The 72,089-nt window shown below is 38.7% G+C and overlaps 1 protein-coding gene across 4 annotated transcripts; it reads left to right on the forward strand.

Annotated features, from left to right (window-relative positions):
- Positions 1–8,367: 8,367 nt before the first annotated feature.
- HACD1 (3-hydroxyacyl-CoA dehydratase 1) lies at positions 8,368–32,961 on the forward strand. 4 transcript variants are annotated; one of them, XM_027559840.1, is made up of 7 exons: positions 8,368–8,449; positions 20,286–20,403; positions 20,504–20,603; positions 20,684–20,772; positions 22,285–22,406; positions 27,258–27,436; positions 31,181–32,961. In XM_027559840.1, the coding sequence occupies exons 2-7, from the start codon at positions 20,308–20,310 to the stop codon at positions 31,261–31,263; spliced, it is 669 nt and encodes a 222-aa protein (XP_027415641.1). In that variant the 5' UTR covers positions 8,368–8,449; positions 20,286–20,307; the 3' UTR covers positions 31,264–32,961. The 4 variants fall into 4 exon arrangements, with proteins under 4 accessions (XP_027415641.1, XP_027415640.1, XP_027415639.1 ...); XM_027559839.1 differs by lacking the exon at positions 8,368–8,449 and adding an exon at positions 9,342–9,641 and having other exon boundaries at positions 20,585–20,603; XM_027559838.1 differs by lacking the exon at positions 8,368–8,449 and adding an exon at positions 9,343–9,641.
- The last annotated feature ends 39,128 nt before the right edge of the window (positions 32,962–72,089 follow it).

The raw sequence follows: 72,089 nt of genomic DNA on the forward strand, positions 1-72,089 counted from the left end.
GAGGAGGGATTTAAAAGGAGCACAAAGAAGTTCTTTGGAATGATGTACGTATTTACTATCTTGATTCTGGTGAAGGTTTCACAGATGATACAGTTGTGAGCTGTGCCATCCAGCCCAGGCACTGACCTCTGGAGAGTTTTTCACACTGAAGAGCCTATTTTAACATCAGACAAAAACAGTGTTTTAGAAAAGTTCTAAAGAGTTTTAAAGTTCTAAAAGTATTTTCTTTGCTAAAAAAAAGTTCTCAGAGCATCTTATTTTGTTCTAAATCCAACAAATCACTTTCTGTGGGGGGAAAAATTGCAGAACATTACTTGGCCTTTGAAAAGGGTTTTTAAAAAATACAGTTCATAATCTCTATGCAATTCTTCACCACAGCCAAAACACACACAGTTCAGTTCAATTCAGTTGCTCAGTCGTGTCCAACTCTTTGTGACCCTGTGAACTGCAGCACGCCAGGCCTCCCTGTCCATCACCGACTCCCTGAGTTTACCCAAACTCATGTCCATCGAGTTGGGGATGCCATCCAACCATTTCATCTTCTGTCATCCCCTTCTCCTCCTGCCCTCAATCTTTCCCAGCATCAAGGTCTTTTCAAATGAGTCAGCTCTTTGCATCAGGTAGCCAAAGTATTGGAGTTTCAGCTTCAACATCAGTCCTTCCAATGAACACCCAGGACTGATCTCCTTTAGGATGGACTGGTTGGATCTCCTTGTAGTCCAAGGGACTCTCAAGAGTCTTTTCCAACACCACAGTTCAAAGCATAAATTCTTCAGCACTCAGCTTTCTTCACAGTCCAACTCTCACATCAATACTTGACCACTGGAAAAACCATAGCCTTGACTAGATGGACCTTTGTTGACAAAGTAATGTCTCTGCTTTTTAATATGCTGTCTAGGTTGGTCATAACTTTCCATCCAAGGAGTAAGCGTCTTTTAATTTCGTGGCTGCAATCACCATCTGCAGTGATTTTGGAGCCGAGAAAAATAAAGTCAGCCACTGTTTCCACTGTTTCCCCATCTATTTGCCATGAAGTGACGGGATCGGATGCCATGATCTTAGTTTTCTGAATGTTGAGCTTTAAGCCAACTTTTTGACTCTCCTCTTTTCACTTTCATCAAGAGGCTCTTTAGTTCTTCTTCAATTTCTGCCATAAGGGTGATGTCATCTGCATATCTGAGGTTATTATATTTCTCCTGCCAATCTTGATTCCAGCTTGTGCTTCATCCAGCCCAGCGTTTCTCATGATGTACTCTGCATATAAGTTAAATAAGCAGGGTGACGATATACAGCCTTGACGTACTCCTTTTCCTATTTGGAACCAGTCTGTTGTTCCATGTCCAGTTCTAATTGTTGCTTCCTGACCTGCATGTAGGTTTCTCAAGAGGCAGGTCAGGTGGTCTGGTTTTCCTATCTCTTTCAGAGTTTTCTGCAGTTTATTGTGATCCACACAGTCAAAGGCTTTGGCATAGTCAATAAAGCAGAAATAGATGTTTTTCTGGAACTAAAACACACACAAGTATGAGTTCAGTAAAAGCAGAAGATGATATGTAATTAACTGCTAAAATTAATGACACATTACCAGTAGAGTTTTATTTGCAGAATTATAAAGATCCAGCAGGATTTGAAGCCATCAGGGAAAGCCAATCGAAAAGCCTGCTATTGAATATAGCCTTGAAGAGTGAATGAGACTTACACAAACATGAAAGAAGGGAAAATAGCAGTTTGGGTAGGGAGAAAAGAATGGAGGTTTGGATTAAAAGTTATCCAGATCAGTTTACAGACAATGAACAGACCTGCTTGGTTGGGTCAGTGTATTTTGGTGACAGGCACTTAATAAGAGATAACATTTGATTGGCTCCTCGGGGTTAGGATATTGTAGAGCTTTGAAGGCAAGCTGAGTAATCCATTTTTATCTGAAAGACAAGGGCAAATGTGTAGAGTGATAAAATAAAAAATGTTGTGAGAAGTGAAAGAAGGTTATATGTAAAATGCTATTTCAAATCTTTGCTTTGGGGACCCCTTTATTTCTTTTATTCTTTTTAAACTTTATTTTATATTGGAGTATAACAGATTAACAATGTTGTGAGTTTCAGGTGAACAACAAAGGGACTCAGTATATATAAACATACAAGTATAAACATATACTTGTATCCATTCTCCCCCAAACTTTCCTCCGATCCAGGCTGCCACATAACACTGAACAGAGTTCCCTGTGCTATACAGTAGGACCTGTTGGTTTTTTCATTTTAAATATAGCAGCGTGAACATGTCCATCCCCAATTCCCCAACTATCCCTTCCCTGCATCCTTCCCCACGGGCAACCATAAGTTTCTTCTTTAAGTCTGTGAGTCCGTGTTTTATTTGTATCAAGTTCATTTGTATCATCTCTTACTAGATTTCACGTATAAGAGATGATGTCATGTGATATTTCTCTTCTTTCTGGCTTAGTTCACTCAGCGTGACAACCTCTAGGTCCATCCATGTTGCTGCAAATGGCATTAAATTAGGCTACCACCTCAACTTTCTTTTTCCTTGCCTCAAAATATCTCCACCTCCATTTCCTTTATTCTTGTCAGAGAAAGAAGCGTCCTTTCTCTTTTTGAAAACAAATTCCTCCATCTATCTTCTTAATTGCTTATCCTCTCACATCTTGCTTCATGAAGTAACCTATTTCACATAGACAGTCTCTTCATATCTTAATGGCAACTTTCCTTCAACAAATAAGCAAATAAAAGTTTTTGTTTGGACTCTGCTGTGTCTTCAAGAAAATTAGAGATTCCAAGGGAACACTTCGTGCAAAGATGGGCTCAATAAAGGACAGAAATGGTAGGGACCTAACAGAAGCAGAAGATATTAAGAAGAGGTGGCAAGATACACAGAAGAACTGTACAAAAAAGATCTTCATGACCCAGATAATCACGATGGTGTGATCACTCACCTAGAGCCAGACATCCTGGAATGTGAAGTCAAGTGGGCCTTAGGAAGTATCACTATGAACAAAGCTAGTGGAGGTGATGGAATTCCAGTTGAGCTATTTCAAATCCTGAAAGATGATGCTGTGAAAGTGCTGCACTCAATATGCCAGCAAATTTGGAAAACTCAGCAGTGGCCAGAGGACTGGAAGAGGTCAGTTTTCATCCCAATCCCAAAGAAAGGCAATGCCAAAGAATGCTCAAACTATTGCACAATTGTACTCATTTCACATGCTAGTAAAGTAATGCTTAAAATTCTCCAAGTCAGGCTTCAGCAATACATGAACCGTGAACTTCCAGATGTTCAAGCTGGTTTTATTTTATTTATTTATTTTTTCAAGCTGGTTTTAAAAAAGGCAGAGGAACCAGAGATCAAATTGCCAACATCCACTGGATCATGGAAAAAGCAAGAGAGTTCCAGAAAAACATCTATTTCTGCTTTATTGACTATGCCAAAGCTTTTGACTGTGTGGATCACAATAAACTGTGGAAAATTCTGAAAGAGATGGGCATACCAGACCACCTGACCCACCTCTTGAGAAACCGATATGCAGGTCAGGAAGCAACAGTTAGAACTGGACATGGAACAACAGACTGGTTCCAAATAGGAAAAAAGGGGTACATCAAGGCTGTATATTATCACCCTGCTTATTTAACTTATATTTAACTTATCATGAGAAATGCTGGGCTGGATGAAGCACAAGCTGGAATCAAGATTGGCGGGAGAAATATCAATAACCTCAGATATGCAGATGACACCACCTTTATGGCAGAAATTGAAGAAGAACCAAAGAGCCTCTTGATGAAAGCGAAAGAGGAGAGTCAAAAAGTTGGCTTAAAGCTCAACATTCAGAAAACTAAGATCATGGCATCCGATCCCGTCACTTCATGGCAGATAGATGGGGAAACAGTGTCAGACTTTATTTTTTGGGCTCCAAAATCACTGCAGATGGTGATTGCAGCCATGAAATTAAAAGATGCTTACTCCTTGGAAGGAAAGTTATGACCAACCTAGACAGCATATTACAAAGCAGAGACATTACTTTGTCAACAAAGTCCATCTAGTCAAGGCTATGGTTTTTCCAGTGGTCATGTATGGATGTGAGAGTTGGACTATAAAGAAAGCTGAGCGCAGAAGAATTGATGCTTCTGAACTATGGTGTTGGAGAACACTCTTGAGAGTCCCTTGGACTGCAAGGAGATCCAACTAGTCCATCCTAAAGGAGATCAGTCCTGGGTGTTCATTGGAAGGACTGATGTTGAAGCTGAAACTCCAATACTTTGGGCACCTGATGCGAAGAGCTGACTCATTTGAAAAGACCCTGATGCTGAGAAAGATTGAGGGCAGGAGGATAAGGGGACGACAGAGGATGAGATGGTTGGATGGCATCATCAACTCGATGGACATGGGTTTGGTTGGACTCCGGGAGTTGGTGATGGACAGGGAGGCCTGATGTGCTGCAGTTCATGGGGTCGCAAAGAGTTGGACACGACTGAGCAACTGAACTGAATTGAGCTGAACTGCTGTGTCTCAGAGTATTTCCTCATTCATTCCCCGCTTTATGCTGTAGTTGACCACCGGCCTAGTTCTGGGGCTTTATTACTTCTTAGACTGAAGTATCTCCTTTCCTGCATGCCTTCAGCATTCACTATACTGCTGCCAAATTAACCTTGGGAAAGAGGCTTCTTTAATATGATTTTTCTTCTCTTAAGTCTTCAGAAATTCACTACTGCCTTTTAAAATAGACTGGTTTTCAATGGATTTCTATACTACTTTTCTCTTGGTGCTTTTAAGACTTAGTCAAACAGCACAAATCAGTTTTCCTCAAGTTTCTTTATCCTGCCGGTTCCTAGAGAGACCCCAGCTTGCAAGATCCTCTTGCAGCTGTCTGTTGGAATCAGATTCATTCTTCAAGTATTCAAATGTAATTTATTGCATGAAGCCTTTTCTGAGTCCCCCAAACAAGTTACTCCTATAGCTATAGCTCTGTGCCATTCACTTTTCAAGTTTCTTTTACTCTGCATTTGATGATAGGATACAGACTTTGGGGTCAGGCCGAACATCAAATGCTCTACTTGTTAGCTTGTGATCTTGGGCAAGTTTCTTAATCTCTCCAGACTTCAATTGCCTTATTTGAAAATGCAGATAATAATACCTATCTGTAAAGATTGTTGTATGGATTAAATCAATAGAAGTGCCTGACGCATGAGAGGTGGTATGTTTCTAACATTATCTTGGCATACATTTGTTTGTATAATTTTCTTAGTGACTAAAAAGTACTTTTTTGATATCTATTTGTGCATAGTATAATTTATCTACCTTTTAAAGGGACAGTTTTATTTATTTTTTAAGTTAACTTTTATTGAAGTATAGTTGTTTTACAATGTTGTGTTAGTTTCTACTGTACAGCAAAGTGAATTAGCTATATGTACATATTTATCCATACTGTTTTGGATTTCCTTCCCGTTTAGGTCACCATAGAGCCCTGAGTAGAATTATTACTTAAGCTATACCATAGGTTCCCATTCGTTATCGATCTTGTGTTGTTGCTGTTCTTTAGTGGCTAAGTTGTATCTGACTCTTTGTGACCCCATAGACTAGCCTGCCAGGCTCCCACTGTCCATGGGAGTTCCCAGGCAAGAATACTGGAGTGGTTGCCATTTCTTTCTCTGAGGATCTTCCTGATCCAGGGATCTAAGCCGCATCCACTGCATTGGCAGGCAGATTCTTTACCACTGAGCCATAGTATCAATAGTATATATATGTCAATCTTAAAGGGATAGTTCTAGAAGTCTGTTGGCATGTTATGTATTCTTAGGATATTTCAAAGTTGGGTTTTTTTTCCCCCCAAAAATGTTACATTCAACTTTGTAAAAACATACAGCCATTCTGAAAATCAGTTATATCTCATGTCATGTTCAGTGTTTTAAAGTAACAACTGGAGGAACAAATATTAACTATTAATACACAAACCCATTCTGCCACAAAATTTGGATTTTATGCTAAACATATCAATATTGTAAATGTTACACTTTAAAATATTTCTTATTCAGGACACTTTAAAGTCAACTCTAATAATTTATATACATAAAACACATCTGCTTTATGTGTTTGCGTGATGAGTTTTACCAAATATATACACCTGTGTAAAACCACAGTCAACAAACAGAGCACTTATATTGCTCCGAAAGGATTCCTGTGTCTATTCTCAGTCTCTTCTCTTTGTACACATCCCCAGCACCAGGCAACGACTTTCCTGTTTCTTGTCACTGTAAATTTTTAGATTTAGATTTTCCTTTTCTAGTTTCATATAAATGTAATTATCTACGATGCAGTCTTTCTATCTGATTTTGCCCAGTGTAGAGTTTATGAGATTCATTCCTGTTGCATGTACAGTAGTAGTTTGTTCCTTTTCATTGCTGAGTCATGTCCCGTTGTGTGAACATACTACAGTTTGTTTATTCATTCACATATTGATGGATGCATTGATGATTCTCAGTTTGAGGTTACTATGAACAAAGCTCTATGAACACTGGTGTCCAAGTCATTGTACAGACCTATTTTCATTCTCTTGGTTAAATACCTAGGAATGAAATTGCTGGGTCATATGGTCAGTGTATGTTGAGCTTTTAAAGAAATTGCCAGTTTGTTTTCCATAGTAGCATTCTCTTTAGCCATAAATGAGAATGTCAATTGCTCTGCATCCTTGCCAACCTTTGAAAATACTAGATGTAGTGATGTCTTATTGTGGGTTTAATTTGCATTTCCCTAATGACAAAAAAGATTGAACATCTTTGCTTGTGCTGTTATTTCCATATGTTCTTTGAGATGTGTCTATTCAAATATTTTGCTAATTAAAAAAAAGTGTTATTGTATTCTTGAGTTACAAGGATTCTTAATATATTCTGGATACAAGTTCCTTGTCAGATACATATATTGTGAATATTTTCACTTTTTTATGGTATCTTTGGGATAACAGAAGTTTTACATTTTGATGAAGTCCAATCATATTTCTTATGATTCATGCTGGGTTTTTTGGGGGGAGGGGGTTGTTGTATCTAAGAAATCTTTGCCTTCCAAGGTCACGAAGATTCTGCTGTTTCCTTCTAGACGTTTAGAGATTTACCTTTTATGTTTAGGTCTATGACCCACATCAAATTAATACTTGTCTAAGATGTAAGGTAAAGGTCAAGCATTTCCTTTTTTTTGAATGTGGTACCTAGTTGTTTCAGCACTGTTTGTTAAAAAGAATTAGCTTTGCATCTTTGTTGAAAACCAGTTGACTATATGTATGGGGTCTGGACTTTATTCATTGATCTATATATCTAACCTTGTGCCTATCACACTGTCCTGGAAACTGTAGTTTTATATGAAGTTTTGAAAACAGGTATGCGCATGTTCCAACTTTGTTTTTCCTACACATTTCTGTATAAATTTTAGAGTTATCTTGTCAAATTAAAGAAATATTCTGCTGGAATTTGCAGAGAGCTGACAGTTTAACAATTTGAGTTCCAATTCATGAAGCCATAATACTTATTTTTAAGTATTTTAGGACTTTCTCTTGATTGTAATTTATCATGTTCAGGGTACAGGTCTTGCACGTGTTTTGTTGAATTTATCATTCTATATTTCATGGTTTTGGATGCTAAGTATTATATGGTTTTACTCTAAATTTCAATTTACTGATTTTTGTAACATTGACCTTGTATCCTGCAACTAGTTCCAGTAGCTTTTTTGGGTGTGGATTCCTTAGGTTTTTCTAATAATACAACGTTGTCACTTGTAAATAGTTTTATTTATTCTTTTCCAATGTAAATACTTTTAAAAACACTAGTTCATAGTTTTCATCAAACTTCGACAATTTTCAGCCAATATTTCTTCCCAGGCACACCTCAGACTCCTCCTCCCCTATTGCAAAGTCTTCCTCAATTATGCCTAAGTTCTCTGTATCAGGCTGGAAGTGCCACCTGGGTGGCCAGAACCCAGATCAGAGCCCAGTGTGGAATAGATCCAACTTTGGTCTCTCTGGTCTTCAGGTGCTTCTCCCCTCCCTGAGGTCTGGCTCAGGTTCCAGGTAGCTGGAGAGCGTGCTCAGTCAGTCCTGTTGGACTCTTACAACAGGAAGAGTGGACTATAGCCCACCAGGCTCCTCTGTCCATGGGATTTTCCTGGGGAGAATTCTGGAGTGAGTTGCCATTTCCTTCTCCCTTTCCCACCCAGGAATTGAACCCAGGCCTCCTGAGGCATCTACTGCATTGCAGGCAGATTCTTTACCACCGAGCCAGCAGGGTAGCCAAGAATGACCTAACAAGCAGATCGGTTTCCTTGGCCCGTGCAGCATTTCTTTCATTGGATGAACCGAACCGGGAATTGTCCCAACAGCGGTAACACTGATTTTGGGTGACTCAAACTGTCAGGCCTGTGAGTGGTTTACATGAACTATTTCACTTAAATCTCACAACGACCCCACGAGGTAGGTTTTAAATTTATTCTCATTGAGGAAATTGAGGTATGAAGAGATTTTAGTTGCCCAAGTTCACACAGCTACTAAGACTGGTGGAGCCAGGAATTTGGGGGTTGAATTTCAGTAATCTGACTCCAGAGCCTGTCTTCTTAACTGTGTGCTTTAGGAGGAAAGAGGAAGAGTTGTCAGGAGCATGTGTATCTGAGGAAGGTTTTTGTTTGTTTGTTTGTTTGTTTTTGAGGGAGATAGAGTGGATAACAGCGAGATACTATGTTTCCTGCGGGAAGGGTTCTTGTTAGCTTTACAGCTACAGATTGCCTCTGTCTGTTCAAACTTTTCTCCTTTGATATCTTGTCACGTCCTGTTTCCCCCTGACTTCCTGTGTTCCGCGCTGCACTGCCATCAGTGCCCTTAGATCACTGGCTCCAGTGGAATCCACGCAGGTGGGGCGATCCGACTGCACCTCCCGCCCCCGAATACCTGCTCCACTGGCTGTGAAAAGCGAAACAGGGTGAAGTGGGGGCTCCTTCCCCAGAATCTCTTAAGAACGAGTCTTTGGCGGGAAGATACCTAGGCCCCTCTCCACATCCAGAAATTTATCTTACTAAAGTCTTGGGCGGGGCAGGGCTACGCCAAGTCCAGGTGGGTTTAGACTCCGTGCACTAGCAAGGCTCCCGTGCACTAGCAAGACTTCCCCGGCGTTTCTAAGAGGAGGTTCCCCAGTCCGTGAGGTTTCCCCGGTAGAGGGCCAAGAGATCGTAACCAGGGGCTCCCAGAACCCCCGCGCCCCCCAGGACCCCCGCGCCCCCGCGCCCAGGCCAGGCGGGCAGGCCTTCGCGCGGCGCGCGCTCCCGCGGGCCGGGGGCGGGGCGGCGGCCGGGGGCGCCCGCTCCTCCCACTGCGGGCGGCCGGTTTGGCGGCGCTGAGCCCCCTGCGCGCGGCACATGGGGCGCCTGACGGAGGCGGCGGCAGCGGGCGGCGGCGCTTCAGCGGCGCGCTCGGCCGGGCCCCCTCCCGCTCCCCTGTCCCTCTCGTCCACGTCCCCCGGCTGCGCGGCCGCCATGGCGTCCAGCGAGGAGGACGGCACCAACGGCGGCGCCTCGGAGGCGAGCGAGGAGAGGGAGGCGGTGGGCAAGCGGAGGCGCCTGGGCTTGTTGGCCACTATCTGGCTCACCTTCTACAACATCGCCATGACCGCGGGGTACGTGCGCCCAGAGGGGGCCCTCCCCGCGCCGCCGCGCCCCCGACTTTGCGCGCTCTGGTCGCTGGCAGAGCGTGCCCGGCTCCCGGGAGGGGCGGCGAGGGGCCGGGTGCGCGTGCGCGCGGGTAGCGGGGTGGTCGCGGCGCGGGGGTTCTTGCGGCGCAGGGGTGCTTGCGGCGCAGGAAGGGGGCGCGGACGGCCGTCATGGGGGGAGGGGCGCTGCGCCTCGGGGCTTGAATGGAGCGGGGCGGGGGGGCCGGGCCGTGCTCGCCCGGCATTGCCTAATACGGTGCACGGCGCGCGCGGCGGCCGCGGGGCGCGGGCCGGAGGTTAAGTATAGACCTGGGCAGGAATGCGGGGCCGACCCGCGGGGGACTCTGCCCCCGCGGGCGCCACCGCCGCCGCTGCTGGTGAAGAAGCGCCGGGGTCCCACCGCCCCCGAGCCCGGAGCTGTCGGGAGAGTGGCCCCAACCCTCTTTCCCGGTCGCCGGCCCCTGGACTGCACAGCCTCGTGCTCCGGATCGCTGGGCAGAGTTTGCTAACTGTTCCTGTCTCTGCGATTTTTTTTTTTTTTAAGTAATAGTGCGCCCGAGAGCTTCTTACCTGGGACGATTTTCCAAATACCCTGCGGGATCGGAGTTTGGCACTGGTGTCCAGGATCTTGTGGCTCCGTGACTGATACTCTGTACTTTTATTTCTGGCTTTGAGTGCGATTTACAAGTTAAAGTTACACAATGACTATCATAGCTCTGCAAAGAGCTGCCGCAGTGACTTTTAAAAACCTGCTGGGAAATGCTCTTCCATTTCTAAATGGCATTGCCTTTAAAAAAAAAAAAAAAAAAGCTGTTTTCCGTTATCCCACGAAGTATTACTAACCTCTAGAAATGTAGGGGGAAAGCTTAATATCGAAAACTTTCTCTAGAGCTTACAGAAAACTGTGATTGACCGAGATTTAATGAATGATTTGAGACTGTGCTGAGTACTTTTGTGCTTAATGCCTAACGAGGACTCACTGTGGGGCAGGCACTGTGTCGGTCCATCTAGGTGTAATGTGTCATCATTGGTCCTCTACGACTGTGAGGGGCGCATGATGTTAAATTTGATAGAATGGGAAACTGAGGCACAAATAGATTAAGTAACTTGCTCAAGTTCACACAACCAGTAAGTGTCAGACTTAGGCTTCAGTCCAGACAGTTTGACTCCAGAGCCCTGTTACTTCTGCTTTCCACTCTCAAGTTTTCTAATCTTGAAAAAGAAAACTAATTGACTCACATGCTACTGGAGAACAGTTGGGTACCCACTGTGTGCTACAGCCTGAAAAACATTGTCTCTTCTGTGCTCATCTAATCCAGTTAATAAACACTGGGGAAGCCTGCCATTTATTAACTTGTCTGTGGTCCCTTTCCTTTCCAGGCCACTTTCCCTTTTGAAGGCCGAGTTACCTTTTGAAAAAATGAAGATCAGTGCATACCTCCAGTTTAAAGCCTTCAGTGACTCTGCATTACCTCCACTGGTAATGGAAGGGATTTAGGCTGTCATTCAAGGCAATATCTACCTGATTACTCTTCCCAGTTTTATTGCTTTTGGTATCTCCTCTCAGTCAACTGTGCCCTCAAAGCACCGTGCAGTTTTATTTTCACAGCTCTCTCCGTCTTTGCTCAGGCTGTTCATCCTGTGGATGATATTCCCTGTGTTCTGCTATGACTTTTAACCAAGTCACCTCTTTGAAGTTTTCTGAGTGTCTTACCCCACCTGGAGCAGAATTAAATGTTCTCTCCGTTGTGTTCTCAAACTTCATTCCTGACTTTCCTATCTGGCTCGGCAAAATCACTGCTTCTCCGCAAACTTGTCTGTCTCCCAGTTGTTCAAAGGCAAGGGAAGCAGAAATAGAATAATCCATATAACTAACTCTTTGGAAGCTTTCTAGAGGCGTTGAGATTTGAAGAAAGAATAGGATTTGCATATGTAGAGGGTGGATATTTCAAGTGAGATGAGTTCTGAAAATAGGCATGAGATGCAATGAAACTTACTGATTTAATTGAAGGGACATAGTGCAGACGTTGTGCAGATGAGGTTGGCAAAGCTGTGGTATGCAAAGTGGGACACACACGTGTACATTGAGTGGTTTGGAGGTTCTTTTTTTCTTTTGTGCCTGCTTTTTTCCCCCCAGCTTTTTTGAGTTGTAACTGACAACCTAACACTGGGAGTTTAAGGTGTACAATATGATTGCTTGATGTATTACTTGGTATATGTATATATTACAAAATGATTTTCATCATAAGATTAGTTAGCACATCTGTCACCTTACATAGTTGCCATGTTTATTTTGGGATGGAGAACATTTAAGATTTCGGATCCTAGCAACTGATTTTTTTTTAAATTGAAGTTTAGTTGATTTACAGTGTTGTGCCAATCTCTGCTGTATATATGCTCTGTAGCGTAGTGACTGGAGAAGGCGATGGCACCCCACTCCAGTACCCTTGCCTGGAAAATCCCATGGACGGAGGAGCCTGGTGGGCTGCAGTCCATGAGGTCGCTAAGAGTCAGACGCGACTGAGCAACTTCACTTTCACTTTTCACTTTCATGCATCGGAGAAGGAAATGGCAACCCACTCCAGTGTTCTTGCCTGGAGAATCCCAGGGACGGAGGAGCCTGGTGGTCTGCCGTCTATGGGGTTGAACAGAGTTGAACACGACTGAAGCGACTTAGCAGCAGCAGCAGCAGCATAGTGACTTAGTTATACACATATAGACATTCTGTTTTTGTATATTCTTTTTCATTATGATTTATCATAGGATATTGAATATAGTTCTCTATGCTATACAGTAGGACCTTGTTAATTTAGTCTATATGTAATAGCTTACATCTGCTAATGCAGAGGTTCTTTTCGTTTATTTGCTTGGTTTTTTTGCTTTTAGCAGAACTTTGGAAGGTTTATTGATATTTTTGGTAATAGTTTTGAAATCAAACAATATCTGAGAAATGAAATTTTTACATAAGTGTAAAAAAGAAATTGCCTAATTCTATAAGCTCAGCATGACTCTTCATTTTTCCTTGTAATGTCTCATGAGAGTAACTGTTCAGATTTTTACTCAAATTACCATACTCAGGGAGGCCTTCCCTGGCTGTCTTCATTTAAGTAGAAGCTGCTTACAAATCACTCCTTATCCCCTTTGCCTGCTTTGTTTTTCTCCATCATGCTTGTTACCATATAACTGTATGATGAACTTTACTAAATCATCTTGTTGCTTATTGGTCTGCTTCTCAAACCCTATACAATGTTAGTTCCATGAAACTCTCAAGAAATATTGGGTTGGCCAAAAAGTTCGTTTGAGTTTCTCCATAACATTTTACAGAAAAACCTAAAGGAACCTTTTGGCCAACCCAGTATTTGTTGAGTAAATGAATGTACTGATATTATAGAGTATTGTAGTTACAATATCTACTCTGTTGGATATTCAGTTTTCATGCATTATTTCACCAAATATTTCCATGTAGTTTTCAAAATTACACTTTTTCATGGTTATATAAAAGTGAATAGAGTTAAGTTACAGTGATAGTCTAAATCATGCCTCTGATCATATTATCCTTTAATTTGTTTCTCTTGAATAACTTGTTTAGGATCAATTCCCAGAGTAGAACTACAGGATGTAATTGATTTAGTTAAGTAATAATGTAATTTAAAGGATGTGAGGATTTTTATGGTACTTGTTCACAATAGATGCTTGGCTAGGAGCATTTTCTCTCTCTTCTTTTTTGCCACAAACACTTTTGAAGCCTGCATGTATTTGTGCATTGTCTTAGGTCAAGTGAGAGGCAAAAGCTAAATATTTTAGGCCCTGTGCTTGGAGAAGTGTTACCAGGGACATTTATAGATTGCAGTAAAAGACGGGATGAAGTAAGTGTTCTGCAGAGGTGTCATGTCTGTAGGTAGGGAGAATCAGAGAAAGGTGTGTGTGTGTCTGTGTGTGTATGTAACCATTGCATTCTAACTGAGCTTTGAAGGATGAGCAGGATTTACTTGGCAGGGTTGAGGAAGCAACAGGAGTTAGGGTACAGAGATGTGACACCACTTGACATGCTGTTGGGGTGAAAACAAGTGGATCTGAAGCATAGGCTGGGACAGAAAGATGTACTGGTAACCTGCCCCTTTGCGCAGGCCTGACGTGCTTCCCTATCATGTTTGGATTCTAACCTGTAAGCAGTATGGGAAGGTGATAATTGAAGGTTATGTTTTCACCCCTTTTTAGCCGGGTAACCTCAGATAAGTTCCATAACCTCTCTGACCCTGGGTTTTCTCATCTGTCAAAGGAACAACACAACTACTTTGCTAGATTATTACAAGGAATTAAGTGGATATGAAGTGGTCAACGGAGATGCCTGACACATAGTGGGTGTTTAGAAATGATAATTCCTATTCCTAGTGGTGACTTGAAAAGTGCACTTTGTGCAGAAACTGATATATTCTCACTGTGTACATGGTGTGTGTTAGCAGAGCACCAGACCCAAGGTTCAGGCATGTACATTTCTCAACTTGGTAAGTAATAGACATATATTTTATCCCTGGGGAGGATGAATCCATGTGTGGATCTGTGACAGCTTTTGTTTTTTTTTTTAATTGGAGTATAGTTGCTTTACAGTGTTGTACAACAAAATAAATCAGCTATATGTATACATATACCCCCTCCCTCTTGAATCTCCCTCTCAACCGCTACCACCCCACCCCGCTGCATACCATCCCTCTAGGTAATCACAGAGCAGGGCTCCCTGTGTTATACTGCCGCTTCCCACTAGCTAGCTATTTTATACAATGTAGCATATATATGTCAATCCTACTCTCCCAGTTCATCCCCCACCCTCTGTGCCCACACATCTGCACTCATGTCTGTGTCTCTATTCCTGCCCTGCAGATAGGTTCATCTGTACCATTTTTCTAGATTCCACATGTATGCATTGATATATAATGTTTGTTTTTCTTTCTGACTTACTTCACTCTGAATGACAGACTCTAGGTCCATCCACATTGCTACAAATGACCCGATTTCATTCCTTCATTATGGCTAAGTAATATTCCATTGTATATATGTTCTACATTTTGTTTATCCATCCATCTGTCAAAGAACATTTGTTTATTTATTTATTCATATAAATTTATTTATTTTAATTGGAGGCTAATTACTTTACAATACTGTAGTGGTTTTGTCATACATTGACATGAATCCGCCACAGGTGTACATGTGTTCCCCATCCTGAACCCCCCCCCTCCTGCCTCCCTCCCCAAAGAACATTTAGATTGCTCCATGTCCTGGCTATTGTAAATAGTGCATTTTATCCATTCAAACCACTCAATGTCTTCAACAGATAAAGTTTTCGAGAAAGAGAAAGGAGGAGAGATGAGTGGATGGATGGAAGGGGGCAAAATGTATAGATTGACATAGTCATAAAAGACATAGCAACTAATTACAGTGAATGAATCATTTCAGTCATGATTTCTTCATTTTTTTTTTTTTTTTTGGCTGTATTGTGTATGAGATCTTGGTTCACTAATCCAGGTCACTCCCATGCCCCCTGCATTGGCAGCACTGAGTCCTAACCACTGGACCACCAGAGAATTCCCCCAATTACGATATTAAAAAATTCTGAGACAGTTGTATCTTAACTCTAAGTTTTGTGATTGAAGAAGTTCTCATTCAATTTTTCACATGGGATAGTGGTGTTTTGGTTCCGTTTATAGACAATAAACCTTTGAGAAATCCATCATTAAGCATTTATCAATCATATTATAGAATGTATGAGATTTAATTCAGAATAATCAGAGAGGAAGGCTTGTGGGGAGAGAAGTGAATAGAAGTTTGGATGAAACAAAATTATTTGTAAGATGATATTGGTTGGGTCTTCCTGTGGTCCAGTGGTTACTCTGTGCTTCCACTGCAGGGGGCACAGGTTCAATCCCTGATTAAGGAACTAAGATCCCATATACCTTGTGGTCAAAAAATAAAATGAATTTAAAAAAATTTAAAAGATGGTACTGGTTGAAGCAGGGCAGTGGCAAACAGGGTTCATAGTACCATTCATGCTCTCAGTTCAGTTCAGTTGCTCAGATGTGTCCAGCTCTTGGTGATCCTATGGACTGCAGCACACCAGTCTTCCCTGTCCATCACCAACTCCCAGAGCTTGCTCAAACTCATGTCCATCGAGTCAGTGATGCTATCCAACCATCTCATCCTCTGTCATTCCCTTCTCCTCCTGCCTTCAGTCTTTCCCAGCATCAGGGTCTTTTCCATTGAGTCAGTTTTTAGCATCAGGTGGCTGAAGTATTGGAATTTCAGCTCTACACCTTTCATTCATGCTCTACACCTTTGTATATGTTTGAAGTTGTTCATAACTTTTTTTTTAAGTAGTGTTGAAATTTTAAAAAATAGGAGATATAGGTGTAGATAACCAAGTTCTTAAAAAAGCAGGTGGTCTCCAAGAGATATTAGGAGAAAAAGAGGCACCAGAAGACATCTGAAAGAGAGAGCTCCACCTTCAATAAGAATTTTTAGGGTCATCACAGCCATAGCGTGTAAGGAGGAGTTTAGTGAGTGCCATAGGTGTTTAGGAAATGATACATCTCTCTCCTTGCTACACTGTTGTGTCGTCTCCACTTACTAGAACTATGTCTTATCTCTAATTCCCCAGGACCTAGCACAGTACCTGGCATAGCAATAAATGTTGATACTGAAGCTGAATGAATAAGTAAATGAATCAAGCAAGTAAGAAACCTTCTACGTGTGGAACACATGTTTATATTTTCCAAAGAGAGTGTCTAGGTTCATATTTGTGTAATTGATAGCTCTGAAATATTTTTTAAGAAAACTTTCCAGAAAAGAATTCCGAATTGTAGAAGCTCTAGTTGCTTCTGGAAATCTTTAAAATTATAATGACTCAACTGATGGATGCAGCAGTCCAGGGTTACTTAAATGTAGGACCCGTAAGAGAAATTTTGGTCCTCATTCTTTGTGATGGAGGGCTTAGGAGGTGAGAATGGATTAGTTCAGATGAGCTTCTGGCTGTATTTATTGAAAAACAGGTGAGAGGTTAGCATAGATGGTTCTATGGTCCTTTATAACCCTAGAGTGTTCATTTCTTTTATTTCCAACAGGTTAATTAGTGGTGGTATTCGCCTAATACTGTACTATTAATAGTTGGTACAATACTGCCACCTATGGGACAACAGTAAAATGTGTTACTGTTAAGGATGCTTGGAGTTTTATATCATGCTTTTAAAAATATACAAAACTTATCATCTCGATGAATCTTCTGATGAATTCTTTGGTAGGGTAATAATTTTTGTTTTGCGCATGTGGTATCTTCCTGGTCCAGGGATCAAACCTGTGTCTCCTACATTGGCAGGCGGGTTATTTACCCTGAGCCACCAGGGAAGCTCCAAATTAAAACAACTTATGAAGCTTGTTTTCTTACTAGAAGTCATATAAGGCCTTGGAATTGAGGATATTGAAAATCATAACATTTTACAACTGGAAGGTACCTAAAACATCCTTCAGATGAGCACACTCAGATGAACCCAGCACAGGATTAAGTGTTGGGTCCAGTGTGGAGTGAAACCATGAGCTGAATCCAGGAAGCCATGGTGCAGTAAAAAGAGAACAGCAATGGGCTTTAAGAGACCTCCACCATGAACTTACTCTAAGCCTTAGGATAAGTCCTTAGATGTCTCTGCATGGTGATTATCTTGTATTGAACAATGGCCTTCAAACTTTCCTAATAACATACTACTATCAGCTGAAATATCTGAGTGTAACACTCTGTATAACTTTAAAAATTACTACAATTTAAATACACGTATTTTTATGATTAGCTAATATCCCCAGGCTGGTAGCTTAACTGGTAAAGAATCTCCCTGCAGTATAGGAGACGCCCACTTGATCCTTGGGTTGGGAAGATCCCCTGGGTCGGGAAGATCCCCTGGAGAAGGGATACGCTACCCACTCCAGTCTTCTTGGGCTTGCCTGGTGGCTCAGATGGTAAAGAATCCACCTGCAATGCGGGAGACCTGGGTTTGATCCCTGGGTTGGGAAGATCCCCTGGAGGAGGGCATGGCAACCCACTCCAGTATTCTTGCCTGGAGAATCCCAAGGACAGAGGAGCCTGGCGGGCTACAGTCCATGGGGTTGCAAAGAGTTGGATATGACTGAGCGACTAAGCACAACACACCAGGTACAGTGTATACTTAGGGCCTGACCAGTACAGTGGAGTAGTTGACGAGCATAGACTGTGAGATGAGTGGTGGGTTTAAGTCCGTCCCAGCTGACTGGCTCTATGGCCCTTTCTCCTATTTCCACAGCAGTGAAATAGGATAATAGTAGGTGCTACCTCATAGGGTTATTGTGAGGATGAAATATTAATATGTTAACTATATATATAGAGAGAGAACAGTGTCTAGAACATTGAAAGCACTCTACAAGTGTACTTGCTATTACTTTAATACTTCTACATTTCAAAGGTCTTTGTGATAGTTTCAGACATTTGCCTGATTTCATGTCATTCTCACTAGAAAGTGATTGTTCTTTACTCATTCTGTGCTGAGGAGGGAGCATTCCCAGGGTTGAAGTGCTGTTCTGCTATTTTCTCACTGTTCTATTGAATCTGCTTTTCATCCCACTCAGTCAGTCATTTCTTCACAGGCACCTTTAAGCCATTTGTCTATTTTATGAGTGCTTTTTAATTAAAAAGTTAAAAATGTGTAATAATTTTTTAATTCATAAATCCATTTAACTAGTCACTTTGGAGACCACTGTTTCTAAAAGCCTGGGGCAGCTATTCATTTCCATGAGTGTGTTATTAAAGATGTTTAAAAGTTACAGGTGATGCAACTTTTTTAAACTTCAAAGCGCTTTTGTAATTGCAATGGGAAAAATGACCTCTTATCAGGGACTCTTGGAGATTGAGTATCTGACTGGTGAGAAAGCTGGTGTCCACAAGTTTGATTTGTGTTTGTAAGTACCATTAATTCACCACAACTACATTTAATGTATAAGTGGACAAAGGAGCTGAGTGGGCTACAGTTCATGGGATCACAAGAACCGGACCCAATTTAGTGGCTAAACCACCACCAAGTTGAAAGGGGTGGGGATGTGCATTTTTTCTTTTTTGAAAATGAACCCTTTTTTAAAAAAGTGTAGTTGATTTACATTATTAGTTTCAGCTGTGCAGCATAGTGATTCAATATTTTTATAGAATATACTCCATTTGAAGTTATTATAAAACAATGGCTGTATTTCCATGTGCCATATGATATATCCTTGTTCCTTATTTATTTTATATATAGTAGTTTGTGTCTTTTAACCCCCTATTCTTGTCTTAATCCCCCTGCCCTTCCCTTTCCCACTTGGTAACCACTAGTTTGAGAATCAGGCTGGGGCTTCCCCTGGTGGCTCAGTGGTAGAGTCTGCCTGCCAGTGCAGGAGACATGGGTTTAATCTCTGATCTGGGAAGCTCCCACATGCTGTGGAATAACTAAGTCTGTGCACCACAGCTATTGAACCTGTGCTCTAGAGCCCATGCTCCACAACAAGAGAAGCCAGTGCATTGAGAAGCCTGTGCGCTAGAGAGTAGCCCCTGATCTCACCCAGAGAAAACCTGCATGCAACAATAAAGACCCAGCACAGCCAAAAATTATAAATGAATAAAAAAACATTTTTATAAAGGTTAGAAAAGCAGGTTTACATCTGACCTTCTATATGTGTTCCTTCTGCAGCACCACAATTGTTTTTATTTAATGGAAATTATAAAAAACATTAATGGTTCTTATTAATGACTTTTACTTATAGCTATATATTTGTATAAAATACATATTTATACACATACAGCTCTTTACATCAACTCTTTATATAATTATGAAATACTTTATAATAACTTCATTTTTCGTAGAGAAACCTACTTCTTCAGTCTGTCAGTTTATCTGCTGAAACCAAAAATACAGTGCACATTGTTTGACATTTGAATGTAGCTGATATTGAATACGGGCTTCCCTGATAGCTCAGTTGGTAAAGAATCCGTCTTCAATGCAGGAGACCCCAGTTCGACTCAGGAAGACTGCTGGAGAAGGGATAGCCTACCCACTGCAGTATTCTTGGGCTTCCCTTATGGCTTAGCTGGTGAAGAATCTGCCTACAATGCAGGAGGCCTAGGTTTGATCCTTGGTTTGGAGGATAGCCTACCCACTGCAGTATTCTTGGGCTTTCCGTGTGACTTAGCTGGTGAAGAATCTGCCTACAATGCAGGAGGCCTAGGTTTGATCCTTGGTTTGGAGGATAGCCTACCCACTGCAGTATTCTTGGGCTTCCTTTGCGGCTCAGCTGGTAAAAGAATCTGCCTGCAATGTGGGAGACCTAGGTTTGATGCCTTGGTTGGGAAGATCCCCTGGAGATGGAAAGGGCTACCCACTCCTGTTTATTTCCTTGAGGAGTCAATGTAAAAATAATGTTTGTCATTTCTTCCTGTGGGTTTTTGAAAATAGAATAATGAACTGAGCATATTAACACATACATGCTAGTACTGTATAAGTTATGATGTATCTTTTCAGGATTCAGGAGACTTCATTCTGACAGAGCTTCATAAAATGCTTTTCTTTTCTGTAGGTGGTTGGTACTAGCTATTGCCATGGTACGTTTTTACATGGAAAAAGGAACACACAAAGGTTTATATAGAAGTATTCAGAAGACACTTAAATTTTTCCAGACATTTGCCTTGCTTGAGGTAAGTTTTCAATGATGCTTGTTTTTATATCATATTTATTTGAAAATATGTCTGTTGGAGCAGAATCAGTCTTATTTTGCTTATTACTTACTCCCCATAGACTCACTTAAAACCAGTGGAGACAGGGATTTATTTTATGCTATTGACGTGTGATTTTTTTTGTTTGTTTGTTTGCTTACAGATAGTCCACTGTTTAATTGGTGAGTTTTTTTTTAAATTGATTTTTATGTTTGGCAGAGATTGCATTTGGGGCAGTGGTTGACGTGTTTTTCTTTTTAAGGAATTGTACCTACTTCTGTGCTTGTGGCTGGGGTCCAAGTGAGTTCAAGAATCTTCATGGTGTGGCTCGTTACTCACAGTATAAAACCAGTAAGTGACATGACACTCTGTCTACTTGAGCCAGCAGGAAAGCTTTCTTATTAACAGGAACCCAAAATATTAACCTGACTATATTTCAGGAAGCAGAACCCTTGGCCAAAGAAGGGTTGAGTTTGGATGTAAGTGGGATTGTACATTGAGTTAGCGCATTCATAGAATGGATTTGAAACACCAGCAAACCCCCAAACTGGCATTTTTATAGCCATAATACACTCTCCTCTGGAGTTTTGCAGTTTTTAAAATCAGTGTTCCTCTGCTCAATGTTCTGTGGCAGCCTGGAGGGGGAGGGGAGCTTGGGAGAGAATGGATACGTTTGTATGTATGGCTGCTCTACTGTGCACCAGAAACAAACACAGCGCTGTTAATCGGCTATACTCCAGTATAAAATAAAAATTTTTTAAATAAGTAAAATAAAATGCAGTAAATTGTTCCTATTCTGTCACATAGTGAAATGAGAATTTTCTTTTCTGTTGAAGTTGTGTGTATTGTGTTTGACTATGTAATTGAAGTTGTCAGTATAAACAGTTCCTTTTTCCTCATTTAGCATCGAGCATTGTAGCTAGAGACACAAAGTTAATCTAGCTCTGTAGCTCTGAATACTTGGAAAAGACTCAATTAAAAGTTAGAAGAGTTAAGGAACTTAGAGAAAAATAAGCTTGCTACTCATTGAAGCATGACAGGAGACAGACTCGAGTCTAATTAATGGCTTAAAGCCTTTTAGACAAACAAACACCATGTTTAGCATTTCAAGCCACTGGGCCTCTTAAACCCATGACAGAAGCATTTCCCACATGGGCCCTCCTGACCTTCTTGACATCCTCTGGAGCCTCCTGTCTACTTGAGGACTGCTCTCTGGCCTCCTCTCCTTTCCCTCAGATGCCTGATTTATCCTGTCTGCTTGTGGTGACACATAACCTCCCTTCCATGGCCTGCTGGGCTCATGGCCTCCAGTCTGCCTGGGGACAGATGGCTGACCTTCTGCCTTTTACTGCTCTATACTTCAAACCTCTCGACTAGAATCCTTCACTCAGCTGACTCAGTCCACCAATGCCTGCCGTACAGACGGCACGGGACACACATGTACACTGGACACACATGTACACGTATAAAATCAGGCCCTCATTCAGATTGCCTTGTCATTTAAGAGCAGGAGGCCAACAGATAAATAAAAGGGATCAATCAGATAAAAAGAGATGCTATTCTGGACAGTGCATACTGGTTCTGAGAGGCTGATATTGTCCTGGGATGGTTGAGTTATTGGCTGGAGCAAAAGGGGACAGAGAGGACCCAGTAGAAATTCAACCATTCCTCTGTTAACAGCATATTTAAATCTGATGTTGGTAAAGACCTAGGTAGTGGTAACTGCATTGAATTGTCTGTATTGCATCTTTCTAACCCTAACTCTCCATTATAACAAAAGGCACGTAGTAAATAATGAAAAAAAAAAAGTCTTCATGGAGAAAGAAGTTCAACGAACCTATGACTTTCTCTGTAATTCTGCAGATCCAGAATGAGGAGAGTGTGGTGCTTTTTCTGGTCGCATGGACGGTGACAGAGATCACTCGCTACTCCTTCTACACATTCAGTCTTCTCGACCACTTGCCATACTTCATTAAATGGGCCAGGTGGCGATGATGTCTTGTAGTTTAGTTGCTCATGGTGCTGCTCATGGTGCTGCGCATGCGTGTTTTGTGTGCTGAGCTAACACAGAAAATTAAAATGTATGTCTTAGCCATGTGTTGCTAGGAGGCTGTCATTTTGGATATTAGCAGTTTATAACTTGCATTCTAAAGGCTTAATTTAATGACTAGGGAACAGTCATATTAACATATATCTTGAGTGAAAGCAGTGCCAGACAAATTATGTTAGTCCTTAAATAAATCCCAAATTGGTCATTCATTTTTCCTTGAAAACAAGATATACATCTGTGGAATTATATTAAATCAACTCTTGACCCAAAATACGGCGTTTTGTCTGATTCACTAAAATTTTCTTTTTGACAGCTCACAAACTCCTTATTCTACAAACAAAGTTAGGAAAATAAACTAAAACACTAAAAATAAACTATAAAACAGGCAAGCTTTAGAAACAAAATGGATATTAAAGAAATTTTTCGAAACTTTCAGCCCCTAGAAATTTTTTTTAACATGACAGACTTTCACTGAATTAAATACATAATGTTCTTGTAATTGCTAAAAGTGATCCTTACATCAATCAGTCATTAATATTCAACCTATGTCATCTCCACATTTTTAGTATTTTGTATATACAATGTCAGCTTTGTGTGTGTATTAAGTAGCAGAGACAGTTTTTAAATGTCATCCTTATTTGGAATTGTATTATTTGGAAGGAGGACAACATTTATATTTCAAAGGTTCTAAATATAGTTCTCCCAAAGCAACAGTTTTTAAAGTAAAAGATATTCTGTCCTTTTTAAAGGACAAGTTTACATTGCTCAAGTTTCCAAATGCTCAAGTTTGCATTCTTGAGCAGCTGATATTTTACAAAGTTATTACAAAAACAAGACTGTTCTTTGGAGAACAGATCACAAGTCAGCATAGATTTGTTCATTTCATTCTCTTCATACTTATAATCAGAAATAACAGTGATAATAATAACATACCCAGGTGTGAGGACAACAAAATCTCTATCCTCTTCTGATGCAAGAGAAAAAAATAAAATGACTAATAGGTGTGAGAAACACTGGGTGGGGAGAAATGTAGGGAGGCTGTTAGAGTAAGAGATGTCTGTCCCATATATGGCTATGTACTGGATTGGCCAACAAGTTCGTTTGGGTTTTTGGCCAACCCAGGAGGTAGGTAGATAGATAATAATAGATATTAATAGATAGATGAAGTGTGTTAGTTGCTTAGTTCTGTCTGACTCTTTGGGACCCCATGAACTATACTGGAATGGGTAGCATTCCCTTCTCCAGAGGATCTTCCTGACCCAGGGATCGAGCCCGGGTTTCCTGCATTGCAGGCAGAGCATCTTTACCATCTGAGCCACCAGGAAGGCCCTTAATAGATAGATAGATGGATAGATATCCCACATAGGTAGGATAAAAGAGTTTGATGGTATCTTCAGTCTTTAAATTTTTAAAATTTAGCTATGAAAGTAGTATGTTTTCATTATAAAAAACACAAACAGTTTTTAGTCTATATAATAAACATGAAAAGTTCTGCTAGTATTCCTACCCGACTGCCCTGCCCTCCCCTTGGAGAAAGTTGGGAGTTCACCATCCAGACTTTTTCTTATTAACAATGGGAACACACAGATGTGAGTTTTTGAAAAATAAATGAATGACATGATACTTGATTTTTGTTTATATACTGGAGCTCTTGTTTTCTTTTTAAAATTGGTACAGGTCCATTTAGAGCTTGCTCTCTGTCTCTTAATGCTGCATCATATTCCATAGGATGAATGACTCAGTTCTCTATTGCCAGAATTTAGATTACTTCTGGTTTTCTGATACTCTAAATACTGCTTTGTGATATCAAAACAATGCTATATCCATATTTCTGTTATTTTTTAAACAAACTCTGGTATTAGTACATAGCTAATATCAAGATAATCCATATCTAGTGTCAGACTTGTTTTTGATTACCATATACTAAAAACCTAACACTTTTTCTTAAGAATAAAAACTTAAAATTGTCTATATTCCCCTTATAAAAGATAATCACTATTAATTATACTATCAATATATATCCTTTCAAACTTTTTTATGTTCTCTAGCTCTTTTTTTGTGGCTTACCATTTTGTATATAAAGTGAGTGAGTGAATCAAAGTCACTCAGTCATGTCTGACTCTGTGACCCCATGGACTGTACAGTCCATGGAATTCTCCAGGCCAGAATACTGGAGTGGGTAACCATTTCCTTTTCCAGGGGATCTTCCCAACCCAGGAATGAACCGGGGTCTCCCACATTGCAGGCGGATTCTTTACCAGCTGAGCTACCAGGGAAGCCCTTGTATATAAAATAAGGCTTTAAAATTATAATTTGAGCTTAAACATTTTATCTGCTGAAGGTTACACTGCCATTTATAAGCGTTTGGTTGGAAATAATTTATTTTTCCTGTACCAGAAATAATTTATTTTTCTTGTACCAGAAAATTTAATCACTCTAGCAATTGGGCCTTTCACAAGATTAGCAGTTTGGAATGTGGCTGGATGCTAATCCCAGAATGTGACTCACTGTCATTTTGCATGACCCCAGTCTTTCAGACCCTCCAGCACCTTTGAAAATACTAATTCAAGATATAGTCTCTTTTTATTTGCTATATTTATAAAATTTGTTTGTGGAAGGTAATGATCTTTAATATTTTGTCTGCCTTTTAGAATGCATTTGCATGTCTTGAATTTCTGGAAAAGTTCAAAATTCTACCATTGCATGTTTAAATTTGCTGTCAGAAATCCTTTGTCAGTTGCCTTAATGATAAACAGGTTCCTGTAAAATCTTTCAACTTTGAAATGCATATTTTAACATAATACATCATGTCAGTTCATCATAATCACGAATAATTACGTTTCATGTAAAAACTCATAAAGATCCCAAACACCTATAGGTATTTGCCTACCCCATTAAACTAACCTAAAATAGCATTTATATTTATGTTCGAATGTTGAAGCCATTCTTAAATAAAACTTCACTTTAAAAATGGCTTCTTATTTATAAAGCATTGCCCTACTATGATGATTTGGATATTTGGATATGATTTGATTCTATTTATCTGTCAAAAGTGTTCCTAGAAAAGCTCACTGAATAGATAAATGTTTATTGTTATGCTTTCATACTGATTTCTTTTTATTTTCAAAAATGCATTCCCTTAAAAAAGTTTTTGATGACAATTGGGAATCTGTAAGGAAGCATCATATGTTTTTTGGAATATTAGTTAAATCTCTCATGCTGCTGCAGAATTTAGAGACTTGGTGACATACAACCTTTTTAAAGTGCAAATAAAGTCAATTAAATTATGTAATTTTTCCCCATTTCATTGAAAATAATTAGTTTTTATGAATTTGACATACTTTATTCTGAGTGATTTTTTTTTTTCAATTAAAGAACAGTCCTACCCAAAAAAAGTCATCTGAGAGCCACATAAAGTTAAAAAAATACTTAAGTTTGAATGTCTTACTTGAGAAAGGAATATCAAATGTTCAGTTATGTGCTTTTAAATTGAGATAGGAAAAGATTGATATAAGTGATATACACAGAACAGCACAAGGTTGATGAGGACGGCGCTATGCACACGGCAAGGAGGGGGCATGCAGGGACTGTTGAAGAATCATTCTTCTTTCTTTCCCAGTTCATCTATTTTGGCAAATAATTCTGCCCTCCTCTGTCATCTCTTGTCTTTGCATACATATCCTTGGCACATAGAAGTAAGGCGACTTTTAAGTTGTCTCCAAGCTCCTGCCGTATTCACACATTTGACTTCTCTTTACAAATATGTCTTAATTCCAACAAAATGATTAAAATCCAGATCAATTTGCTTGCTTTCTTTTTCCACCAAAATTTTGACCTTAACTTCTGTGGTAACTATTATAGAGCAACTGACTTGGAAAAAACTGATTTTTTTTTTAAAATGGAGAAATGTTATTACCTGGGGTGCTTGAGGCTGTCCTGTTGGCCCACCAGTGGAGACTTTGCAGGGTACCTCTAACTGTAGGCGGGAGTGATGCCAGGCACTTGCAGGCTCAGTGTGTGTGAGAGGATGACCTGCAATCCAAATGAACAAACTGTGATTTGGATTTTAACTAGAACTTTCTCAGCTCCATTTTAAGCAAGCTAACTATTCCTTTAATATGCAGATTCAGGAAGTGACCCATCTTCCTTTGTTTATCATGAAAGCAATTTTAGACAACATGTTGGTTAGCAGTTATTGATGATGCTTCAGATGGTTTTTATCAGTTTTCTAACATAGGAGTTTCTTTTAATTAATAACCACAAAGTGTTTTCCGAATGCCTCCAAACAACTATTTTGGCAGTTTCAAAATTTAGATCTAAAATTAGAATCGTAACTGGCCTTTTAAAAACATAGCATTGGATCAACAAATGACTAGCTTCAGGGGAAAAAATCTCAGTGTGATTCCAGGTGTCCAAGCAGCTACTTTTACAATATTTTACAGTGCTTATATTTACTTTACAATAGACTGTAATAAATACTTGTGTTATTTATTATACTTAAAAATCAGTCATTGACTTTAAAATTTATAGTTCAGTCCTATAAAGTAACTTGACTTCTTACTTTATTAAGATCTTGCTGTTTAAAAGGGGAACTGCTAGAAGAAAAAACCTGACAATAATTAAATTACTAAGCGAATGATTAAAGTATAAAAATTAACTTTGTATGTGAGATTAATATAAGTATATAGGAAGGAGAATTTTTAAACTTAAATAAAGTAGTAGCAAAAGAATTATAAAACCCAGTAATTATTCTAGAAAAATAATTCTCAGATTATTCTTTCTCCAGATATAATTTTTTTATCATCTTATATCCTGTTGGAGTTGCTGGTGAACTTCTTACAATATACGCTGCCTTACCATATGTGAAGAAAACAGGAATGTTCTCCATAAGACTTCCCAATAAATACAATGTCTCTTTTGACTACTATTATTTTCTTCTTATAACCATGGCTTCATATATACCATGTAAGTATGTATCTGTTAGCACTCTGATGTAGCATACACTGTGAAAGTGCTTCGAAAGATGTCAGAAGATTGACATATATATTCTATGATATATGAAATAGATAGCTAACCAGAATCTACTATACAGCACAAGGAACTCTACTGTGCTCTGTGGTGACCTAAAGGGGAAGGAAATCCAAGAAAAGAGGGGATATATGTGGACATAGAGCTGATTCACTTTGCTATACAGTAGAAACAAGCACAATATTATAAAATAACTTTACTCAAAATTTTTTTAAAAAGGGAGAAATCATGTCTTACAAATACATCAAAACCTCTGTTCAGTTCCATAATTTGAAATAATTGAAAGGCAAATTGTGAGGAAAAAAGGTAAGTAAATTAACACACAAATGACTGCCTTCTCAAAATCATTTAAAAATAAGCTTAGTATGATTTATGTTTTTAAAGAAAAGATAAGCCTACAGTGAACTCTTTGAAAGCATTTAGAATTATGTATCTGAACAGAAATATTTTATCCAAGGAAATCTGAGGTCATTTTTATTCATTAAGCACATACTTAGAAAAAATGTCCCAAGGTGCTTTTTAGTCTTATGTGTGTTTCCCTATGTACTAGAAAATAATGAATGAGCTACTTTCTTAAGGTGTTTCTAATAACTCAGCCTTTTCACTAATTTCTTCTCATCTTTGAATAGTTGCAATGAATTGATGAGACTCTATTCATTTCATTTAAATACAGAATGGTGTATCTTTATGTCAGATTTTGATAATCACTACCAGGAAATGTGAAGATACAGCAAGACTGTTGTTTGCCCTTGTCAATAAAATTAGAGACTCTGAGGTCAGTGCAGGAGAAAAAAGAAATGAGAAACATTTATGGAATAAAAAATCAACATTGACACAGTATGAAATATTTCATTTAGAGAGGATGAGCATAAAATTTGGCCACTTCTTTGGGGCCTCCAACTTTTAAGTTTTTCTGAAGTAAAAATTGATGTGATGGTCATATAGTGTTTTTATTTTTAGTTTAATTTTTTAAATTAATTTTTTAATTTTTTTAATTAATTTTTAAAATTATTTGGACTATAATTCTTTTACAGGTTGGTGTTCATTTCTGCCATATAACGTTGTGAATCAGCCAGAAGTAATACATTTATAACCCCTCTTCTGGAGATTCCCTTCCAGCCCCCAACCATTCCATCCATTTAGGTCATCACAGAGCACCAAGCTGAGCTCCCTGTGCTGTATAGCAGCTAGATATCTGATTTACATATGGTGGTGTATATATGTCAGTGCTACTCTCTCTATTTGTCTCCCTTCTCCCTCCTCCCCTATGACCCCCATGACCCCAGCATTCACTGCAGCACTATTTACAATAGCCAGGACATGGAAGCAGCCTGGATGTCCACTGACAACTGAATGGATAAAGCAGATGTGCTACATAAATACAATGGAATATTACTCAGCCATAAAAAGGAACAAAATTGGGTCATTTGTAGTGATGTGGATGAACCTAGAGCTTGTGATACAGAGCAAACTAAGTCAGAAAGAGAAAACCAAATATTGTATATTAATACATACATGTAGAATCAGTGGTACCAATGAACCTATTTGTGGGGCAGGAATAGAGAGAGATGCATACATAGAGAACGGACTTGTCATATGTTTTTATTCCCTGATCTTCTCTCTTCTCAGTCTGACTCTCCTCTTTCTCTCCACCAGAACGAGTTCGGGGGGCTCAGGGACGCTAAGCCTACAATACTTGTTTCTTTCCCTGATTTTCGCAGCATCTAGTGAATAGCAGCACACCTGGAGCAAAACCACACTTGCCCCCTGATATAGGTTCAGGTCTTGAGTTCCCTTTTTCTTCACAGTCACTGAGGCATGTCTGTGAAAACCCAGGGTCCAAGAGATCATGGTTTGAAACCATGAAACCAGTAACTTGTAAGAGCGCATTTTCAGGTGTCCTGTGAAGACTGGCCTTTGCCAGTAGCAGCTTCTCAGTTTATCAGGCTGTCAGTTACCTGAGACCCTGCTCCTGCTGGAGGATCAGTCAGTCAGTAGGGGATGTTTTTCACCTGATGATTAGTATTAGTTTTGATGTTATTGTTTAGTCTCTAAGTAATGTCTGACTCTTTTAAATGCTTTGCCAGTTACAAGTATAAAAGTATACTTTGAGTGCTTATCTTAGCACTCAAAACAAGTCTGATGTAATAAGGATGTTATAGATGTATTTGCAAAACTTGGTCAGTTAGCTTTAAGTCTACATTGCCTGAATATATTTAGACTGTTAGATATAATATGATGGTTACATTTATGAAGGTGGATAGTACCTACTTAAATAAAAAGTAAAATCTTTGATGTATTTTGGCTCCATTTGAGCTAAATTCTATGAGTACTTATCCATAGTTCCCTGAGCAAAATATTCAGAGCTTGTTTTGTCATTAAATTCATTCATTTTGGTTATTCTGTTAATCATTTTCAGATATATTTTTTACATTTGTATTATTTATAGCTGATGTTAATTTGCTCATCCACTAGCATTTACCCTATAATTCAAAGTACTGGTTCAAATTGACTCAAAATAATTCTCCAAATTCAACAGGGTGGACAACCATTTGTTTAACTAATCTAATACATGTGCATTTGTGTGTTTGTAGATAATAGACCACCCTTATGCCCGACCAGTAGGGGTTTTTGCTCTGGGCCCACACTGATCACTTTTCCACACAGGACCCCTTTCCTTCAGATCACATCCTAGAAAGCTGGAACCATGGAATTTGCTACCCAGATGGCACTGGGCATGCATCCAGGGACTGCCTTGCTCTCTTCCCCAAACTGTTCTCCTGAGGGTTAACTGCGTCACCTGTGTGCACGTCCCTGAGACAAGGGGAAGCTATTTGGGAGGTGGATGGATGCAGCTGGGTTGCGTGGAGTCGGACATCCACACAGATGTTCCTGAAACCCCTCATGACATAGGACAGCTGTTAGAACACAGAGAAGGGGCCAGGTTGCTTTGTGCTGCACTGTTCTGGCACAGTATTCCTAAAAGTTATAGAAATCTTCTTTTTTCTTAATCAGAGTTTAGTTGCTTTACAATGTTGTATTTCTGCTGTACAGCAAGGTGAATCAGCTATACATACGCATATATCCCTTCTTTGTCACCACAGAGCATTGAGAAGAGTTCCTTGTGCTATACAGTTGGTTCTCATTAATTACCTATTTTATGTATAGCAGGGTATACATGTCAATCCCAGTCTCCCGATTCATCCCACACGCACCTCCCCCACTACCCCGTGGGTGTTCATATGTTTGTTCTCTATGTCTATGTCTCACTTTCTACTTTGCAAATAGGTTCATCTGTAGCATTTTTCTAGATGCACATATATGCATTAATACATGATATTTGTTTTCTCTTTCTGAATTACTTCACCCTGTATGACAGTCTCTAGGTCCATCCAGAGTTATAGAGTTCTCAATTCAAACATGGCCTTCCACGTCATTATAAAGAGATATTTAAGAACATATTTAAGTTTACTAAAAAAACTGACAGTTTATGGCATTAAAACATTTAGGCATATGGTATAGGAGCCTCCATTTGTACCCTTATGCTGAGCCCTGTAAGGATTAGGGCGGTAGCCATGGTGCATGATGGGCTTGCTCTCAAAGATCACCATGTTTGAGAGGCTGCAAGTATAAAACATTTCCAGCAAAAGCTTACCTTCTTGTTCTCTTTTCTCCATTAAGTGTTTCCACAACTCTACTTTCATATGTTACGTCAGAGAAGAAAGGTGCTTCATGGAGAGGTGATTGTCGAAAAGGATGATTAAATGATCCCCACAACAAGGTGCTTTTTCCAGAATAACCAGGATTACTTGAGTCCAAGTTTTAATAACAAGAATAAACAACTTGATAAATATTGCGGGTTGTATTATTTCTTAAACTATAACTTGGGGCATGTGGTATTTGCCAATATTTGTCTTCAGATTGTGCCAGCTCCATTTGCTACGAGTATAAACTCCTGGGTAGGTGATGATCATCAAAAAAATAATTGGGTATATTACCTGGGTTGGGGGTGGGGCAAAAGCTTCAGTAGTTTTTAAGTTTCACTAAGTAATTTTTGCTACATAGGTTCAAAGCTTTTAAAATCAATATTTAAAAATTAGTTTAATGATTTAACATTATGATGCCTGCCAGTGATATTTGTGTGATATTTATAAATGAAACTAAATACAGAATTATAATAACTTGTTAATAATGTATTGGCATTTCTTGAACCCAGGGTCTATTTCTCTGAAGTATAACAGGTAGCATTTTTGATTAATAACAGCTTTTGGAAACGTGGACATAATTTGCTAGGATAAATCTTTTGATTTAGATAAAGTAGCCATATAAAAGTCAAAAATATTCAAGAAAATGTCACAGTTGGAAAATAGTCTTTAGAAATGTATTTAGGCCATTGAAATTACTGCTAAGCACATTTATTTTCATTTGAATTGACTACTCAAGGTCAACCTTTCCAACTGTAAGGATTTTAACAGATTAGAAAGAATATAAGTGTATACCTAGTTTCACTTGTAAAAGGAAAAATGATAATATCGAGTCTGATGGTAACATTGGGTCTGTTACATTAAGAACTCTGGCTGAAAAAGGCTGCTCTATACTGTGGGATCATCTAATGAAATTCATCTTGGGATATACCTTTTTGGTACTTAGGTAACAGAAATTTAGGATATGATCTAAAATAGACTTATTTTATTCTGAATTTTGTTGACCAGTAAAAAGTCTTATAATAAAGCTTCTGTCCACATGTTTAATAGAAAGATACACTGAAGATAATCTAATCATGCTTTAATTCTTAAGTATATCCTTTAAAATTTTCCCCTCTAATATTAAGGTATATTGCTTTCCTGACCTGTTTTAAAGAGAATTTTAAATATGTGACTTTAAAAAAAAGGAATTTTTTGCTTGCTATAGAGGTGTAGGTATAATTTTGGCTTTAATTGTTCTGTATTGTTTCCATTTATAGTTGACATGTAATGTGTCACTTTACACGTTTTTCAGAATTGCTTATTTTGTGTTATCACTTCCTCTTCAAATGATTTCATGTGGAAATTTGTAGTTCAGAATAGTTTTGCAAGCTTACATCTTAGACAACTTGATTTTTAAAAGGTGCTATTTCTTTTATTACATTTTAATATTTTCTCTGTAATATTAGGTTACTAATTTTCAAAAATGCAATGTTCATTCTGTATTTATTTGACTTTGATTGTTTTTATCTTGAATTTTTATATGGAAGAAATTTTCAGGGACTTTTCCCCTTTGGTAACGTAGTACAAGAAGTTCACATGCTTATCCTGTTAGATGCCTGTCTTATGAAAAGTATTTTCAGTCTTCTTCCTAAAATTTGCATTAATTCACCTTGTACGCCTAACCAGCAGATTTAATACTCTTTTTTTCCCCTTAAGTGATGGAATATCTTGAAGTAGAAACTGTGATCAACTTTAATAAAAATGCAATACATCAGACTATTCAGAGACTATGTTAATATGCTCAAAGTATGCCTAAACTTTAGATTTAGTTTATCTTCGGGATCTTTTATTTCAGCTAATTCTCAGCCATCCTTTGTGTAGAAAATAAAGTGCTTAAATGGTAATTTGATTGCAATAGGGAGAAATATTTGAAAGTCCTTTGCACTTGTCTCCTGTGATAGAATCTTCTTTGGAAAATCTCCCAAAGCCACTATAACATTCCTTTGAGTATGCACATCAGGCTTGAATCAAATAGATTTTGAATTCAGTCCTGAAGATTTTGGATTTGACAAACCATATACCAAGAAATTTTGATGCTAGTAACTTCCAATGGGATTTGACATTCCTTACAATTCTAGTTTTAAATTTTTCATAGCTTTATAGTTTAATATATCACACAATAATAGATATAATATGCATTTAAAAATTTTTCCACAGTCTTTTTTTTGTTTTTGTTTTTTTTAACTTTTAATGGTTCTCAATTTGTTATTTTTGTTGTTGTTCTTTGGCTATACCATGTGGCATGTGGGATCTTAATTCCCCAACCAGGGATTGAACCTGCATCCCCTATAGTGGAAGCACAGATTCCACACAGATTCTTAACCATTGGACTGCCAGGGAAGTACCTCAGTTTGATATTAATAAAGCAACTTCCCTAATAGTTATAACTTAATGAAAATGCCAAAATAAATATTAAAATGTCACTTTTCACCAAAGGCTTTTGTTCTTTGACATCTGTAGGATCTCAGAAACATTACATCTTCAGATTGTTAAGCATCTAATTATTATGCCACTGTCTCATGGTTTCTGGTGATATATTACAGAAGTGATATAAGATTGTGCAGTAATCCCTTCCCCTCCTCTCTGCCCCGAAGAATATTTGTGCTCATTGTGTGCCAAGGACTGTTTAGGGAATTAACATCCTCCTAGCATACGTCTGTCTATCCAACATACACAGTGAACCTCTGACATAATTACTAGGTCAGATCGGTTAGAAAATCACAGTGTGAAATGATTACTTGTGCTTTAACAAAATTGGGTGCATAGGTAACCTGATGTGGCAGAGTTTATTGGCTTTTTAAAAACTTTTTATGTATGTTGACATATAGCTGATTAACTAGGTTGTGATAGTTTCAGGTGGACAGCAGAGGGACTCAGCCATACATAAATATGTATCCTTTCTCCCCATCCAGATGTGGCAAGGTTCTTCATTACTCACGTGTAAAAGTGTATCAGACTGCCATTAAATAGGTAATATTCTGGTTTAAATTTATTTTCAAACCCTTACAGATATGCAACTGTTAAATCATCAAGGTGCAACACTGAAGGAAGAATAACTGTAAGAAGCAAGATTTAAATGAATGTGTAAAATGTAGACATATTTTCCATCAATATATACATAGATCTGGAATATACATATATATATGATAAAAAGAGCAACATAGTTTTGTAATTCCAATATGAAGGCATTAAATGAAATTGAAAATTCAGTTTGTTTAGTCTAAATTTATGAAACAGATAGACATTTGTTGTTCCTCCAAACTGGAAGCTTAAGAATATGTTCTTAAAATTTTATCTTTTTATCTAGTGTTCCTTTTCCAGCTTTTAAAAATATATGGTTCAGTTTTTGTTTTGAAAGAATTTCAAATTTACAAGAAAGTTGCAAGAATGCTAGTCTTCACTTGAATCCCTACTTGTTAACATTTTGTGATTTTGCTGTAACATTCTATTTGAAATATTTTGTGAACCATTTCTTCAGTGTATGATCTTAAGAACAAGGGCATTCTCTTAAACAGCCACAGTACAATGACCCAAATGAGGAAATTAAAACTGACAGAATATCTAAACTACGAAGTGAAAGTGAAGTCATTTTAGTCGTGTCCGACTCTGCAATCCCATGGAGCCTGCTAGGCTCCTCTGTCCATGGGATTCTCCAGGCAAGAATACTGGAGTGAGTTGGCATTTCCTTCTCCAGGGGTTCTTCCCAACCTGGGGATTGAACCGAGGTCTCTTGCATTGCAGGCGAATTCTTGACTCTCAGAGCCACCAGGGAAGCCTAACTCAACTACAGTCCTTCAAATACCAAGAGGGAAGTTCTGAACATATGTTGTGGGTCAAGAGCCCATCCAGGTTCAGGCACTTCCTTTAGTTGTCATCTCTTCTTGTCTGTAATGATTCCTTGGTTTTTCTTCATTTCATGGTTTTAACATTTTCAATAGTACAGGACAGTTGTTTTGGAGAAAGTCTCTCGGTTTGGGTTTGTTTGATATTTCCTCATGACTAGCTTTAATTTATGCACTCTTCCACAGGAATATTGATTTGTCCCATTTACTGGTGATACTGACTTTGATGTTTTACGTGATTTGTTTTTTCATATTTTGGTTGCAGAGTAACACATAGGTCTTTTTGGTCTAATTCACTGGAGTTTGGCTTTGAAATGTGGCATTGGGATTTTTAACCTGATTAATATGCCTTGCTCTGATACATGAAGATTGATGTCTTTTTAAGGGATTAAAAAGTGCTAAATGATTTTTACACCTGGAATTTCCAGGCGTTTTATGAATTCAACCTTTATGTTGATGTTTAAGCTCCTAGACTGCAAAACTCTGTGATTAATTAATATACTTTGATTTTGCTTCAAGTTCTTAACTACAGTTTCTGTTCTACTTTACTGTATACTCTCACCATGATATTCTGCTTTACCAAGATGATACATAATGCAAGGTTGAGCGTGCTCTGAAAGTACATTTTAGGGTCTTCTTGGAAGTACAGTGGTTAAGACTCCAAGCTTCCACTGCCAGGGGCACGGGTTCAGTCCCTCATTGGGGAACTAAGATCCCACATGCCATGCAGTGAGACTAAAACATTAAAAAAATTTTTTTAATACATTTTATTTCTTGATTTAGGGTATTGCCTTTCCCCTATATTTTAAAATGTCATTTGTACAACTTGAAAATTAAAATTGTTCTTTAAATCCACTTAACATTTTGTGGATTTTACTTTTAGGATTAAGACTGTAGAAAAAAGGATTTTGACCACAGCTTCTATAAGAGTGATCCTAGAATCCCAGACCCCCTGCCTTAGAGACTCTGCATCAGTGGCTTGGTAACTGAGAAATCTGCATTTTTTGCAAGGACCTGGGCAGCTTGATATAGGCAGTTTAGAGGTTCCACTATCCGTTTGAGAAACACTGCCTTAGAGAAATACCAGGGGGCCGAGAAAGGTGACTTCTTACAAGTGCCGCATTTCATGTACTTACGTTAACTGAAAAAAATCAGCATTGCTACATTGTTCTATTGTCTCTCACCAAAATGAACACCATAGGTTTAAGTTTATATAGATGAAAAACTTGATATTTGCATAGTGTGAGATAGTAAGACATTTTGTATGTGTTTTTAAAGTATGTACTATTTTATAGCCATGCAATTGATCTGTCTGTTCACTTAAGTAGTGTAGAGCATAGAGAACAGTATTAAAATCTAGAGTGATAATCAGGTTATTTATTGTACTGAATTTAATCTTATGAAATAAGTGGACATCATGACAGTTAGATTTTAGTTTAGTAGTATTGTTCATTGAACAACTTCTAGTCTCTTTTGGTAATTAAAGACACACACGCCTCTTAGAAAGGAATATATTCAAGATTTTGAAAAACATATGTGTTACTGTTTTTGAGAAATATGCACAATAGAAAGTAATTATAATTTGCCTGAGTGATTTATAATTTAATCATCACTTGACTAAAATAGGTTTGTGGTTAAATGAATATGCTACGACTAGTTTTATTGAGTATACTTTAACTGAACTTTATTAAAAACTTTACAAAGGAAATTAATCTTAAGAACTGAGGAAATGGAAAGACTAATTTACAATAAATTTACTCAAGAAGGAAAAAAAATGACTTAAACAGCTTTCACCTGGGAAAATGTTGATTTTTAGAATCAAATATTTTTTTTCAAAGGTACAACTTTGTGACTTTTATGCATAAGCATTTGCTCTAAAATCTAGTATTACTTTTTGGTTTAAATTCCAAAATGAACATATATAAGATAATTTATATAAAAGCTGATTTTTTATCATTAAAATGTATCACATATTTTAATTGAAATTTACAAATTTCAGGATAATTTTTTTTCTACAGAAGAGTTGATACTATATGTAGTAGGCAGTGTGAACTAACAATGTGATAGGTAACAACAAAGTTAGGTATGAGCATAAGGTAGCAAAAAAGGCCTATAAAAACAGGTTTGTGAAAATGTTGGTTATTTACAGGTTGTACATATTCATAGTTATGAAGCATTTTTGGCCCTGAAAAATCCTTATTGTATACTCTGCTTATGGAATTATATACTTTATATAAATGCATTCAGATAGTTTTTGAAGAAGTATTTTAAAATATTTCCTGTGATTTAACTTTAAATGCTTGTATACCTTGAAAACACTTCCTGAGTTTGCTTATTTTTTGTGTTTTAAAAATTAAATTTATTTTTGGTTTTTAAAAATTGAAGTATAGTTGGTATACAATATTGTGTTAGTTTCAAGTGTACAGCACAGTGATTTACAGTTATGTTATATATATATATATATATATATATATATATATATATATGGTGAAGGGAATGGCAACCCACTGCTTGTCTGAAATTCCCAAGACAGCTATTCTTGTCTGGAAAATCCCACGCACAGAGGCGCCTGGATCCCTACGGTACATGGGATCCCAAAGAGTTGGATACAACTAACACACACACGCACGCACACACACACACACACACATTTTTTTTCCTTATAGGTTACTACAAAATATTAAGTATAGTTCCCTGTTCTATACATTAGGTCCTTGTTTGTTATCTATTTTATATATCATAGAACAGTTTGCTTATTTTAAAATACGTGTTTTGTTCAGTAAACATTAAAAGAAGAAATCATTATCACATTTATTTTGAACTTCTGTGGGGTTAAGGCTGAGTTGTTTTAGTACTAATTCTAGTCGTGTAGTGAATAAAATGGATTCATCAAAAGCTGTAAATATTTATTTAGGGGTAAATTGTCCACAGATATATTTCCTGACAAATACTAACAAAATAAAGTTATAAGCAATACCATAGGTTATTATTATTCAGTTAAGTTCAGTTGCTCAGTTGTATCCGACTCTGTGCGACCCCATGAATCGCAGTATGCCAGGCCTCCTTGTCCATCACCAACTCCCGGAGTTCACTCAGACTCATGTCCATCGAGTCAGTGATGCCATCCAGCCATCTCATCCTCTGTCGTCCCCTTCTCCTCCTGCCCCCAATCCCTCCCAGCATCAGAGTCTTTTCCAGTGAGTCAACACTTCGCATGAGGTGGCCAAAGTACTGGAGTTTCAGCTTTAGCATCATTCCTTCCAAAGAAATCCCAGGGCTGATCTCCTTCACAATGGACTGGTTGGATGTCCTTGCAGTCCAAGGGACTCTCAAGAGTCTTCTCTTATTATTAGATATTTAAAAATTCTCTAATCAGCTGTTTTCAGCAATAGAATGGTGACAGGTATAATGGTTAAGACCTGGAGCCTGGGAGTGAGACCTGTGCTAAATTTGGGGGGAAATACTTAATTTTCTTAAGCTTCAGAGTCCTCTTCTGTAAAATGGGGTTAGAATTGCCTGAGATACAAATGAGATAACATCTACAACTACATAGCACAGAGCTTAGCAAATAGAAATAATCAATGCTAATTGGAATTAATAACAATGGTTTTATAACAACTATATTGTGCCAGGTGAAATTTCTGGTGTCATATCAAACTCACTCACTTCTGAGGTAGAATTTAATATAACATCCAGCAAATTGTTTTGGTGGAATTTTCTTTTTCTATATTTTTTCTATATTTATCCTTTTGAATGAAGGCTTCTATTTAGCTATTTTCCTTATCTTGAATTAGAAGAGAAGGCTAGGGCTTCCCTGGTGGCTCAGTGGTAAAGAATCCACCTGCCAGTACAGGAGACATGGGTTCAATCCCTGGTCCACAAGGATCCCATATGCTGTGGATCACCTAAGTCCATACATGAGCCCACATGCCACAGCTGCTGAAGCCTGTGTGCCCTAGAGTCTGAGCTCATCAACAGGAGAAGCCACCGCATTGAGAAGCCTGCACATGGCAACGGAGAGTAGTCCCCACTCACTACAACTAGAGAAAAGCCCACACAGCAACGAAGAGCCAGCACAGCCAATAAATAAAATTATTAAATTTTAAAAAAAGGAGAAGATTATAGTTTCATTTAGCAGGAGAACAGTGGAAAGGAGCAACCTAGGCATTATCTTTCTTAGGATATATGTGGTATTCTGATTGGCAGGCCTTTTAATAGTGAATATTTCCAATTACGCAGAAGTTGTAGTGAGATATTTTCCAGCCAACCTGGCCCTCTGGCATCACTCACAGGAGCAGGGGGAGAGGAGGTGAGCTTTGAGTCACTGACAGGAGGCCCTGTGCTGAAAGGATGTGAGCACTATCCTTACAACAGAAGATCTTTTTAGAGAATTCTCTTGTGTCAGCATATTACTAATAATTGGGGCTTTCCTGGTGGCTCAGATGGTAAAGAATGTGCCTGCAATATGGGAGACCTGGGTTCGATCCCTTGGGTTGGGAAGATCCCCTGGAGAAGGGAATGGGCGATACACTCCAGTATTCTTGCCTAGAGAATCCTATGGACAGAGGAGCCTGGCGGGCTAAAGTCCATGGGGTCGCAAAGAGTTGGACATGACTGAGCGAGGCACAGTATATGCTTAGGGCCCAACCAGTACAGCGGAGTAGTTGACGAGCATAGACTGTGAGATGAGTGGTGGGTTTAGGTCCCAGCTGACTGGCCTATGGCCCGTTCTCCTATTTCCACAGCAGTAAAATAGGATAATAGTAGTTGCTACCTCATAGGGTTATTGTGAGGATGAAATATTAATATGTTAACTATATGCAAAGAGTCAGATATGACTGAGTGACACTTTGACTTTATATGTATGGTATTAATCAAAGGATGTAAATGTATTACAGGTTTCTCAAATGAAGAGTTTCTTCATCAGAATAAAATGAAAGAATTTTGTTCAGAAATGCTTCATTAATCTGCTGTTTTTAGCAATAAAATGATTTTCCAGAAACCTTCAGCAACCCCATTAAAAAAATACAACCCCATTAAAAAAAATAGGCATAAATCTATGACATCCTAAGTGGTGTGCAGAATCTAGATTATACATTATCTTCTTTCATTTCTAATCTGAAAAACTAGATGACCACATTGGTTAGAGTTGACTGAAGTCATATGGTCCAACTGTTATGGTTTCAGATAAATCAAGTTCACGGGTTTTGTAAGGAACATTGCAGCTTCTATTGGCTGTTCAGAAAGATCAAAATCCAGGCAATACAGAGTGACTCACAGTGAGAAAGTATGTCTCTTCACTTTTCCCTTTTGTTCCAATACTTTAAGCATACGTAATAGCTTGGTATCTTTTAGACCTTTATAAAACACATATGTATTTTTTCTCTTCCCCTTTACATACAAACACACACAGACACATACACAAATTGTTACATAAATGGAAACAATTTAAACATTTTATGTGGTTTTGCTCACATGTCTTGGAGATTTCATGTGTATACATATGTGCATATGCATGCTACTTCTTAATATATGATGGACATTTTTGTTTATAATTTATAATTATTGATAAGTCCAGAAAATAACGAGATGATAATGCTGATAATTGTAATATCAATGTATAATAGGTGTATATAGTATTTATTGACACTTATATACCAGACCATTTATCTCACTTAATAAGCAAATGAGGTATGCATATCTTAATACAAACTTTATCAATGAAGGATCAGACTTAGAGAAGTTAAGTAACAGTCTCAAGGACTTTTGGATCTTTGTACAGATGTATTCACGTAAGAGAGATTCCTCAGTGTAAAATTGTTATGTTAAAGAGAATACCCATTTTAAATTCTGATTGATGCTACTAAATTGTGTTCCAAAAATTTTATATCAATTTAATCCCAATAGCAAGGTATGGTAGCACCTGTTTCTTCATATTCTTACACTAAATACTGCAAATCTTTTCATTTTTTCCCATTTATATTTACCCAGTTATTTAAATTGAGTGTATTTTCATGTATTTATTAGTTATTTGTATTTTTTTCTGGAATTGCCGTCCCATATTGTTTGCCCACACTTTTGTTGAATTGTTAGTCATTTTTATTGATTTGGATAAGCATATATATATATATATGTATACATATATATATATATATATCTGTGCATTCTTTGTCACATGTGTTGAATTGTTAGTCATTTTTATTGATTTGGATAAGCATATATATATATATATATATATATATATATCTGTGCATTCTTTGTCACATGTGTTTCTGTGGTGCACTTACGTTTAGTTTGTTTATGATGGCTTTTGTCTTACAGGAGATTTAAATTTTCAGGTACAAAATCTGCCAAAGTTTCCCCTGGTTTTATGTTTTGCTTAAAAAGACCTAGACATCTCAAAATCTTAAGTAATTTTCTTATCCTTCTGTGGCTTGTGTAACTTTATTTCCATTTGAAATTTTGAGTGTTACGGTATGGGGTAGGGTAAGAACTAATTTACTTTTACCTTTTATGAATCTCAAATTGTTCTAACAAGAATAATTTGAACAAGACATTCTTCTCACCAAAGTGGGATGCCTGTGTATATGTCAGGGAAACATTTCATTTCTGCTTTACTTGAATATACATTACTGTTATGAGATGAAAGGAAAGACCTTTTTTAAAAAATAAGATTATTTATTTATTTTGCTGTGCCAAGTCTTAGTTGTGGCATGTGGGATCAAGTTCCCCAACCAGGGATGAAAACCTAGGCCCCCTGCGTTGGGAACACGGAGTCCTAGCCACTGGACCACCAGTGAAGTCTCTTGGTATTTTTTTTAAACTTTATATTTTTTATTGGAGTATAGCTGATTTTAAAAGTGATTTCCCAGGTGGCTCAGTGGTAAAGAATCCACCTGTCAACACAGGAGACACAGGAGATGCTTGTTCGATCCCTGGGTCAGGAAGATACCCTGGAGGAGGAAACGGCAACCCACTCTCGGATAATTCCATGGACACAGGAGCCTGGTGGGCTACAGTCTAAATAATAAAATGATAAAGTAGTTGCTCAGTCATGTCTGACTGTTTGCAGTTCCATGGACTGTAGCCTGCCAGGCTCTCCTGTCCTTGGGGATTCTCCAGGCAAGAATACTGGAGTGGGTTGCCATATTCTTCTCCAGAGGATCTTCCCAACCCAGGGGTCGAACCCAGGTCTCCCACATTACAGGTGGATTCTTTACTGTCTGAGCCACCAGGGATGTCTGTGGGGTCACAAAGAGTTGGACACAACTAAGCACACAATGACACTCACAGCCGATTAACCAATGTTGTGATAGTTTCAGGTGGACAGAAAGGAACTCAGACATACATATGCGTGTATCCATTCTCCTACAAATTCCTCCTCCTTTTTTTTTTTCATTAAGGAATATGATTTAAAAAATCAACTTCCTACCATGTAAAAATCCTCCAGGATGTATTGTTAATGTGGACTAGTGTGTGTAAGATGCATATTTTGTTTAGAAAGTGGGAAACAATGTATATTTGTATGTATACATAGAAACTTGAGGAAGATATCTTACAAAATATGAATGATTTTTACCTATTTGGGGCAGAGATGGGAGTGGAACTGGCCAGGTGTGGGGAAAAAAACTTGAGAGGAAGCTTCTTGCTGGTGACAGTTTTAAGCTTTCCAGTTTCTGAACTATATGAAAGTATTACCCATGCATTTTTAAACAAGGAATGGTCAGTAACCAAATGCAGCAGGAATTTCTATAAGGCAAGAATGGGACGTGTCTATCGTGTTTCCCAATAATTTGTTAAATTATGAATTTTACCAGAACAGATTTGCAGGAGTGTGAATGGCCAGAGAAAGACTGCATGCAGTGAATTGAAATGTGGATGAGAAGTAGTTTGTAAAGAAACCACTCCAGGACTTTCCATGGTTCGGACTCACACTTTCATTGCTGGGTCCTGAAATCAGTCCTTGGTTGAGGAACTAGGATCCTGCTAGCTGTGCAGTACAGCAAAAGAAAAAAACACCCCATCATCTCATAACAACTTAGTGGCTTAAAACTCGTCATTTTACTTTTCCACCAGCCTCTAAGTTGACTGGGCTCAGCTGGGTGGTTCCTTTTCTCCGTGTCATGTCAGCTGAGGTTGCAGTCTCCTGGGACTCAATGGGTCAGAGCACCCATGATAACTCGCACATGTGACTGTCACCTGGGAGCTGAGCTGGGGCTCTTGGCTGGCTTTTGAATGGATTTTTTTGTCTGGGCTTGGCTTCTCTGGGGTAGCTGGGTTCAGAGAGGCTGCGTCCCCAGAGCAAGAAGGGGAGTGAACTGAAAGTCACTCAGTCGTGTCCACCTCTTTGCAACCCCATGGACTATACAGTCCATGGAATTCTCCAGGCCAGAATACTGGTATGGGTAGCTGTTCCCTTTTCTAGGGGATCTTCCCAACCCAGGGATCGAACCCAGGTCTCCCACATTGCAGGCAGATTCTTTACCGAGTCACCAGGGAAGCCCAAGGAAGCAAGGAGGAGAAGCTGTCCTCATTAAGGTGAGACTCAGAACTGGTTCAACATTACTCAAAGCCCATTCTGTTGTTCAGGCAGACCTAGGGTCAACCTGGAGTCAAGGGGAGAGGACAAGAAGCCACCTCCAGATGCAGAGAAAGACGATTCATTTATGTCTGTCTATCTTTTTATTTTGGCTCTACTACGTGGCATGTGGGATCTTAGTCCCATAACTAGGGGTCAAACCTGTGTGCCCTGCACTGGAAGCAGGGAGTCTTAACCACTGCCCCACTGGGGATGTCTCTAAGTCTTTCTTTAAGCAGTCACAGGAAGCCTTTACCAGAAATGTACTGCAACTCAAATGTGCACTGCACAAGTCATACTGAAAAAATCCTAGAAAGGAGATTTACAAACTTATTTGAAGAAAGTTTTAAGGTTATAGCTTAACAAAAAGTCTGCATGTCCCACCCCCTCAGAACGAGGAGGAATGTAACTGGCTCAGTTCAGTCACTCAGTCGTGTCCAACTCTTTGCGACCCCATGAACTGCAGCATGCCAGGCCTCCCTGTCCATCACCAACTCCCAGAGTCTACCCAAACTCATGTCCATTGAGTTGGTGATGCCATCCAACCATCTCATCCTCTGCCATCCCCTTCTTCTGCCCTCAATCTTCCCCAGCATCAGGGTCTTTTCCAATGAGTCAGTTCTTCGCATCAGGTGCCCAAAGCATTGGAGTTTCAGCTTCAACGTCAGTCCTTCCAATGAATATCCAGGACTGATCTACTTTAGGATAGACTGGTTGGATCTCCTTGCAGTCCATGGGACTCTCAAGAGTCTTCTCCAACACCACAGTTCAAAAGCATCAATTCTTCAGTGCTCAGCTTTCTTTCTAGTCCATTCTCACATCCATACATGACCACTGGAAAAACCATAGCCTTGACTAGAACGGACCTTTGTTGACAAAGTAATGTCTCTGCTTTGTAATATCCTGTCTAGGTTGGTCATAACTTTCCTTCCAAGGAGTAAGCGTCTTTTTAATTTCATGGCTACAATCACCATCTGCAGTGATTTTGGAGCGCCAAAAATAAAGTCAGCCACTGTTTCCCCATCTATTTGCCATGAAGTGATGGGACTGGATGACATGATCTTAGTTTTCTGAATGTTGAGCTTTAAGCCAACTTTTTCACTCTCCTCTTTCACTTTCATCAAGAGGCTCTTTAGTTCTTCACTTTCTGCCATAAGGGTGGTGTCATCTGTATATCTGAGGTTATTGATATTTCTCCCAGCAGTCTTGACTCCAGCTTGTGCTTCTTCTAGCCCAGCAATTCTCATGATGTACTCTGCATATAAGTTAAATAAACAGGGTGACAATATACAGCCTTGACGTACTCCTTTTCCTATTTGGAACCAGTCTGTTGTTCCATGTCCAGTTCTAACTGTTGCTTCCTGACCTGCATACAAATTTCTCAAGAGGCAGGTCAGGTGGTCTGGGTCTCTTTAAGAATTTTCCACAGTTTATTGTGATCCACACAGTCAAAGGCTTTGGCATAGTCAATAAAGCAGAAATAGATGTTTTTCTGGAACTCTCTTGCTTTTTCAATGATCCAGCGGATGTTGGCAACTTGATCTCTGGTTCCTCTGCCTTTTCTAAAACCAGCTTGAACATCAGGAAGTTCACGGTTCACGTAATGCTGAAGCCTGGCTTGCAGAATTTTGAGCATTACTTTACTAGCTAACTGGCTACTTTACTAGTAACTGGCTACTTAGTCCAAAATGTTTAGGTAGCTTAGTCCAAATTGTGTTTAGTGAGTTTTGCTCTGGAAATGCCCTATTCTTACCTTAAAGGAATCAATAAACCATCACAGGCAATCTGCTTCTGCATTTCTCTAAGAGTATGGATAATATCCTCTACATTACCTATGTGAATAGCGTTAAAGAATTTTTTCCAAACCCTAAGTGCTAGGAAACATCATGAGAAATGCTGGGATGGAAGAAGCACAAGCTGGAGTCAAGATTGCTGGGAGAAATATCAATAACCTTAGATATGCAGATGATGCCAACTTTATGGCATAAAGTGAAGAGGAACTAAAAAGCCTCTTGATGAAAGTGAAAGAGGAGAGTCAAAAAGTTGGCTTAAAGCTCAACATTCAGAAAACGAAGATCATGGCATCTGGTCCCATCACTTCATGGGAAATAGATGGGGAAACAGTGGAAACAGTGTCAGACTATTTTTTTGGACTCCAAAATCACTGCAGATGGTGATTGCAGCCATGAAATGAAAAGACACTCCTTGGAAGAAAAGTTATGACCAACCTAGATAGCATATTCAAAAGCAGAGACATTACTTTGCCAACAAAGGTCCATCCAGTCAAGGCTATGGTTTTTCCAGTGGTCATGTATGGATGTGAGAGTTGGACTGTGAAGAAAGCTGAGTGGTGAAGAATTGATGCTTTTGAACTGTGGTGTGCTTTTGAATTGATACTCTTTGAACTTCTCTCAAGAGAAGACTGTTGAGAGTCCCTTGGACTGCAAGGAGATCCAGCCAGTCTATTCTAAAGGAAATCAGTCCTGGGTGTTCATTGGAAGGACTGATACTAAAGCTGAAACTCCAATACTTTGACCACCTCATGTGAAGAGTTGACTGATTGGAAAAGACTCTGATGCTGGGAGGGATTGGGGGCAGGAGGAGAAGGGGATGACAGAGGGTGAGATGGCTGGATGGCATCACTGACTCGATGGACATGAGTTTGAGTGAACTCTGGGAGTTGGTGATGGACAGGGAGGTCTGGCGTGCTGTGATTCATGGGGTCGCAAAGAGTCAGACACGACTGAGCGACTGAACTGAACTGAAGTGCTAGGAAATCTTTTATTTTCTATGAATAACTGATACACTTGTTTCTTACAGTCAGTGCAAAACTGATTATAAAGAACATCAAAAATTTAAAGGCCAAATTTAATAATACTATAGCATGTGATCTGTATAAAGTTATGTGTTATTTACACCCTAGTGATGATTTTCTATACTAGCTAGACATTCCATGAAGTTATTTTCTATCTGTATTTCTATTTTCCCAGTTTGGTATATATAATAAATCTTCTAAAATCTTTTGTGAAATAAAGAGTACATGAATGAATAAAACAAATGACAAAACATTATGCTGATAGAGATTAAATATCTTAAATGTATATCCTATTGACTGAAAGCCAGAGTTTGTTTCATAGAAAGGCTCAAGCAGGAGACTGTTGAGTCTCTAAGTATCCAAAGAAATCTTGGAGGCATTAGAAAGGGCATCCTGGAGTCCCAAAGGTACTTTATCACTCAGAAAACTTTGGTTGTAGCTACCCTGTGCTTTAAGTTGAAAATGAAAAGGATTTTCTTAAACAAATACCTTTTATCTACAAAAAATCCACAGCAGACGTCATACTGAATGAAGGTGATCTAGGGAAGGGGTTCCCAGCCTCCAGGATCTAATGCCTGATGCTCGAGGTGGAGCTGATGTAATAACAATAGAAATAAAGTGCACAATAAATGTAATGAACTTGAATCATCCCTCTTGACTCAGACAGTAAAGAATCGCCTGCAGTACAGGAGACCTGGGTTTGATCCCCGGGTTGGAAAGATCCCCTGGAGAAGGGGACGGCTATCCACTCCAGTATTCTGTCCTGGAGAATTCCATGGACAGAGGAGCCTGGCAGGCTACAGTCCATGGGGTTATGAAGGGTCCGGCATGACTGAGAGACTTTCACTTTCACTTTGATTCATCCCAAAATCACCATCCGCCCATCTGTGGAAAAATTGTCTTCCACGAAACCAGTCCCTGGTGCCCAAAAGGTTGGGGACCAGTGCTCTAGTGAATGTTTCCCTTCTCATAACAGGAAACATGTCCGCTATTATGTTTTCAATTCAGCTTTGGCCTGGAGGTCCTGCCTAGTGAAATAAGAGGAGGAAAAAGCATGAGGAAGAAAGAAACAAAGCTGTCACTCTTCACAGGTGATACTGCAGAGATTCAGGCAGCAAATGAAGTTCTCCTGGTTATTAGGAATAGAGGAGACTGAGAGCTGGAATAAAGATTGCAGAACTAGAAACGTTAAGTGATGAAAGGTGACATTCTGCTTTGTAATTGAGACTTATAGTCATCCTCCAAATCTGTTCTCCTCTTTTATGGTAATTGAACCCTTGAGTTACAACTTGCCACAGGGAATAAAGATATGTCCCAGGGCCCCTTACATCCAGGCATGCCTGTATGACTAAGTTCTAGATGATGGCATGTGAAGAGCAGTGACACATGCAGCTTCCAGTAATTTTGCTCTTAATGGAATGTGGATGCAATGGCAGCAATCCATCTTGGAGCATGATGCTTGGAGCAATCCAGCTTGAAGCTCCCCAGAAATAACAGAGCAGTAGGAAATAGGAGCATGGATTTCTCTCTTTGTGGAGCTGGTACAGGACTGCCGAATACGACTGTGCAGTTGGACGTGACATAGTGGGTATCCTTCCCAGGGTCCACAGTGTGAACAGGACCCCATAGAATCATGCAACAGACATCAGGAAAAATGAGTACACAGCATCCCAGAGTCACCTGCCCAGGTAGGGCTCCCCTGGAGGGAAGCTTACACCTGGACCATTTCAAATATTGTTACTTTGGGGAAATCCCTGGCAGTCTGTGTTTTCATTGCTGAGGGTCTGGGTTCGATCTTTGGTCAGGGAATTAAGATCCCTCAAGCCATGCAATGCAATCAAAAAAATAAAAAATAAACTATGATGATTAACAAGGACCTACCATAAAGCATGGGTAACTCTGCTCAATGTTTTGTAGCAGCCTGGATGGGAGGGGAGTTTGGGGGAGAATGGATACATGTATATGTATGGCTGAGTCCCTTTGCTGTCCACTTGAAATTATCACAATGTGAAATTATCATGTTGGCTATACTTGAATATAAAATTAGAAGTTTATGAATAAATACATGACTGTTACTTTGGATCTCTGCTACAGCTTCTGAACCTCCATTACAGGTAATGAAAGTGTGTGTGTTAGTCACTCAGTTGTGTCCAACTCTCTACGACCCCATGGGCTGTAGCCCGCCAGTCTCCTCTGTCCATGGAATTTTCCAGGCAAGAATACTGGAGTGGGTAGCCATTCCCTTCTCTAGGGGATCTTCTCGACTTGGAGACTGAAAGCCGGTCTCCTACATTGCAGGCAGATTCTTTACCATCTGAGCCACCAGGGAAGTCCTGTTACAGTTAATACAAGATTCTAAGTCTGGGATAGGTCCTTTTAGCAAACAAAGGAAGTCAAATAGAGTAGTAGCCATGCGGCAAGATGAATTTCACATTTGTTGAGTGAATGCTCTGTACAAAGATCAGTGGTCAGTGCTGGTGGAATATACATAAAGGACAGTTCCTGCCCTCCAGGAACTTAAAGTCTAGTGAGGAAAAACCCATTTATAAATTCCAACAACTTTCAAGAATATAACCCTCAAGAAATTTAAAATATAGTGAAGAAAAATGTACCAATAATTTCAATACATAGGAGTGAAGTGAGGCTCTGAGGACAGCAATCTATTAGGAAAAGACATTCATGCCACTAATATTAATATATGGCAGTAAAGTGGGTACTGGAGGTGTTTCTGATATTAAGCAGAAAATAACTAGCCAGCCTCAAGTTTCCAAATCACGGCATTCATCAGATAGCCTTAAGTTATGAGATGCAGTACTAATTTTTCTATTTCAGTGCCCTTAGACATTTGGCTTTCTGTAGTATGGAAGCAGTTTGCCTAGTGTATTTTAAAGAATTTTTCTTAGTAAAAGAAAGGGAAAAATCAATATTTTTTTATTTGCTCACAGAAATGAAAACATACTTGGCCTCAAAGGAACAAAACATCTAATTTACTTTGCAGTATTTTCTAAATGTTACTCCAGAGAGGCTTATGTTTATGGAGAGTATCAGAATATGACCTTTAAAAAACTTACATTGATTTGGTGTTTTTTTTTTTCTAAACAGACTATGATAATAATAATACCCAATAAAAGAAAATGCATTTGAAAAATAACATGTGTGTGTACTGGTTATGTGTGGGCGGGGACCAACCACAAATTCTGAAAATCTTTTCTCAATATTAAGACTCTTGTCACTGCAGGAGCAGTTTGCAATTTAAGCCTACCATGGATATTTATTGAGGATCTATTCTGAGCTGTGCTCTGCTGGGCACTGTAGAGAGTGGGCAATAAAAAAAAATTCTGCATTCTCATACAGAAGGCCACTATCCAAAAGGATATATATATCCTTTATATATACATATATATGTATATAAAACCAATACAGTTTTTTTTTTTTTAATTCAACATTCCAGAAACTAAGATCATGGGATCTGGTCCCAACACTTCAGGGCAAATAGATGGGGGAAAAATGGAAGCAGTGATAGACTTTGTTTTCTTGGGATCCAAAATCACTGTGGACAGTGACTGTAGCCATGAAATTAAAAGATGCTCGCTCTTTGGAAGAAAAGTTACGATGAACTTGCTGCTGCTGCTGCTAAGTCGCTTCAGTCGTGTCTGACTCTGTGCGACCCCACAGACGGCCTCCTACCAGGCTCCTCTGTCCCTGGGATTCTCCAGGCAAGAACACTGGAGTGGGTTGTCATTTCCTTCTCCAATGCATGAAAGTGAAAAGTGAAAGTGAAATCACTCAGTCGTGCCCGACTCTTAGCGACCTCATGGACTGCAGCCTACCAGGCTCCTCCATCCATGGGATTTTCCAGGCCAGAGTGCTGGAGTGGGGTGCCATTGCCTTCTCCGTGACGAACCTAGACAGTGTATTAAAAAACAGACATATCACTTTGCTGACAAAGGTCTATCTAGTCAAAGTTATGGTTTTTTCCCAATAGTCATGTACGGATGTGAGAGTTGGACCGTAAAGAAGGATGAACACCAAAGAATTAATACTTTTGAATTGTGGTGCTGAAGAAGTCTCTTGAAAGTCCCTTGGAGAGCAAGGAGATCAAAGCATCCCTTGGACAGCAAGGAGATCAAAGCAGTCAATCCTAAAGGATATCAACCCTGAATATTCACTGGAAGGACTGATGCTGAAGCTGAAGCTCCAAATACTTGGGCCACCTGATGTGAAGAGCCGACTCATTGGAAAAGACCCTGGTGCTGGGAAAGATAGAGGGCAGGAGGAGAAGGAGGCAACAGAGAATGAGATGGTTGGATGGCATCACTGACTCAATGGACATGAATTTGAGCAAACTCCAGGAGATAGTGAAGGACAGGGAAGCCTGGTGTGCTGCAGTTCATGGGGTCTCAAAGAGTCAGACATGACTTAGCGACTGAAAAACAGCAATCAATATTGAGTGCTAAGTAGAGGCCCAAAGGAATGTGAGTACGTCGGGGAGGAAAAATATAATTTTTTTTAATTAAAAAATTATTTACAGCAAGGAGTGGTGGGTGGGTTTGGCAATCAGGCTGTAGTTTTCTGATCTTGTTCTAGAAGTAGAAAGACTCCAGCTGAGGATCTTCCTTTTTGGATGATAAAGAACAATCAGCAGTGCCTTAGGTCTTTCCTTTCCTTCCCTGGTTAGCTTGATTTATTCTTTTAAGACAGTATATACCCTTAGAGTGCATTCCTAGCCTAAAAGTCACTGCCGTGGGAATTAGGGCTCTGATCACCTGTTACAGCTATTTTGGTCCGTGAAGAGGGACTCATGGAATCTACTTCTTTGCCTGTGTTGGAGATGTTGTAAGGGAAAAGTCCATGGTCTCTTTCTCCAGTTGTTGGCCAGTCTGGCAGGAGGCTGGCTGGTCATCATCTCAAAGCCTAAGCGCAAATCTTCACCCACACTTTTATGCACCAGGGAAAAGATGAATTCTTATCTGGTGAAGCTTAAAGTCTTCATTAGAAAGATAGGCACTAAAGTTTATCCTTACTGCTTATTCATTCTATTTATAAAAGCTCACATCTGATAATCTCAACTTCTCAGTCCAACCCTCCCTTTCCACACTCCTCCTTGGCAACCACAAGTCTGTTCTCTATGTCTGTGAGTCTGTTTCTGTTTTGTAGATAGGTTGATCTGTATCATATTTTTGAGTTGACATATAAGCAATATCATATGGTATTTCTTTCTCTTCCTGAAATACTTCACTTAGTATGATAATTTCTAAGTCCATTCATGTTGCTGCAAATGGCATTATTTCATTCTTTTTATGGCTGAGTAGTATTCCATTGTGTATATAAAATCTTTTTTATCCATTCATCTGTCAGTAGACATTTAGGTTTTTTTCCATGTCTTGACTATTATAAATAGCATCTAATGAGTAAAGAGAAGCACCTCATTAGGAATTTCTGGTAAACTACTGTTAGTAAATTGTAATTGAAAAAAAAAAAAAAGCCTAGTCTTAACAAATCTAAAATCTGCAAGATCTTAGTAATCATGCTGCTTCACTGAGTTTTGCAAACTAAAAATTTCTGAGGTGTGTGGTTAGGTTAACAAGTGATTTGGGCATCATTTTTCAAAACAGCCCTGATCTGCAGAAATCACCCAACCAATCATATAACAAATTCATTAAACAACTATATGTTAACCCTGTGCTCTGGGCATGGAAAGATGGGAGGTTTAACCTACCCTCAAGGGTGTCACGGTCCGTTAAAAAGTCAGCTTGCAACTAAAACGGTGTGTGCTGAGTGCTTTGTGAGGATGCTATGATGGAGCGGAGGGGGGCACAGAAGAGAGGCACCTAACCCAGTAAAGAGTCCGCAGAGGGGGTCAGGCAGAGACTGAGTCTTGGAGGCTTGTGTGGGTTCCATGGAAGTGGAAGAGATGGGCCGGGTCATGTTGGGTAGAGGCTATTGCAGCCGTGGACGTACCGTTCTAGAAGAGTTTGGGAAATTCCAAGTAGTTCTTTGTGGCTGGTACACAGGTGCCCTCCGAGAAGTGATGAACATGAGGATGGAGGAGTAGGAAGAGCCTAGATTATGAAATAGAAGTAGATACAAAACTAATGTGTGATGGTCATTCTGAACAGGGCACATTGTGGTAGAAAGGGGACCTGTAGTGGCAAGGGGGTAAAGCAATCCATACATGTTGTCATATTATAGTTGATATTTAATTAGGGTGTTCTTTAATAGTACTTTTTCTAGAAAAACTGTCAAGTATTATATGGTAAGTATAAAAATAACTAATACTGAACCTGAAGATTTTCATACTGAGTGAAGTAAGTCAGACAGAGAAAGACAAATCTTATTTGTGGAATCTAATAAAAGGCTACAAATGAACTTATCTACAAAACTGAAATAGAGTTACAGATGTAGAAAATAGGCTATGGTTACCAGGGGGTAAAGGGGGGCAAGGATAAATTGGGAGATTTAAATTGACATATACACATTACTATATATATATATAAACGTATATATATGTCAGATATAGACATATATAATATAGACAGATATAGACATATATAATAGATACATATATATCTATTCAAGCCCCGGGTCAGGAAGATCCTCTGGAGAAGGGAATGTCAACCCACTCCAGTATTCTTGCCTGGAGAATCCCATGGACAGAGAAGCCTGGCGGGCTACAGTCTGTGGGGTCAGCAAAGAGTCAGATATGATTGAGCGACTAACACACACATACGTATATATATTTGTATAACTAATTCACTTTGCTGTATACCTGAAACCAACACAACACTGTAAATCAATTACATCTCAATGAAAATTTTAAAAAAGAATAAATAATACTTTGATCACACATCAATTTTGATTAGATTAATTGAATTGATAAGTTAAACATAGATGGAAAGTTACACACTTCTGTTTTATTTGTAGCAGGTAAAGTTAATGATGCCATTTGTGATTTTTAAGATTTTGAAAGTATTTTCCTTTTTGCTTTGAAAGTTCCTGTTTCTAATTCTGTGCTCCTGTGTATTTAAGGCACTTAAATAATTTTGTCAGCTCTGTAAGGCCCTCCCCACTGTCTGAGGGCAAACAGCCTTGAACTACAATTGCAGGATTTTTAGAGAAAATTCCTAGGCTTTGGAGCAGCGGAGGCAATCTCTCATGTTCAACTCACCGATTGATGGTTAGTGGCTGCTGGGGTGCTATGCCGAGGACTCAGAATCATGCCAAGATCAAGAGTGACATCTGCATGGGAGGAGATCGCCAGTGGTGGCCTGTGTCTCTAAGTGTTATCATCCCTGCTGAGGACAGTACACTCTGTCAACTCAATGTGGTGGCGCCAAGAAATTGGACCACTCTTTTTAGCCTTCTCCTTCACAGCCTTTGAACTCTTGGAATTTTCCAAACCACGCTGACTTTTAAACCCTTTGAATGATAAGAGACACAGGGATTGAATTTCAACACATGAATGTGTTTCCTGGCCATAAACTCTTAGACATCTTTTTCCTTGCTCTTGACCTTCCTTTGGCTGCTAGACAGGTTACCTATGTCTGCCAAGCACCTCTGGTTTAACTGGTTGTGGAGCAGTCAACCAGTGATGCTCCTGCTTCCATACATATCAGGTAGGGCATTTTCAAACGCTTATTTATATGATAATTAAACACCAAAAGTATGAGTTTTAGCTTAGGTGAAAACATAAGAATAAGGGGTGTGGCAGAGAAGAAATTGGAAGTTTTCTTTTTAATTGAAATATAACTGACCTATAACATTATATTGGTTTCAGATATACAACAATAATCCAGCCTAAGTACATACTGCAAAATTATTGCCATGCTAAGTCGAATTAACATCCTTAGGGAAAGGGTTATCCTTATAGAATCAGGGTTATGTGCATGGGAACTACAAAGTTCTGACGTGGAATTTTTGTAGGACAAAGATTCAGCTTATTTCTTACTAACTGCTTGCTAAAGTTAATTAGAAACCTCAAATAAAACGTCAAGGGGTAGTAGAGGAAAACTAGTTCTTCTAACTAGTATATACAAATGTCTTAGCAACTTACTATAAAGTCAACAATGGATTGTGAGCAGCTCGCTCCAAACAGTGACTGGGGAATCCAGACTCTTTCTCTCCCATGGCTGTGTCATATTTCACATACGGCATCGGAGAACAATGAGCCTGTCTGTATCCAGGGAGCCCAACAGAAAAGACGTACAGATTCACATGTAGGAAGTTTTATGGGCCAGATGTGACCGTGGCATTCATAGAGGTTCCACTGGCAAAGACTTTTTCATAAAGCCAAAGCAAATACTGAAGGATGCTGGTGCCCAGGAGGTAAAGCAAACAGGCTGGTGAAGAACTTCCTTATTTTTCAAAGGAAATAGATATATCACAGATTTGCTTTTTCTATAAGGTGACCATGGGCTGGTGCCTATTGATAAAGGGGCCTCCAGTTTTTTTTTTTTTTTAAATGTTTTTGACTGTGCCGCTCGCGTGCAATGGAGCCCAGGTCCCCGCGGAGCCCCAACCCCAGGCTGCATATCTTCACTTTGCTGCAGCTAAGCTACCCTGGAGCCCCGAGGGATGGGCGGAGCGATCCTGCCCCAGCCCCGCCTCACCCTGCCCCACCCGGCTCCAACCCCGCCCATGGAAGCCCCGCCCCGCTCATCACAGCCCCGCCCCGCTCATCACAGCCCCGCCCTTAACCGACGGACCCCAGGAGGCCAACCCACCTGTGAAACCAGGTCGGTCCTCCGGCTACGCACCATGTCGGCCTCAGCACCCACAGCCTCTTTTCAAGGAATCTCATAGTAATTTGTGGCCTCCTGCAAGGCCAGTTATCGTCACAACTTTGGTTGACCTGGATCTGGGAGTCTCCACGGCTTTGGGTTCTGGACGACGCCTGGCTGAGGGGACACAAACAGGAGGTCGTTGTCCTCAGAACACACTGAGGCTTCAGCTTCTGGAAAACTCTGGGTCCCGTCCACGCAGACAGGAACCCAGTGTCTTCAGGACCCGCTGTGGAGAGCGACTGCTGGAGTAAAAGGTGAAGAAAAATTGGGAGCAGCTTCCTGAATGTGGCTGGCTGCTGAGGAGGGAGGGGTTAATTTTCATAGGAGCCCCCAGAGGAAGGGCTTGGTGTGGAAAAGTGTGGGTTTCAGGTAGTTTTTTGGCTGTGGTGTAGACAGTTCCTAGTGTGTCTCTGTGGTGTGTTATGGGGTCTCTAACCTTGGGGTCACAGACCGGTACTTCCTGTCAGATCGGTGACGGCAACAGATTAGAAATAAAGGACACAATAAATATAATGTGCTTGAATCATCCCGAAACTATCCCCACCCCTCCCTGGTCTGTGGAAAAATTGTTCTCCTCCAAACCCATCCCTGGTGTCAAACAGGTTGTGGTCTGCTGGTGTGTGGTATCTAGTTTGCTTGGCATCATTTTTTGTTTTTTGTTTTTTTTTTTTTTTTCAGAACATAAAACATGTTTTCTGTTTTATTTCAACCTTTCAAATTTCACTCTAATTTCTATCATAGCTGACCATGTTTTGAACCTAAAGAGAAATTTTTCAAAATATCATTTCAACTTTGGTAGGTTGATAAGTCAACTTTATATGCATAAAGCCACCACAGTTTCTAATATTTAAAAAAATATGTTGTATAGGGTCTTTTGTGATAACGTGAAATAACACTGGATTTTAAATTGATGTTGGAGGTGTTATCCTTTTGAATGCTTCTTAATTTTAAAGACTTTGATTCTGTACCTGATTTTACAGATACTTTCTAAATAATGACTAATTATTTCTTCCTGCCTTGTGCTAAAACCCTTATTTTTGTTTTGCTTTCTGTGCATTAGCCAGGACCTTGAAATATTACAGTATTACCTTGCCATCATTTTTGAAGGAATTTTCTGCAGTATATGACCTTGGCAACTTTGTTATAAATTAATGGACCAGATTGTTGTTGTTTTCATTGCTAAATTGTGACTCTTTTGTGACCCTGTGGACAGTAGCCCACCAGGTGCCTCTGTCCATGGGATTTTCCAGGCATGAATAATGGAGTGAGTGGACATTTCCTTCTCCAGGATATCTTCCTGACTCAGGGATCGAACCTGCGTCTCCTGCCTTGGCAGGCGGATTCTTTATCATGGAGCCATCAGAAAAGCCCAACGGACCATAGACGTGTGGGTTGATTTCTGGGCTCTCTGTTCTGTTCCTCTGGTGCCTGTTTTTATGCCAGTTCTACCCTGTTTTGGCTCCATAGCTTCACAGTGTAGTTTGAAGTCAGGGAGCAAAGTTGACTCCAGCTGTGTTCTTTCTTAGAATGGCTTTGACTCTTTGGGGTCCATTTTGGTTCTATACAACTGAGAGGACTGTTTGTTCTGTTTTTGTGAAAAATGCCATTTTCATTTTGTTCAAGATTGAATGTATCCAATGCTTTGGCTGGATGAACTTTTTTCTTAAGATTTTTTTTTTTTAATGTGGACCATTTTTAAAGTCTTTTTTGAATTTTTTACAAATTGCTTCTGTTTTATGTTTTTGCTTTTTGGCCCTGAGGTATGCAGGATCTTAGCTCCCTGACCCAGGATTGAATCTGCACCCTCTGCATTGGAATGTGAGTCTTAACCACTGGACCGCCAGGAAAAACCCTAGATGAATGTTTTAACAATATTCTTCCAATTCCTGACCAAAGAATTTTTTTTAGTTCTTTGTTTCTTCTTCAGTTTCTTTACAAGGGTTCTACAGTTTTCGTTGTGCAGGTCGTTCACATCACTGTTTAGATGTATACCTGGGTATTTTGTTCTTTTTGATGCAGTTGTGAGTGGGATCGTTTTCTTAATTTTTCTGATACTTCTGCTTCTTTATTAGTGTTTAAAAAAGCTCAACTGATTTTTGTGTAGTACTTTTATATCATGCAACTTTACTCAGTTCATGTATTACTTCTACCTTTTGGTGATTCAATGTGAAAATTGTAATTTAAAAATACAGTTGTTTCTGCTGTATCCCAACTCATTCACAACACCCAAGACATAGTGACTACTAACATTAAAAGGTGCTGTGGGAACATTATATGTGGATTCCTACAAGAGTAATTAGCTTAAGCCTTTGGGGTGAACTGAATCTGGATATGGCTTGTCCCCTAACATGAAGTTTGATGTCTTATCTACTTTTCTGGCATGGTATTGACATGTTTGTTTTGAAAAGTTATTTGCTTTCTAGTAACTTCAAACCTACAGAAAACTTGCAATAGAAGTACAATGTCCTCTTCATCTGTAGGTTCAGATGTCCAGTCATCATTAATTTACCACCTGTGCCGGTCTACATGACAACTTCCACTGTGCTTTACCCCAAAAAGGACATTCTCCCACGGAACACCCACATAACCCTCAAATGAGAAATCATTATGGTTTTCACTTTCTAATTTAATCCTCAGGCCCACTTCCATTTTCACCACCTGCTGCAAAGCATGAAAGTGTCTTGCCATTCTGATCAAGTTTTCTTTTTCTGAAAATGTTCTTGAGACTTTCCCTCATTTCCACAACCCTGATGGATTTAAAGCACACAGCTGAATATGACCTGGGTGGCCTTTTCTGTATAGCTTCTTTCCCTTAAGATCTTTTCCATGTTCATGCATGTTGTAACATGTACTGGTACTTCGTTCATGTTTTCTGTGGTGATTAAAGCTGTCAAATATAACATTTACTGTTTAAAGCATCTAAAGTATGTGTTTCTATGACATGAACTGCATTTACATTGTTGCACAAATATCCTCACCATCCATCTTTCATACTTTTTCTTTTTTTCCAAGTGAAACTGCATCCATTAAGCACTAAATTTCTTCAACCCTTGTCAACCCCATTCTACCTTCTAACTCTGAGTTTCATTTCTCTGGATACCTCATAGAAGTGGAATCATAATATTCATCCTTTGGTAACGGGGTTATTTCATTTAGCATAAGGACTCTAAAGTTTATACATGTTGTAGCATGTGTCTGATTTTTCCTTAGTTTTTAAGGCCGAATGTGTACATATCACATTTTGTTTATTGTTTCATCTGTCCATGGACACTTTCATGGGTTGCTTCTACCTTTGGCCAATGTGAATAATGCTGCTCTGAATACAGACGTACAAATATCTGTTTCACTCTCTACTTTCAAACCTTTTGAAAGTACATGCCCTGAAGTGGAATTGATGGATAATATGTAATTTATTTTTAAGTTTTTGATGAACCACCATACTGTTCTTCACAGCCACTGTGCTATGTTACCCTATTTTTGTATATGGCAGAATAATAATGGAAGTTTATAGATCTACCTTCTTTTGCCTATTCATTCATCTACTGATGGACATTTAAATTGTTTCTATTGGGCCAGTGTCAACTAGGCTGCTATGAATATTCATGTACAAGTTTTTGTTTAAGCACTTGTGTAGCAATTATAATGATTTAAAATAACTATGTCATATTTCATGGAACCGATACTATTTACATAATTTCTCTTTTTTTGGATATTAATTTGATTTGATTCTAAGCTCTCCTCCTCCATGTTCATATATGACTGCAGTGAGCAAATTCTAGCAGGTAATATTTTCATCATTTAAATTGTTTTTTTTAATAATTATGCAGTTGAAGTATTATATAAATAATTCTGAAGTTAACACATTTCAGCAGAGTTTTTTTCTTCTACTGTATTATTTTCTTGGAATAAGTATAAATCAGTTACTTTACTAGTTCAATAGTATGAATGTTTTAATAACTCTGGATGCATTTTTTGGGTTGTGTTGCTTTTCAGACATTTATACTAATTTTCTAATATATATTAGTATATAGTATATATTATATTATTATATATACTAGTATATTAGTATATATATTAGTATATATTATTAGATATAATAGTAATTATATATTATAATATATGTACTAGTATGCTGCTGCTGCTGCTAAGTCGCTTCAGTCGTGTCCGACTCTGTGTGACTCCATAGACGGCAGCCCACCAGGCTCCCCTGTCACATATAAATGTTATTTATTTATTTTTGGATGTGTTGGGGTTCTTTTCTAGTTGCAGTGAGTGGAGACATACTCTCTAGTTGTGATGTGGGAGCTTCTTACTGTGGTGGCTTCTTAAATTGCATGGGCTCTAGGGTGCATGTGCTTCAGTAGTTGTGGCATGTGGGCTCAGCAGCTCCCAGGCTCTAGAGCACAGGCTTAACAGCTGTGGCAAATGGGCTTAGTTACTCCATGGCATGTGGGACCTTCTTGGAAAAGGGATCGAATCCATGTCTCCTGCACTGGCAGGTGGATTCTTTACCACTGAGCCACCAGGGAAGCCCCTATATTAATTTTCACTGCTATTAACTTTACCTTTGTTTTCCAGCCTCACCAGCATTTGTAAAACATTTTCTGAAACTCATTTAATATGTAGGTGTAAATGGTATTTTTAGAGTTGTCTTCTTAATGATTACTGAGCTGAACATATTTTCATTGTTTGCATGTATAGAATGCCTGACGTTTTCTTTATAAATTTGAAAGAACTGTTGATCTGGTGGAGATATTTGTCTGTTGGTTTTGCTGCGATTTCTTTTCCTCTCTCGTTTCTTGTGACTGTAGGTTTTCCATACTCCCCTCTGCATGAACACAAGTGCTTCTGTGTACACAGGCTGTTTATACTTCCCATTGTGGTGTTTCACTTTAAAATTTGGAACCGTAGAAATTCATGTATAGCGGAATCTCTTTGAGACTTTGTGTGCATGTGTGTGTGTGTATGTGTGTGTGTATATATGTATGGTTTAGTTGCAGCATGTGGGATCTTCATTGTGGTCCCAGCTTCTCTAGCTGTGGTGTGTGAGCTTAGTTGCCCCACAACATGTGGGATCATAGTTCCCCAATCAGGGATTGAACCCACGTCCCCTGGATTGCAAGGCGGATTCTTAACCACTGAACCACCAGGGAAGTCCTGAGCCTTTGTGTTTTATTCTGTTGGTCTGTATATTTATCTCTGTGTCAATTCTGTATAGGGGGTAGTTGTAAGGGTACAATGTGTGTTAAAAGGAGAAATCAACCACTCAATTTTCTGCATCTAATTTTATTATGTTGACTTAAGTCTCTCAAATAATGGATGAGTATGTGTTAGTGTCTGGGTGTTGTTATGTCTGTGTCAGAAAGAGGGAGAGGTGAGGAAGAACGCAGAAGGTGGTGATAAATTGTTGGATTGGGATAAAACTAGTGAGCTGGTAAATTGTTTGGCATTCATGTAATAATTAGCCTACATTTCTCTATGGACTTCATGGATTCCAAATGGCTTCTGAATTGTCAAACTTGATAGAGCATTAACTTTGTATTTGATTATTAATATCTGATTTAAATAAGACTTCAAAATGAGTCAGTCATTCATGACAGTGAACTAAATTCAGGTTCTCATATTTTTCCCTAAACAAATCATGCAAACAACCTTAAAAGGTATTAAAATTAAGGACATGAAAAAATGCTATCAGGAAGATAGCAGAGTGATGTTTAATAAAATAATTTTGTTTTTCAGAAAGACTTGGGATAAATGACTTTTTGAATAAACACTGCAGTAACTGCATGCAGAATTCATATTTTCTTAGGCTGAAAGACAAAAAAAGGATTACTTCAAGTGCAAAGAAATTTATAGTTCAGTTATGAGAATGCATTGAAAAGTAGAATTATAGCTGCCTGGAGCTTATTTAAATTTATAATGAAGGCCATTCAGAAGGAAAGTACTGAAGACTTAATATACCCAATGTTGTGATCATTCTTAAGACTTTCCAAATTTCTTGATAATATAGAACTTAATTGTAGCAGAATTAGTGAAAGTATATGGAATCTGCACAGAATCCAAAATCTAGGGCAGTCCAAGGGAAAAGTTCTTTTGCGTGGTGAATATACAGAGGCATGATACACACTAACCTTCACCTATTTATTCTAGTTCATGGTGTGGTCATGTCCCTTGCCAAAGCTTTTCTGGGAAGCTGTAAGGAGAAAATGATTTGTTGGCCTAGCTTCTGACTTGACTTCATTTCTCTCTGTGGGGGATCACTTTACATTTCCTTAATTGCAAGGACAGCTTGTATGGCTGGCAGTTGTTTGAATTGAGAAATGGATTTTAATGAACTACAGTTTCTTTTGCTCAGCTGGAATTGTAGTAGTCATTGACTAAATTAACAGTCATGGTCAAAGCTAAGATGACAGCTGTGTCACAGAAAAGGAAAGGTAAGGGCTTATTTTGAGGTACTATATATGGATCATGCTCTTAAAATAATGGTTTTTGCAACTTCACACTTTTGAGTTTCTTTGTTATTCTTTTCAAAGTACCAAAAGGCTCCTCCAAAGCACTTTGGAAACCTCAGATGTCAGGATAGGGATAGAAACCTGGCTAAAAGTCATTCATTATTAATCAGATAGTAATTTGTATTCATCTTGTGATTTAAAGTACATAGTCTTAGATTTTTCTTCATTACAATAAAACACAATAGATCATTAAAGTTATCTGTCTTGAACATCTAAGGATACAAAGGCAGGTGAATGTTAAGGCATATGGACCAAACAGAATAAAAATTGAATTATATTCCCTAACTTTTAATTTGGGCTTCCCAGGTGGCACTAGTGGTAAAGAGCCTGCCTGACAATGCAGGAGACTTTAGAGATGCAGATTCAATCCCTGGGTGGGAAAAGCCCCTGGAGGAGGGCACAGCAACTCACTCCAGTATTCTTGCCAGGAGAATCCCTGCGGACAGAGGAGCCTGGTGAATTACAGTCCATGTGCTGTGTTTAGTTTATCAGTTGTGTCCCACTCTTTGCAACCCCATGGACCCCATGGACTACAGTCCACCAGGCCCCTCTGTCTATGAGGATTCTCCAGGCAAGAATACTGGAGTGGGTTGCCATGCCCTCCTTCAGGGGATCTTCCCAACCCAGGGATCAAGCCCAGGTCTCTCGCATTGGAGGTGGATTCTTTATGATCTGAGCCACCAGGGAAGCCCAACAATACTGGAGTGGGTAGCCTATCCCTTCTCCAGAAGATCTTCCCGACCCAGGAATTGAACTTGGGTCTCCTGCATTGCAGGCCGATCCTTTACCAGCTGAGCTACAGTTCATAGGGTATCAGAGTGGGACACAACTAAAGCGACTTAGCACAGCTTTTAATTTAACAAGTAGTATAGTTTTACTATTTCTGTGTGCTTAATAAACCCTCCTTCAGGCAGTTTGAAAGCACTTTTTATTAGACATTATGCAAATTAAAATTATTAGTGTTAAGTTTGTTTATGTTCATTTTTAGTTCATTACTTCCCAGGGAAAGGAACTTACCCAGTGCTTTTCCAGGAAACTGTTAACAATGTGTTTTAAATGCATTCCTACTCATTTATCATTTTGATAAATAGCCTTAGATTTAATGTATTATATGATTTAGTCTCTTTAAAAGCCATGTAGCAATTTTGCAACAGAAAGTGGAAATGCTGTGGCTTAAGTTTAAAATATACGTCTTTCCAAAACCTTGGATGAAACAAAATGAAAGAAAAATCTAGTGAGAAAAATATTTATGGTGTTCCCTAAGTCCCTTAAGCTACCATCACTCCTTTTCATTCTCTTTTCTTTTTGTTCCTCTGACTGGATAATTTCCACCAACATACCTTCAAGTATGGTAACCCTTTCTTCCACTTGATTGAGTCTGGTATTGAACTTCTCTGTTGAATTTTTCAGTTCAGTTAGTGTGTTCTTCAATGCTGTGGTTTCTGATTGGTACTTTTAAAGTATTTTCGATTTCTTTGTTAAGCTTCTCACTTTGTTCAGGCACTGCTATCCTGACTTCAGTAGTATCTTTATGACTGTTACTATGAATGCTCTGTCAGATAGATCAGTTTCCAGATACTTATTCTTTTGTTTGGAACATATTCTCCTGTTTCTTCATTTTCCTTTTCTCTCTGTGTTGATTTCTTCACGTTAAATAAAACAGTCACCTCTCCCAGTCTTCATAGTCTGGCCTCATGTAGGTGGTGAGCTTCTCCAATCAGCCCAGCTCAACCTTCTGGTTACATTTGTATTTGTCCAAGCTGTTGTTTTTATTTTTAATGACTCCCAGAAGAATAGGGTGTGCCAAGACTCATCAGTGTCCCAAAGGTGTAAGAGAGAGATGCACACATGCCCATTCAGGCTCTTGGAGGACTTTTTTGTTGTTGAAGTTGATTTACAATGTTGTATTAATTTCTACTGTACAGTAAAATGATTATGTTATATATGTTACATATATATTATTCTTTTAAAATTCTCTTTTCCATTATGGTTTATGATAAGATATTGAATATGGTTCTTTGTGATATAGAGTAGGACCTTGTTATTTATCCATTTTATATATAAAAGCTTACATCTGCTAACCCCAACCTCCCACTCCATTCCTCACCCAATCCCCTTCCCCTTGGCAACCACAAATCTGTTCTCTGTGTCTGTGAGTCTTTTTCCATTTCATACATAAGTTCATTTGTGTCATATTTTAGACTCTACAGATAAGTAATATTATATGGTATTTTCTTTCTATTTCTGACTTCACTATCTGACTTTCACTATCATACTTCACTTGGTATGATAATCTCTGGTTGCATCCATGTTGCTGCAAATGGCAATATTTAATTCTTTTTTTATGTCTGAGGTAATATTCCATAGTATATGTGTATCACATCTTCTTTATCCATTCATCTATTTATGGACTTTTAGATTGTTTCCATGTCTTGGTTATTATGAATAGTGCTGCTTGAGCTTGTGGGTAACATATTATCTTTTTGAATTATAGTTTTGTCTGGGTGTATGCTCAGGAGTGGGATTGCTGGATCATATGGTAGCTCTACTTTTTAGTTTTTAAAAGAATCTCTATACTGTTCTCCATAGTGGCTGTACCAATTTACATTCCCATTAACAGTAGGAGGGTTCCTTTTTCTCCACACCCTCTCCAGCAATTGTTATTTGTAGACATTTTGATGATGGCCGTTCTAACCAGTATGAAGTGATATCTCGTTGTAGTTTTGATTTGCATTTTTCTAGTAATTAGCAGTGTTGAGCATCTTTTAATGTGCCTTTTAGCCATCTATATGTCTTTGGAGAGATGTCTATTTAGATCCTCTGTCCATTTTTTGAGGGTTGTTTGTTTTTTTGACATTGAACTGTATGAGTTGTTAGTATATTTTGGACAGTAATCCTTTGTTGGTCACATCATTTACAAATATTTTCTCCTATTCTGTAGGTTGTCTTTTTTTTTTTTTATGGTTTTCTTTGCTGTGCAAAAGCTTTCATGTTTAAGGTCTGTTTGTTTATTTTGGCTTTTATTTCCATCAATGTAGGAGATGGATCCAAAAAAATTGCTGAGCTTTATGTCAAAGAGTATTCTGCCTATATTTTCCTCTAAGAGTTTTATAGTATCTGGTCTTACATTTAGGTCTTTGATCTATTTTGAGTTTATTTTTGTATGGTATTAAAGAATGTTCTAACTTCATACTTTTACATGTAGCTGTCCAGTTTTCCTAGCACCACTTGTTGAAGAGACTGTCTCTTCTCCATTGTAGATTCTTGCCTCCCTTGTAGATTCTTTACCACTGAGCCATCAGGGAAGCCTTATATGCAGAATACATCCTGCAAAGTGCCAGGCTGGATGAATCATAAGCTGGGATTAAGATTACTGGGAGAAATATCAACAGCCTTAGATATGCAGGTGATACCATGCTAATGGCAGAAAGTGAAGAGGAACTGAAGAATCTTTTGATGAGTGAAAGAGGAGAGTGAAAAAGCTGGCTTAAAACTCAGCATTCAAAAAAACTAAGATCATGGCATCCAGTCCCATCACTTCATGGCAAATAGAAGGGGAAAAAGTGGACGCAACACATTTTATCTTCTTGGGCTCCAAAATCACTGCAGACAGTGACTACAGCCATGAAATTGAAAGCCGTTTACTCCTTGGAAGGAAAGCTATGACAGACCTAGTATTAAAAAGCAGAGACATCACTTTGCCAACAGAAGTCTGTCTAGTCAAAGCTATGGTTTTTCCAATAGTCAGGTAATGAGTTTAGAACTGTTCTCTCCTCTGAAAAATTTTAAAATAGTTTCAGAAGGATAGGCGTTAAGTCTTCTCTAAATGCTTGGTAGAATTCACCTGTAAAGCCATCTGGTCCTGGACTTTTGTTAGTTGGGAGTTTTTAAGTGACAGATTCAGTTTCAGTACTTGTAATTGATCTGTTCATATTTTCTATTTCCTCCTGGTTCAGTCTTGGGAGATTGTACCTTTCTAAGAATTTCTCATTTCTCTAGGATGTCCATTTCATTGGCATATATTTGCTTGTAGTAGTCCCTTATGTAATGTTTCATTATGTGGATGTCCAGTAATCCTCTTGGTTACCTCACTGAAAATTTCACTAACCAATTTCATAAGCCAAAATGGAACTTTCTGATAATTTTATATGAGTGAGAGTCAAATATTCAGAAATGATAATGGAATCAACTATATAGGCTTTAAGGGTAAAAATATGTCCTTAAAATCTCTAGTAACAATTGGGAAATTTAACTTAAGTTATGGACAATAATTTTACAACAGAGAAGACTCTTGCTTTGCCTTATTAAATAATTAGAACTTCAGACTGCATGACTTGCCTGGAGAATCCCATGGACAGAGGAGCCTGGTGAGCTATAGTCCATAGGGTGCAAACAGTGACACGAATGAAGCAACTTAGCATTGCACACATGCTGCATGATCACCAGAAGATGCAAATAACTCCCTTTTCAGAGTGAGGATGTATTTTGCTATGGAAACCGTTTTATCAAAATGCCTCCTAGGAGTATTGAGAAAAGACCTTAAATGCCAACAGTTTAGGTTTTAGGAAAGGTCCAAAGAGTGAAAAAGTATTAAAAGCAGAATAAAGATCGATTATAGTTATCTTGTCATAGTAAAAGCTACTGAAAGAAATAAGATACTGATTTGATAGTATGTCAATAGCTTTCTGAGAGGTTTCCCTGATGGCTCAGTGGTAAAGAATCCACCTGCAATGCAGGAGGTGCAAGAGACATAAGTTTGATCCCTGGGTTGGGAAGATTCTCTGGCAGAGGAAATGTCAACCCATTCCAGTATTATTGCCTAGAAAACCCCATGGACAGAGGAGCCTGGTGGGCTATGGTCCATAGGGCTGCAAAGAGTTAGACACACCTGAGCATGCATGCAAACAATAGCTTTCTGAAAACAGAGTGAAGAATAATGGGTAGATCTAAAAAAGAGATGAAGAGTACCTGTAATCATTTTATTCCTGGACACTTATTTTTGTGATCCTTTAAATAAAAATTAAAAATTTGAGACAGCATATTCAGAGATGATCACCTGCACAATTAGGGATTATGGCTCCTAGAAAGATTTTCATATTTAAAAAAGCATAGTAGCAACTACTGACAGCAGGAAAGAAAAAAAGCAGCCTTTAGCAGATAGAGCAAGAAGTTCATTCTCAGTTGTTCTGAATTTTGAGAGAAGTGACCCATGGGGACTACCTAGAGCTACAAGATGGGGTATTATCTTCAATTTTATGAGTAAGAGACACAAGATGAGAGCATTTATTAGAAAAGTCTTTTTTGAGGGGGTTTGTTACAGAAGCAAAGAAAGGAAAACTGCAGTGCAGGATAAAAAGAGCCAAGTGTTTTATAGAGAGGAGTTCCACTATGTATTCAGTGTCAAGATTTGTCTTTGACAATCACATATTAAATAATTTTATAATGGTAATATTGAACTTCAAAAAGAAAAAAATGAATGGAAAGAAAAATACAAATATGAAAGGAATAATATCCATAGTTAATTTTCCTGGCATTTTTATAATCTTGAATAAGCATGTATACAGTGTATTTGGTTTAGAAAAATTAATAACATACCCACAGTATGGGAAAAATGTTGCAAATCATATATTATAAGGGACTTGTGTCCAGGATATGTGAAGAATTCTGAAGACTCAGCAATAAAAAGATAAATAACTCAATTAACAAATAAGCAGAAGATTGGAATAGATATTTCCATAAAGAGGATATGCAAATGACTAATGATCACATGAAGAGATATTTCAACATTATGATTGGGGAAATGAAGACCAAAACCAAAATGTGATACCAGTTCAAGCCCAGCAGAATCATTATAATTTTAATAACATACAACAAGTGTTAATAAAAACTATCTAGAAATTCAACTCTTAGTACATTGCCAGTGGGGTCATAAAATGGTTCAGCCACTTTGGAAAACAACTTGACAGTTCCTATAAAATGTTAAGTATAAAATTGCCATATGACTAAGAAAAACCACTCCTAGGTATATACCCAAACTAAATGAAAACTGTTTCTATGCAAATGTTCATAGCAGTGTTATGCCTAAATAGCAAAGAGTAGAATATCCCAAATGTCTGTCAATCGATGAATGGATACATACAATGGGGTATATCCATACAATTCGTGGTACCTAAAGAGGAATGAAATACTGGTGAATGTTGTAATGTGGTTGAACCTTGAAAGCATTATGCTAAGTAATAGAGACCAGTCACAAAAGACCATATGTTGTATGATTTCATTTAAGTGAAATAGCCAGAGTAGGTAAACTCATGGAAACAGAAGGTGTCTTCTAGTGGTTGCTAGAAGCTGGAGGATTGGGGGATGGGGTAAGACTGCTGATGGGTATAGAGTTTCTTTTTGAGCTGATGAAAATTTTCTAGAGTTAGATAATGGTGATGCTTGCACAACTTTGTGAATATACTAAAAACCATGCATTATCTACTTGAAAAGTGTGAATTTTATGGTACATAAAATATATGTGAAGAAAGCTGTTATAAAAATTGATAGCAATTAAATTTAAATTATAAACACAGAATTTCTAAAGATATGGTGCCATTAGATTTCTAGATTCATATATCACCTTTACTTTTTCTTTTAATATTATGAATAACTATACTGCCTTTGTCTACTTGACTGCATCATGAAAGTGAATTGAAGTGGTAACTACTCTTCCATCTGACCAAACTAATCTTGGTTTTGCTTTCATTCATTTAAGTCTCATTTTACTAAAAATTAGGAAGGAAAATGGGACTTCTGCTTTACTTGTTGACATAAAGGAAACATATTTCCTGTTTTTCAGTTTTAATTACTATTTTTCTTTGTGTGTTTCAATAAATTGCAAATCTTTTTACCCCCTAGAATGCATCATTAAAGAAAATAATTGGCCATACTAAGTGAATTAAGTGAGAAAGAGAAAGACAAATACCATATGATATCACTTATATGTGAAATCTAAAATATGACACAAATGAACTTATCTAGGAAACAGAAACAAACTCACAGACTGGTGGTTGCCAGTGGGGAGGGCAAGATGGAAGGATGGATTGGGAGTTTGAGACTCGCAGACGCAAGCTATTATATATAGGATGGATAAACAACAAGGTCCTACTTTATAACATAGGGAACTATATTCAGTATCCTGTGATAAACCATAATGGAAAAGAATTTTTTTAAAAAGAATGTATATAAGTATGTATAACTGAGTCACTTTGCTGTACACCAGAAATTAACACAGTATTGAAATCAACTCTACTCCAATAAAAAAGAAAGATAAGCTAGTGTTGGAATGATAGGGGAAGAAAAGCACTTATTATCCTGCTATTTTTATGAAACTTTTTCCACAATTAACCCTGATTGTCTATGCCATGTGTACATTTTTATATGACATATAATTTCAATTGTGTATTTTGCTTCAATTAGCATTGTATTAGAAATACTTTTCCGTGTTTTGGCATAAATTTCCTCATCATTGCAATAGACAGATTAATCATCCTCTTTTCTGCTAAGATGTTCACATCCCAATCCTAGGTCCTGTGAATGTATTGCCTTTTGTGGCAAAAGGGACTTTGCAAATGTGGTTAGGTTAGGTTCCTCAAGATGGGGAAATTTTCTTGGACTATCCTGGATTATCCTGATGGGTCTGATATAATTATGATAGTCCTTTAAGGGAAACAAGGAGGTAGAAGAATCTCAGATGTGACCATGGAGGCAGAGGTCAGAGAAAGACAGGGAGCCAAGGACCAAGGAATGTGAGCTGCCTTAAAAATGCGGAAAAGGCAAGCAAACAGATTCTCCTCTAAAGCCTTGTACCAATCCATTTTGGTATGATCTTCATCGCTGAAATAAATATAACTTGTTTTGAAGCCATTCAGTTTGTGGTAATTTGTCACAGTTGCAATCAGGATCTAACACAATTATCACTTAAAATTGTTGCCTGTTGTCACAGTGGGCCATAGTTTCCCAAATCATTTCCTTGTTTTGAGACAGCAAACATTCTGAAATAGCAGTGGAGTCAATGAAGCCAGATCTGCATGAGGAGGTTTGGTCTGTGATTGCAGAGTGTGACCGACTTCCATGACGTTAGCCATTTGATTGGGTGACCTCATGGTGTTCGCCTCTATGAGGGGCAATAAACATTGAACAGGACTCTAGAGCACTTGGTCTCATGGCCACACAAAAACCCTTCATTCAGTCTCAGGTATCAGTCCTTTATTTTCTTGGGCTCCAAAATCACTGTGAATGGTGACTGCAGCCATGAAATTAAAAGATGCTTGCTCCTTGGAAGAAAAGTATGACAAACCTAGAGAGCATATTAAAAAGCAGAGACATTACTTTGCCAACAAAGGTCCTCTAGTCAAAGCTATGGTTTTTCTAGTAGTCATGTGTGGATGTGAGAGTTGGACCATAAAGAAGGCTGAGTGCTGAAGAATTGATGCTTTTGAATTGTGGTGTTGGAGAAGACTCTTGAGAGTGCCTTGGTCTGCAAGGAGATCAAACCAGTCAATCCTAAAGGAAATCAACCCTGAATATTCATTGGAAGGACTGATGCTGAAGTTGAAGCTCCAATACTTTGGCCACCTGATGCAAACAGCCAACTCATTGGAAAAGACCCTGATGCTGGGAAAGATTGAAGGCAGGAGGAGAAGGGGATGACAGAGGACAAGATGGTTGGATGGCATCACTGACTTGATGGACATGAGTTTGAGCAAACTCTGGGAGATGGTGAAGAACAGGGAAGCCTGGGGTGCTGCAGTCCATGGAGTCGCAAAGAGTCAGACACAGCTGAGTGACTAAGCAACAACAACCAGTGGTCAGGTAATGTGCAGCTGGACAGTTGTGAGCCTTGAGTACAGAACCTATATTTTCTGAACCAAGAGTTGAAGGACAGAGTATTGAAAGCTGGACTTGTAGGAAACTTGGAACCCATGACTGTTGACCATATGGCTCAGTGAGTGATGGTTTATGGTCTCTTTAGTTGGTGGATAATAGTATAAGCATTGCAGAGGACAGAGCTCCTTCTTTGGTGCCTTCTTGACTGATTACCATGAGATAACACCAAACAATTTCTTGCTGAAACAGTGGAGTTGCCATTTTGTCTTTCAAAGTTAGTCTGAATTCCAACAGATGGAAAGGCCACAGTGGTTGCAATGGATGACCATGGAGAGAGACCTAAAGAGAAGCAGAAGATGGCGATTCCCAACCTTGGAAAGTGTAAACCTTCCCAGAATCCAGCATTTATGGGGAAAAAAATTCATGAGGCAAATGTTCCATTAAATTTCTTTAATCTTTGGGCAGACAGGGTAGGTTAGGCTACATGAGCTATAAACTGTGATGATGGTATACCTTGTCCAATTAAACTGAGTCCATCTGACATATTTGGTGGTCTAGATTATTGGTAATAGGCTGCATGGTGATTAGGGAAAATGACAGTTCGTTCACATGAATGTGTGTCATTGGTAATTAATATTATTTGCACAAAGAGCCATTTTCAAACACTTGTTTTCTTCTCATTTTTTGAGTCTTCTGGTATTAGGAATCAAAATCACTATTTTTCTCTCAATTCATGCTCCATTTTCCATCCAGGTCATCATATATATTATTCTGCAGGGCAGAATCGGGAGTTTCCCCAACATTTTGCCCTCCATTGTCACTCAAGGTCTGAGATTCCTGACACTTTATTTTTGTGATCCTGTGTTCTATCCAACATTTCTTCCATCCCCTGCACCAAATGTTCTGCACAGGGAAACTTTGTGCTAAGAGGCTTTGATGTGCTTTCTACATCCCCGGGGAAGGAAAGATGTCAAGGGACATTAAGACTAATGGACAAGAGAGGATCCAGTAAAAATGTTATCTGAAGTTCATGAGCATGCCAATGCCATGGCAGGGAGAGCAGCCAGCCCCAGAATAGGCAGTAGGAGGATGTGCTGTTTGCAGAGAAGTGGAAAACAAAACTGGCTAAAAGTGGTTTGGCTTTTTGTTATCACCATGGAAGAACAATTCTAAACAATGTCATTGGTAAAATATTCCTCTCCCCTAAGGTCTTTTATTGGTCTAAGTTCTAAACAATTGCTGTGGTTTAGTGTTGAGTCTTCATGCTATATGTATGCTTCAAATCAGAAAACATTAGCTTATTTCTTTTTAATCTGTATCGGATTCTATATAGAAGTTAATTTGGATAACTCAGTTTTGTAATCACCCCAGGCATACATGGACTCAGCTACACATGTTTGTTTTGAGAGTATGTTTTTCATTGTTCAGAAATTTTGGAGCTCATTT

This window comes from Bos indicus x Bos taurus, chromosome 13 (genome assembly GCF_003369695.1).
Source record: "Bos indicus x Bos taurus breed Angus x Brahman F1 hybrid chromosome 13, Bos_hybrid_MaternalHap_v2.0, whole genome shotgun sequence".
Lineage (NCBI taxonomy): Eukaryota > Metazoa > Chordata > Mammalia > Artiodactyla > Bovidae > Bos > Bos indicus x Bos taurus.

Coding starts and splice junctions, on each gene's coding strand:
- HACD1 (XM_027559838.1), top strand. CDS start 9,385: ATGGGGCGCCTGACGGAGGCGGCGGCAGCGGGCGGCGGCGCTTCAGCG. Junction 22,407..27,257: donor TACTTCATTAAATGGGCCAG/GTGGCGATGATG, acceptor TTCTTTCTCCAG/ATATAATTTTTTTATCATCT. Junction 27,437..31,180: donor CATGGCTTCATATATACCAT/GTAAGTATGTAT, acceptor TTCTCCATTAAG/TGTTTCCACAACTCTACTTT.